This window comes from Lissotriton helveticus, chromosome 10 (assembly GCF_964261635.1).
Source record: "Lissotriton helveticus chromosome 10, aLisHel1.1, whole genome shotgun sequence".
In the NCBI taxonomy this organism is placed as follows: Eukaryota; Metazoa; Chordata; class Amphibia; order Caudata; family Salamandridae; genus Lissotriton; species Lissotriton helveticus.
In genome coordinates, this window is record NC_136071.1 from 740,108,226 (window position 1) to 740,180,314 (window position 72,089).

Here is a 72,089-nt window from a genome sequence, read left to right on the forward strand (position 1 = left end):
CAGGGAGATGAGAGGAGGCAGGCAGGTTATGGACAGACAGCCCAACATTAACATTAATCAATATCGTTTAAGCCTGCTAGCAGTGCAAAACGATTTTATGCTCATAAAGGCTTTCAGGACCTGACTTCCTTTCTCTATACAGTAAGTCGCCAGTCTCGGACTAGAAACTCTCAAAGGTTGCTAAAAAAACACAAGCTGTAAGACACTAATATGTGATGCGTGCTACTCCTACATTGATGTAAAACGCAATGTGCCAAATCAGGATATTATTTACAATTAATAATAACACAATCTCCAGCAAACGTTCATTCACTACGTGTGCCATGCAAACTCTGGCAGGTGCAGAGGCATGGGGTCTGCATGAAGAACAGGCTCTACTGAAACCCCTCACAAGTCAGACCTGAATGAGGAGAACAAATGGGGCAGGTCAAATAGGAAGAAGAAATGGAGCAGGAAGGATTTGTTAGATGCCACTCTAAACCCAAAGGCCCTCCCCTAAGGTGGAAAGTTTAGCCACTTCTTTCTCAAGTGTAGCTATGCACTCACGTAGAGGGCTAATCGAAGCCTCAATCAGAGAGTTAAGTCCAACAAATAACACATCCCAGTAGTTGTCCATTTCCCTGCCAGGCACACCATCAGTACTAGATAAAATGCTTAAAGTTGACTGGGGTCGGTCATGCAATGTAGATTAAAAGGCAGCATTTGAGGTTCCTTTATTCCCAACTTCCTCTTCCACTTAGCTGGTGGCTTGCTGCCTCGCTTACTGACCATAGTCAGGATGCTTGCTGGGGTACAAGCTGCAACTAGAGTACAATGATGCTGGCTATTATGGTGGGTATTAACATGCTGAATGGGGGGCTGCTGAAGCCTGTACTCACAGACGGTGACGGGGAAACAGCCGGCATTCGTATGACTCAAGGATTACATGAATCCAAGGGGTTAGTAATGGTAAAATGGGCCAAACAAAAATCTACAAAGTGCAATGAGAATCCTCTCTCAACCAAATCTATTTCTTTAGTAATCACTACCGTGGCTTGGATGAGAAATGTGTCCAATGTGGTCCCCTGTAAATCCAAGGGTTTATTGTGGGTTAGAGGGTTCCCTTTTCCCATTTTGCCAGGCGGTAATAATGAATGTTCCAGGCCCAAGTACCAGGTGGGCCAATCCTTCTTACAGTTAAAGAGGTGCAGAGTGGCTATCAGCAGACAAATAGTAGACTCATCACGAGTATTGAGGAAAATAAGAATGGAATCAGCAATTGGTAAGTAATGTGTGCACAAACCACCCTGGCCTACTGCCAACCATTTCCTTGGAGTACAGATGCTCCCTGTACCTAGACTCTCTACACAGTCAGCTTCTGGTCCTTGTATCTTGTATCTTGTACCTTGCACCTTGTCCTATTTACTTTGTGTCTTATACCTTTATCCTTATGTTTTGCAACTTAGGAAAGAGATCCCTCCCCTCTGATGTATACTAGTATTTGCACAGGTTGCACACCTCCAAATCCCCACAGAAGAACTCACATCATAGACCCTGGTTTCCTGTAGGTCTTAACTTGACTTTTGGATTGCATAGAAATCCAGGGAACTCTTAATGTATAGACCGCATGGGCTAGCAGGGCTTGCAGTGCCTTGGAAGAGTTGCTACCATCTGCCGTCCAACACCCAACCCAGCCTCCGTCAATCATGTAAACAGTCTCTTTTGTATACTGCGTGCTACTGAAGACACCCCTAGTGGGCTTAAAATAAAGCCAAGCGGAGAAAAGGGGAGCCTGGGGGGCAAGTCTGGTGCAAGCCGCACCTAGCAATACCTGGGCCACTTTATTGACCCACCACACTCTACCAGGAACCTAGTGCCTCAAGCTCCTTCCCTGAGAATCTCATTATTGGGATTCTAGTGCTGGGACAGAGCACCCAGAGTCAGTAACACCAATAAGTCACTATATCGTCATGTGTGCATGTTCCAGTGTGCCCACTGTGCCTACTGCTAATCTCCTAGCCCTCCTGCCACTGTCCTGCTGCTTCTCTTACATGGCTGTACTACCATAACCCGGGAAAGAGAGCACAGGTAGCAGAACAAGAGGGAGATTACCAGAGCCTGCTAAACCTCATCTCCGCATGGGGTTGTGACCACGAAGCTGTGGACAACCAACCACCTGCAAAGCAGCACTGAACTACTGCTATCTTGCTGCTCACACGTCGCAGTTTCTCTTGCTACCCTCGTCTGCAGGAACACTGAACCACCGCTCTCCTACTACTCTCCCGGTGTGGTTCCCTCACTTGCTCCATAGAGGATCACTCACTGCAGATGAGCAAGTGCGGTCTCACCGTGCTCTCGGAAGGCTACAACCGGCGGCAGTTTCCATTACAACTACACCACAGTAGTCACGCTATCTGTAGGGCAACCCTGTTTCAGCACATCTTCTTGCCACTGCTACAAGTTGTTGGGACCGGCAAGGGCACAAAGGACCCTCAAATTTGCACTGACACCACTTGGCTGCCGCTGCCTCTACATCTCCCTCCCTGCGCCTAGTAAGCACGTATCAAATATTTGATACCCGGGTGAGAGAGGTGTCAGGTTGCCAACAAACAGGCAAGAGACAAGAACTGGGAGATGGGAGATATGTTTGGGGCAGAGAGTCATGAGAGCAAGCTGCACAAGGGATGTATGACAGTACGACGCGTACCGTCACAACGTGTGCTTTTACAACGCGTCTTTTACAACGCAAGTCGTAACCACGACTTGCCTTGGGGGCGCGGATAGTAAATAGTATAATTTACTATTCTAACACCAGTCCCCGTGGATACTAGGGAAGGTGTTGGAATAGTGAATTTACTATTCTTTATCCTCTAGCGCCCTCCAGCGCAAGTCGTGGTTACGACTTGCGTTGTAAAGGACGCGTTCTAAAAGTACTGCGGGGTAACATCCGCGTCGAAAAGGATGTTCCCCTGCACAATTGTCCACGCTCACCACTTCTTTACTAACAAAACCAAAGCATAGTCCAGCAGACAACCCGGTTCATAAAATCCCAGCAGTGGCTCAGCATTCATCACCTTTATATGCGCTCCTTTTTGTGACCCTCAAAACCTACAATTCATTACAATACATTTTAAAGAGGACCACAACACTGAGTTCTGTAATGGCTGGCAATCAAGGGATGGGTGCCTTTGGGGCCCCCTCTACACGCCGTTTGGGATCAGGAAGTGCTCAGGATGTTCCCTGTAATTCATTTTCCTTTTTCCTTTTTGATATTCTTCTGGTTGTGGTCAGCCAGTCAGAATTGACTAATCCCATTTAAATTGGCCAATAAGAGCAGATCTGGACAGCAAAAATCCAGATGTACATTTTTTTAACACTTTCATGACCACCAAGCATTTTTTTTAAATGCACATTTCTCAAAAATGCCTGGAAAGATTCTGCACCTAAGAACAAAAAGCATGTTTAGTAAGTAAAATTCTCACTTTTTGACACATTTGGTATAATTCCGTTCAGCCATTTATTCTGTATCGCTTCTCAAAATTTCCTATTGGAATTAACACAGGAAATCAACATTTTTGGAGCCCCCCCCAAACCACCACCACCTTTTTTTAAGCCCACGTTTGACAGTTCATCAATAAGGTTTCCAGAACAGGGCTGAAGTCAATGCCATTTTCTTTGGAACATTCAGTGAAGATTCATCAAAGGTATTAGCACAACAAATAATGCTCTTCCTATGAAAACTCTATAACTACACAATGGTGGCCGCCATTTTGTAATGCAAAGTAACTATGTGAGCCAGCTTTTAGCTGTGCTCTTTCTCGGAGTCCATTCCATTGTCATTAATGTGCAAGAAAGAGGGCCATGAGTAAATACACACTTACCCGTTGTCAATCAAAGTTTCAGAATTTTCAAAGATGTGAACAAATATACAACACATAAATCTTTGAATTCTTAAAGAAAATTGTCTTATTTGCACGCATATTGCAGAATGCTATATCTCAATATATGATTTCTCCCAATGAAACAGGAGTAGAACTTGTGTTTTATGCTTCTGGAAATGAGAAACATAAATAAGTTGAATGCTTTGTCGGTCTCCTGTCCCACCACTAGAATAAAATCTTATAAATACGTTTCAATAAGACCGTTTGTGAGACTCTGTAATATATATTGTACACCTAATACGTCCAGTACTTTGGCTAAATTACGCTGTAGTATCTGCTAATAACTGTCCATAAATAAACATTTATTTTTACATTTCATAATAGTTTTTGAAAGAGCGGGAACATTATTAACTGAAAGGTTTGAAATAGTTTGCTTTTCTGTTAAATGCGTTCAATATCTAGTCATGTTTTTACATATTTAGTATTATATAATGTTTTATAAATAACTGGCATTTATTGACAGACATTTTATTACCATATTTATAGTTGTGCCCTTTGTAATTCTCCAATGACTTAGGGTTTCTCTAATTTATACCGTATTTTACATAAATGTAACTGCTTTCCTTACTCAAAATAACACGATCGACCTCAATGTCATACAATATTATCTGCTCAGTAATTTGCAACAATAGTCTCTTTGTATTCCTTTTAGCGCCTGCCTTATCTAGAAAAGGCAGAGGGAGAGCAATATGCATCTCTTTGAAATTCCAAAATTCGAAGATAATATTATAAAAGCTAGGATGAGCAGAAGTGCTGAACCAAATTATATTTCTTAAAGTTACTGTACACCCAGAGGTACGTTACGAGGCAAACTTTGAATTTCTCCAGATCAATGCTTGTGAATACGTACATATTGAAAGTAAATGCTCTAAACATTTATAACAATTTTAATATGATATAATATTTATTAGCATGTATTATTATTTTATTGTTGAAGAACTAGTTTAGGCCTGCAAGCAATTCAAGCAATGGAGGCAAGTGAAAAAATATAAACTAATTAAATGACTCTGCTCTTTGGGCTTTATACTAAAACATGTAAATATATAGTTACAGTGTGCTACATTGTGTGTAAGCAATGTGTTGCTGCAATGGACGTGTTGACGAGGTGACGTTAGCTTCTCAAACATTCTCTTGGCAGCATTACATTGTTTGTATACTACCTTGTCTGTTCTGTTACAGAAGAGGGTACATTTTAAGCAAATCGGTTGTGTTGCCCCCTCCCACCCAAAAGTTGCTAATTCTCTCGCCTCACACCTTCCCAAAGAGCAAACCTATCTGCCCCTTGTTGCAATGGAAAATCATTTCAGGTGTCATAAATATTCAGTTTGTTTTACGTGCATCCTACGGTGACCAGAGGGCGTCTGGAGGCTGTTAAGTCCCGACGATTGTCTCCATACCAAGAAGAAGGTGGACCATTAGGAGATTGTACACTCCAGGAGTTTGCCCCGCAGTTTAATCCAAAGCAGGGACATATATACCTGCACTGCACTTTAATTACTACTTTAAAGGTTAAGAGTTTTCTCTCTCTCCTTTTTTGAATCAACAATTGTGGGATACACATGTGAGAGAAGATACAGAGTCCAGGAGGAGGCAGTTTCGATTTTTCCCCCTATACTGTTTATCATCATTCCAACACCAACTTTGATGAAGTGTTGGGAGATATCCATTTATTGTGCCTGAAACACGTCTCGCTACTTATAAGCACCTAATCGTATTGGTCTTGATTTGATAAACAACAACAGTACACTACGATGTGTTAACTTTGAAATGACCTTGCTTTGTGTATACTTATTGTTATTATTTTCTCCCATTTCTTTGAATGTTTAGAGTATTATTTCACATTTGTGAACCATTGATTTAAGTGATAATTAATTCATTGTTTAATTGGAATTTTTTTAAGTTTTTATATTTAAATAAGGATCCTTTGAATAATTTTTATATATTAGCTTTGGGGTTCTGTGACACCTGTTAGTGATATAGGTGTGTATGCATAGGGATGTATTATTGTATTATGATTGAATGCTTCTAAACAGCCCAAAGGGAAATTTTTTCAGACTTATTGTCATTTTGGTGTCCTGTTCCTTTGGCAAGGAGGACCTCTATCTTATCGTTTTGAATCAGGCAGTCTTTGTAGTGAGTAAATAAATATATTGATAATCTTGAAATAAAGATAACCTTGAATGATGTAATTTCCATTTTAGGCATATTAAAGCTAAACAGCAAAAGTCAAGATAAGAAACATTTCGAATGTGTACAGTAATGTTTATTGAAGATGGCAGCCCAATGAAAGCCGCTTAGCTTTAAAAGACAGGAAACTGATTTTAAGAGTGTGCCCCCGGAAAGACATCATACGCTGTGTTTGGTTGCTTTGTGAGAGGATGGAAAATGGCTCTCAAGCTTGCATAATGTGTGCATGTTAGTAATCAAAAGATGCCCTATCAGTTCAAGCAGAAGCTCAAATCAAGCCACATGACTCAAAGAAAAATCCTCAACAGAGAATGGGTGAACATGCAAGGCTGTCCCTCAGGAAAAGGCCAGCAAACGGTGTCATTTCGTAATGTAAATCATGACAGCTGAAATGGAAAAATTCATTATTGAAACAAAACCAAAGTAATTGAACAGTACCGACCTCCAGGAACCCAAGCGCACTTGCCAAAGTCTCGAGATAAAGTTGTGCCAAGAGCAGACATCTGACAACCACGCAGCCCTAAAGAACGCTAGCCGAAAGCACCACCAACTCATCCAAGCCACCAAAAGGACCTCCTTCAAGGAACGCATCGACAACAACGCACAAACAGCAAAGAGCTCTTCAACATCGTGAAGGAACTATCCAACCCCAGCTCCAAGTCCAATGACAACCCGCTGTCGCAAGACCTATGTGACTCCGAAGCCACCTTCCATCACTGCAAGATCGCAGACATCCACCACAGCTTCAATACCCCGACTCTGCCTACTACTGCTCACTTTGGTTATGCCACGCATACAGTCCATCCGAGATTTACATCTCGTTCTGATGATGGTTTCCTCTCTTTAGGAGCTCCTCCAAGCCCCACTATACATCCGAGCGCGGCGGAGCGCATTCCCCGTCCGCCTCAACAGTAGGTATTTTTACCTCTTTTTAACAAGTAGCACTTACACGTTTGTGACAAAACCCACACTCACCCACAGTTTTATCCTTCCCAGGTGCTCTCCTTGTCCTGAAGAAGACCCCACCCCAAGGACCACTACCTATCCCGACTAGAGGGGTCGAAACATTGACATACACTACTATACAAACTCCTGCGACACCATAACAATTGTCTATGGGCGTCATGTAGTTATGTACGATATTGGGAACATTGTGATAAATCACAGAAACGTATACAACAAACATTGTTGATGTATATATGTCACTATCATCTTTCCTTGTCCCCCACCTACACTTGATCACTCCATCCCTATTCTTTCACTTTTCACTTCTTGAGACCTGTATAAAATTGCATATCTATTACAACGAGCAACTTCGTGGCTCCATTGTCAATGCTTTGAAAGTAATTGCACACCGTCACACATCGGATCTTACTCCATTGGCTCGAAGAGGCAGGGGTTGCGGATCCGGCTCTTATGTGGTTTAGATCTTTTTTGTCAGGGAGATCCTTCCGCGTTTCTACCCCCCCATTTCTTTCTAGGGCACATGCTATTGAACAGGGTGTCTCTCAGGGCTCGGCTTTGAGCCCCACCCTGTTCCCCCTTTACGTACAACCACTTTCTGCGGTCGCCAAAGTATGGGACCTCAACATCGTCTCATATGCTGACGATACGCAGCTGGTGGTCGCCCTTACGGAAGGTGTGATTGGGGACCATGTCAGATTCAAAGTCGGGCTGTCCACGGTGGCTGATTGGATGACAACTAATTGTCTTCAGTTAAACGCTGCTAAGACAGAGGTGTTATTGGTTGGCAGGAACACCCATTTGTGGGGAGACCACTGGTGACCATCTACTTTGGGGAAAGCCCCGGGGCCAAAGAGGTAAGTGAAAAATCTGGGAGTCTTGCTAGACTCGACCCTAAGCCTTTCTAACCATTCAAAAAAAGTTGCCGCCACTTGCTTTAGTATCTTACGCAGCCTCAAACCTGTTCTGAAATTTTTTGATTCGGCCACAGGCAGCTGATTGTCCAGGCTACAGTGCTATCTATACTTGACTATGCCTGTTCACTGCTGCTAGGTGCTAACCAGGCAGAAATCACCCGAATGCAACGTATTCAAAATGCGGCTGCCAGAGCTCTAGTAGGTCTGCCCAGATTTAGTCCTATTTCTGCTACCATCCGTAGGCTTCATTGGCTGCCAGTAGCCCAACAAATACAGTTAAGGACTCTCTGTATCTCGTTTAAAATCTTGAGACTGGCTACTCCTAAGATGCTCGGTACACTACTGAACTGGTATGTCCCCTCGTGGGCACTACGTTCGGCTGGTCAAAACCTGGTTGAAGTTCCCCGTTTCAAATGTAGTAGAGCGGGAGGACGCTCTTTCCGCGTTTTTGCAGCAAAAGCTTGGAATGCTCTACCAACTCACATTAGAGAAATGGAAAGTCTGTCCGTCTTTAGAAAAGCAATAAAAACTAATTGATTTCCGTAAAATTCCTTCTTGATTGTGCCTACTCTGTTTTTTCAACTCTTGGTTCCTTCTTCTGGATTTAGCGCCGGGACGCCCCTTCGCTGGGGCAGCTGTGCGCTTTACAAGCTTTTATAACATAACATATAACATAACATAAGACATATTGTATGAATATATAAATACAACTGTGGACTTAACAGCCACCCTGTTTCCTTGTTGTGTTTGTGCTACTATGTAAGATTTTATGAACTTTGATTGCTACCGTGACCAAACGTTTTTTGATGCTGTACTACTGCCGACACTGGAGACTCACCACCCCCCAGACTCCCCAACCACCAGCTATCCTAGACATATGTTAACGACAACACTACCAAGACCAAAAACACCATCCACTCCGGCTCACCAGCCGACCCCTGCCCTCACCACATCTTCAACAAAGCAAACTGCATCATCGCACCCCAACTGTGAAAAATCATTAACAGATCCTTCAAGACAGCCACCTTCCCGGAAAGCTGGAAACAAACCGAGATCAACGCCCTATTCAAGAAACCCACAGCGGACACAAAGGACCTCAAGAACTTCTGGCCCATCTCCCTGCTCCCGTTCCCAGCGAAAGTCATCGAAAAGATTGTCAACAGGCAACTGACCCACTTCCCCGAGGAGAACAACATCCTGGACCCATTCCAATCTGGATCCACAGTAATCACAGCACCGAAACTGCCCTCATCGCTGCCACAGACGACATCAGGACCCTGCTGGATAATGGCGAAACTGGGGCCCTCATCCTCCTGTACCTCTTGCCGCATTCTACACCATCTACCACCACATCCTATACACACACCTTCACAACGCTGGAATACGTGACAAAGCCCTGAACTGGACCACCTCCTTGCTCACCGACAGAACCCAGAGGGTCCGCCTCCCCCATTCCACTCTGAGGCCAACATTATCATCTGCGGCGTTCCCCGAGGTTCATCTCTCAGCCCCACCCTTTTCAAGGTCTACATGGCACCGCTCGCCAACATTGTTCGCTCGCACAACCTCAACATCGTCTCCTACGCCGAACACACTCAACTGATCATCTCAGTCACCAAAAACCCTGCCACCACCAAAACCAACCTCCACGAAGGAATAAATGCCATCGCCAGCTTGATGCAGACCAGCTGCCTGAAACTTAATTCGGACAAGACAGAAGTTTTCATCCTCGGATCCAACCCCTACACCTGGGATGACTCCTGGTGGCCTGCCGCCCTGGGAACCGCACCTACACCCACCGACCATGCACACAACCTGGGGGTTATCCTAGACTCATTGCTCTCAATACCCAGCAAGTCAACCCAGTCTCCTCCGCCTGCTTGAACACCCTCCTCAAGATCTACAGATGGATCCCCACCAGAACCAGAAGAACGGAAACACAGACCCTCGTCAGGAGCAGACTGGACTACGGCGACGCCCTTTACGCAGGAACCACGGCCAAACTCCAAAAGAGTCTCCAACACATACAGAACGCCTCTGCAAGCCTCATCCTTGATATACCCTGCCACACCCACATCTCTGCTCACCTGAAAGACCTTCACTGGCTCCCAGTCAACAAGACGATCACCTTCAAGTTCCTCACCCACGCCCACAAACCACTTTTCAAGGTCTACATGGCACCGCTCGCCAACATTGTTCGCTCGCACAACCTCAACATCGTCTCCTACGCCGACCATACTCAACTGATCCTCTCAGTTGCCAAAAAACCCGCCACCGCCAAAACCAAACTCCACGAATCATTAAAGGCCATCGCCAGCTTGATGCAGACGAGCTGCCTGAAACTTAACTCAGACAAGACAGAAGTCCTCATCCTCGGATCCACCCCCTACACCTGGGATGAGTCCTGGTGGCCTGCTGCCCTAGGAGCCACACCTACACCCACCGACCATGCACATAACCTGGGGGTCATCCTAGACCCACCTACACCCACCGACCACACACACAACCTGGGGGTCATCCTAGACTCATTGCTCTCCATAACCCAGCAAGTCAACCCAGACTCCTCCTCCTGCTTCAACACCCTCCACAAGATCTACAGATGGATCCCCACCATAACCAGAAGAACCGTAACACAGACCCTCGTCAGGAGCAGACTGGACCACGGCAACGCCCTCTATGCAGGAACCACGGCCAAACTCCAAAAGAGACTCCAACGTGTACAGAACACCTCCACAGCCTCATCCTTGACATACCCCGCCACACCCACATCTCTGCTCACCTGAAAGACCTTCACTGGCTCCCAGTCAATAAGAGGATCACCTTCAAGTCCTCACCCATGCCCACAAACCACTTTTCAAGGTCTACATGGCACCGCTCACCAACATTGTTTGCTTGCACAACCTCAACATCGTCTCCTACGCCGACCCCACTCAACTGATCCTCTCAGTCACCAAAAACCCTGCCACCGCCAAAACCAACCTCCACTAAGGAATAAAGGCCGTCGCCAGCTTGATGCAGACCAGCTGACTGAAACTTAACTCGGACAAGACAGAAGTCCTCATCCTTGGATCCACCCCCTACACCTGGGATGACTCCTGGTGGCCTGCCGCCCTGGGAGCCGCACCTACACCCACCGACCACACACACAACCTGGGGTCATCCTAGACTCATTGCTCTCAATAACCCAGCAAGTCAACCCAGTCTCCTCCTCCTGCTTCAACACCCTCTGCAAGATCTACAGATGGATCCCCACCAGAACCAGAAGAACGGTAACACAGACCCTCGTCAGGGGCAGACTGGACTACGGAAACAACCTCTATGCAGGAACCACGGCCAAACTCCAAAAGAGACTCGAACACATACAGAATGCCTCCGCACGCCTCATCCCCGACATACCCCACCACACCCACATCTCTGCTCACCTGAAAGATCTTCACTGGCTCCCAGTCAACAAGAGGATTACCTTCAAGTTCCTCACTCACGCCCACAAAGCTCTCGATAACGCTGGACCAGCATACCTCAATAAACGTCTCACCTTCTACACCCCTAAATGCCAGCTCCACTCCACTGCCCTCGCCAGGTCCCACGCATCTAGAGACGCTGCCCACAAATCTGTGTTAGACCCAGGACCTGCTGACCTTCAGGAGACTTCTCAAGACCTGGCTGTTCGAGCAGTAGCTGCACCCCCTCCCCCCTCAGCGCCTTGAGACCCTCACGGGTGAGTAGCGCGCTCTACAAATGTTTGATTGATTGAACAGTAGATTAGGGGTGTGTGAAATTTCCATATTTTGGTTTTGTGTAATTATGGAACATTTCAGGAAAATTAAACAAATTAGGTGTAACTATGCAACATGCAAATCTGTCATTTAGCACTATATCTGTGTCCCACAAAGGTATGCTCATGAAAAGAAACATTCATAAAGAAAGGTAGGCAGCACTTTTCTGGCTGTCTTGAGCAGCTAGAAAACTAAACTTACGATAGGAATAAGGTGTCACTTGACGTCCCTTATGTTTGTGCTACATCTGAGACGGGCCTCTTTCAGGGAATTTAAAGTTAAATTAGTCTCATTTATGAGTATGTTAAGCACATTAGGTGTCAGCATAGCCCCCTGGAAAATGTCTGACCACTGCATCATCTTAGTTAATTCTTCCTTTTTTCATACCATAATGGAGCCTAGTTCTATTGTTGGTATGTAGCAGTTTAATCACTTCTATAAAACACTACTCAAGCCCATAAGAGTCCAACATGTCAAAAATAATAGGGCAGGAAACAGTGTAAATTATGCTTTTACGCCCTGCAAAAAACTTGTTTTCACAGATGGTATGTCATTGATAATAAATATTTCTAGTTAACATGTTCAGTGTAACTGAATTATGCTTTAATTCAAGCTTGAGCTAATGACATAATGCTCTTTCTTCTTCCCAACACAAGTTAAGTTACAAAACTGAATAATTTTTTCAAACAACATTCTATCTGTATCCTAAACCATTAGAGAATGATAATTATAGATATGTATGATTAAAGCTATGTATTATATAGCTTGGTTTAATCTCAGCTAAACACCAAATGTCCAGGAATCTTTCTCAGGTGCAAACCCCAATTACTAGCATGGCATTAATAGGGCCCTGTTATTGTATCTTGTTTGAAACATGCAACTGGGGTAAGTTTACATGTGGTGATATAGTCTTTGGTATGATAATGGCTTGTAACGCACCTATAACCTTGTCAATGGAGAGATTAGATATTATGGGAAAGAAAGACAAATTTGGTTAAAACTGGTGGGCGTCTGCCATCTGAGATGGATGTTTAAATATCCCTACTTTTTCTATAGCACCTTGTCTACAGAATTCCTATTTGAGGCATGCAAGAAAATAAGACCCAGTTAATGATATGCTTGAATAAAATCTAGATACCCTCCCTGGAAAAATAAAGGGCTGTGAATATGATGGCATTCGCATAGTTTACAGAAATAAACCTAATTTGTTCTGCAAAATGGTAATAAATTAATTGACTAGTCATAGAGAGTATGATTGTACCATTGACATAACTGTAGTAGAATATTCTGAACAAAGACACATGAAGAAATGAATGATTCACTGGTTTCGGTGGCTAAGACTAAATAAAACTGTTAATGGCTTTGTTAATTAGTGTGCAACATGTACTCATGGTAAGGCCTCTTATTCCAAACCAGCAGCTTTGTTACAACCTCTACCCTCAACAATCATAATTTATGTTTTTCAGAACAGAGGTGACAATATAGATACATTATTTGTTATTAGTGGTGGTAGTTAACTTTAGAAAGTTAGTTCAACTTTCCCTTAAAAAGAAATGACCAAACAGCCATTAACCTTGCTTATACTTTATTGGAAAACATTATCATCTACATTAGCTACCTGAGTGTAGATGGAAGATATCAGTTTGTGATCAAGTTTTGGAATGAGCTGATGACATGTGTTGATACCACACACTACCAGTTATCATCCACAAAAGACTGAGGAGGAATCAGTTATTAGAAAATGCCTCAATTGGTTCCATATGAACCAACCTATAAAAAAGACCAACTGGATTCCATTAGGAATGAGATTACAAATATGTATCACATAGTTCAATGGGTGCTTATCCCTTCAACTGCACCTTTGGATTCTACCTTTGTATATTGCTTCCAGATATTACACTCTGCGATGTACAGTTAGTCTCCCAGACAATCTAACTACACATCAGGATACTATGAAATTTAGTTTCCCAACTAATCTTCCAATCTTCCTGTAAATCAAAATTTACCCACCCACAAAACTTACAATATCTAAAAATATAAGCACAAAAACACACAGATAATGCATATCAAAACTATATTTTGCTAACTACATCACAATAGACAAACAGGCAGATGCATCAAAGAAAATACCGGGAGCAAACGGGCAGAGTCTCAGAATCTGGCCGTTTGCTCCCGGTATTTTTGCATTTGGGATGCATCATCCCAAATGCAGAAATCGCAATTTAAGGAATCTCTAAATAGCGATTCTTTAAATTGCTCTTGCATTTAAGGAATCCCAAAATGAGATTCCTTAAATGCAATGCATGAAACCCAAAAAAATAGCGAATTCGCTAATAGGGGGAGCAAATTACCATGAAGTTGAACTTCGTGGTAATTTGCTAAAACTTTGAAAAATGCACAAAGTTACATGTTGCGCACACACATGCCCTTAGGGCATGTGTGTGTGTAACATTTGTGCACAGGTCCATTTCAGGGGTGCAACAGGGTGTCCTTTGGACACCCTGGCACCCTTGAAATAGCGGAACATTAGCGATTCGGTAATAGCTAATCGCTAATAAGGAATGGCTTTCCCATTCATTCCTATGGGCCTTTAGGCCCATAGGAATGAATGGGAAAGCCATTCCTTATTAGCGATTAGCTATTTCCGAATCGCAAATAAGGAATCTGTAGGAATCACTAATAACATTGCGATTCCTACATGCATCCGTTTTGCGAGTCTTTAATAGCGATTCCTTAAAATTCGCTATTAAGGACTCGCAAAACATAACTTTGATGCATCTGCCAGCTAATGATTTAATAAACAACACACAAAGCTCAACTGTAACTATGAAATTAATTGTTCATTGCTCAATTAATTCAGCTAATGAATCCCTGATTCCTGATATTACTGACAATACCCCAACAAACAACTCTTATAGATTTTTAGCTCAATTCAATTTTTGATTTTATCAATTAGTCCATTCTTTTTTTAATCAAGAATGCCAATAAATTCAATTTTTGGGCCTTATTTTTCTTCTGAAAAAATGTAATTAGTAATAGAGTCCTTGGCACTAGCATTGAAATATCTCAAAAACATTTTGATAACAGAGTCCTTGTAGCAACCTTATACGCCCAATAGGGACTTGTAATACCAGAAAGAATATAACCTTGTTTCTGATAGTAGATAACACCCGAATGCAAACCCAAACATATAACTTGTTTGTGGAGAAACTCCCCCCCCCCCCTAGAGTGCAATGACATGCCCCAGGTAAACGTTGTCAATTTTCACTAACTGAACTAATGGATTATTTAAAAATGCCTTTTTACCATAGAGGGGAGAAGGGGTCAACCTATAACCAGCATCCCGGACTGGCATACATATAAATGCAGACATGCAAAAACAAGACTCAATAAAGAATTTAAAAACGGCAAACACATGGTGATAGTTGCCACTAGAGGAGAGTACAGGGACTCCCCGACTTATGCAAAGATACAATGGGAAGCAGACCAGAGGGAAGAAATAACAGATGCATTACAGAATAGGAATGCCAAGAATTTCTGGAAGCTGATAGTTGCTAGATCTCAATCTATAGATAACCATCTAAAAGCAGTGGTGCATCCAGAAGTATGGGTAGCCCAATATAAAGATCTATATAGTGAGTGGCCCAACAACATAACACAGGATGATTGACCCTACCTTGATCTATATATAATATAGTAGGCAGGGCCTAATGAATTGGGTTTGAATGACTCACCCAAAAGGAATACATCTACTCTAGCATGCATCACCACTCCTAAAGTAGGAGATAGCGTTGGAGAGACATCAGGATTGATTTGGGACCCTGGAAACAATACAGGCCTAAAATGGGAGAAAGTGCCTGGAATCTATGGCATCTCTGGTGACGTCTACCTGTCACAGCCTGAAATTTCAGTCCCCTACCGGAATTCTTTGGGGAATACTATTGTGAGAGGAGAGGAGAGGAGATCCTCCTTCCTGGAAGTGAGCCACCACCATATCCATTAATAAGAAGGGTAGGATGTATGCCCCATGAAACTAGAGGCCTATTAGCCTGATTGACAACGTTTAAAGCATTTTCTCCAGGCAGGTCCTAGCAAAGCTTCAATGTTGGATGACAAAAAACTCCATACTCTCAGACTGTCAAGCCGGGCTTACGTCTAACATTAGTACCCTAGACCGAGTCTTCAGATTTAAGACAACATACTGGGAGTATGTAGCTATAATGCAGGACCATCTCTATGTCGCCTTTATTGATTTAAGGGGGCATTTGATATGGTCCTAAGGGAGAACCCATGCAGGGTACTTGCTAAATATGGCATTCCCAGTGACCTTTTGAAAACCATTAAGATACTACACAAGTACATATATGCTTAGGCTAGCTGGAACACAGGAGGAGATCTCACAGCCAGGATCCCTATTAATCATGACGTTAGGCAAGGTTGAGTGCTTCCTCCCACTCTATTTAGCTTGTACATCAATGAAGCAGTAGAGTGGTTAGCTAAATGCAGGCATGATGCTTCTCTATCTGCAGGTACTAGTTTACCAATACTCATGTTTGTGGATGACACGCTTCTTATTTTTAGAACTCCTGCAGGCCTCCAATCCCTTTTGGATAGCTTTTCCAACTTTTGTTTAGCTAGGGGCTTAGAATTGAATGCGTCTAAGTCTAAATTCATGCTGCGAATACTCACAGGTCTTTTAGAGGCAGGATGACAATGGATGGAGTGCCCCTTGAACAAGTGAAATGATTCGATAATGTAGGAGCCTGATTGGTGGATAATCTATCATGGGCTCCTCAGATAGAAAATACAGGTCTACAGTTCACCATAGGGCGACTGCCATAAACAGAAAATATAAAGCTACTTCTAGTGGTGCTGTATTGCCTGCCCTAGAAGTTTATAGGTCTGCTGCAATGGCAGGGGCCATATACAGGGCAGAACTTTGTGGTTGTGCAGAAGTTTCAGTACTTACACAAATAGAGAATAATTTTATATGATCATTGTTTAATCTTTCGCACAGCACTCCCCTTACTCATGGATGTCATTTGCAGGTAGTCAGGAGTGACAGCTGTGCCGGCTAGTTTGCTCCCTTGTACTCCTGGTACTTCCTCTGTGACCCCTGGCCTCAGAGGGGGCAACGTTTGCCTCCAGTGAGGCCAGGGGTCACAGAGAAAGTGCCAGGAGTGGCATGGAGCAAGCTATAAGTCACAGCTGCAACCCCTGGCTACCTCAAAATAACGTCCATGCCCTTACTCATATATGTTTTGACCTCTCATTAGCTCAAATTTACCCTGTTGAGTTCCTAAAGCCTTTGATATACTGGGTCAGATTATGGTCAACACCGGAATTGGCTATTTATAGCAAATGCTTGGTGGAATTAATTGACATTGATAAAAAAGGAAGGGTCCCATGATTGAGAAATATTAAACAATTGTGTGAATTTATTAAGATGGAGGAAATGTTGAATTTTCCAGCTACACTCAAAAAAGGCATTCGTGTCAACATAAAGCATGCTTTCTGAAACCTTATGATGCAACTGCTTTGGAATGAACAGAGAGAGATGAGCATCACTGAAAAATTCCTTTTGATCAAATGTCATCCTAGTTGTGAATTGTACTTGGACAGGATCCGCCCCTTAAAAGCTAAAAGCCTCTATATGAAGCTTAGATTTAATGCCCTGATTTTCTTCTCCTTAACAAGTAAATGGGACAAAGTTCAGGTAAACACTATCGCCTCAGGCTGTATCCACACGATCTCCATGTTCCAAAAGATCTTCAGGTGGCTCCCAGTCAGCACCAGGAAAACTGTGATGCAGGCCCTCATCACCAGATGATTAAACTACAGTAATGCAATCTTTGCTGATCCTCAACCTGCCTAAGAGGACACACATCACCCAACACCTGAAAGACCTTTACTGGCTCCCCGTCCAGAAGAGATGCCAGTTCAAGCTCTTAACCCATGCCTACAAAGCCCTCCACAATTTAGCACCACACTACATGAACTACCGTCCGACCTTCCACCAACCCACCAGAAACCTTCACTCCACTCACCTCACCCTCGCACAGACTCCACACATCCGCTGCAGCCATGCTCCTTCTTTCACCTCACCGCCAAAGCCTGGAACACCCTCTCCACCTCCGTTCCTCATCATCCCTGAACCACTTCAGGAAGAAACTCAGACCTGGCTCTTTGACTGAAACCTGCAGCACACACATGGAGCCCCCCCTTGTTGACAAGCCATACTCTGTAAATACCTTTTGATTGATTGATTGGGAAAAGAATCTCTATCTCTGTTTTGCCCGAGGCACCCTGAGACTGATGATCACTTTATTTTTATTCGCCCAATGTTTGCCCCAAACCGAAGGAGGTGAATCATCCTGGTATGCAAGCTTCTGGTCATCTTGCATTACAGGGACGCGGGTAGAATTTGTAAATCTGTCGCAAGCAAATACATTGTATTTGCCATCTCTAGGTACTTACTGTGGGCATGGAGAATTAGAACAGTAAATCTTCCAGGAAGAGACAAGGATATACTCTAGTAAGCCAGTGGGACATATGTAGCCAATTGAATCTTTTGATATGCATGCCATCTGTTTACTATTTGTATGCGTCCTCTATTTCAGCTCCTATTGGAAAGTACTGTAACAAATGTTTTATTTTTTCATGAACTACAACATTGTTTGATTGCTACGTATATTGTATTTTATATGTTCATCTTTTAATTATTTATTTATTTGCAGCTTTTATGGTTTGTACAAACCAAGATAAAGATGTTGATAATGATGACAAAGTCCTGTCAGTTATTAAGATCAAGGTATATAGTTGCAAAATGTTCCAATTCTTTAAATAAAAGCTTTATCTTTTGTCAATAAATGATGAATACTCCATGTAGTCAACTTTGAAAGTCCAGATAAAATGTCAATGTCAATGAACACTGGAGCCTGGTCTGAAGTTAAGATGGAGGTAATTGCAGCATTTATCAAACACTGAGTAACTTTCTTACATTGTTCATGATCCGATACCACTATCAGATTCTAACTATAACTCAGAAAATCGATTCATACATCTCTCAACTTTCATATTTTATAGAACCCCATGAACACATACAACATAGTGAAAAAACTGACGAGTAAATCACAACAAGACTGATTTACTCAGCAAAGAAGGCAGGCTGCAAATGACGACGGATTATCTGAATCTTTATCAATATCACAAATCATCAAATAACATTCAAGATGAACCTTGGCAACCCCGGAGGGACAAACGATCTAGACACATAAACATTTCATGATAAAGTAAAAAGACAAAGACTGAATTATCTCAACAATTAATTCAACAAAGATTGAAAAAATAATACAGTGTAAAAAGGAAATCACTATGAAGTAACACCTTGTAAATTTATCTATATCCTCTCTTTTATGAAGACAATAAACTCCTTTGTTAGGGTCATTAAAATTATATGGTTTGGCTTTGTATATCACTTTGAACTGATAAAGGTAGATCAGGCCAAATCTAGCATATATGCTAGGCCACAACACCAGCTTAAATTTCTTTGCCACTGAAACAAACTTCAGCAGATCTCTGCTTGGGTCATCATTACTTGAGGGTACGGTATTCAAAGTGGTATTCATCCTCCACCAGCAGGGAGACTGTCTGGGTAATGGCAGTCGTTAAACGTAATTAAAAATATCTTGTATAAATAGTTTATTGATCAGGAGCGGGATATGGTTAAAATAAACAGTGGTGCTTAGGTGGATGAGTTACTGGTCCACAGCACCTCATGGGAGGTCAACATGTTTCAGCCAGAAATTTACCATTCAAGTCATGTGGCCTTCATTAGGACCAAAGTGTGAGTGAGTGGTCTTAATTTCTGAACACTCTGAAACTGGTAAAAGTGATAAGATTCACTTACCCTTCTTCATCAGTGACCGTAATTGCTCATGGCTGATGTGTTCATAGGTACACACTATTACCAAGACTGGAAAGTAAATCAGAAAAATAAGATTTTGCACAGATTTGCATCACTTTTGTGATGCAAACACAGGGTAAATTCTTAGCAAAGGAGCGGTGACTTATGTGGCTCTAACTAGGTTTTGCTACCCAGAATTCCTTGCAGACCTCAAATGCTGACTAAATTACCATATTTCCCTTATTCCTGTGATGAAAAGTTATGGAATCTGTGGGGAGCCACTAATTTCTTAATACTCAGCATTCCCCCAAGTCTCCCGATACAAATGGTACCTAACTTGTGTGAGTATGCCTAGTATCATGACAGGAAATAGTCGAAAAAACAACATAGGTAAATCACATTTTTTCACTCAAAACTGATATTTTTTTGCATGGTGGGTACCTGGATTTTGGGCCCTAGCTCTGTGGGCACCTAGGGAAACCTAGCAAACCTGCATATTTTTTAAAACTAGAAACTTCGTAGAATCAAGGGTGGGGTAACTTGCGTGACTGTCACCAGGTTTTATTACACAGGATTTCTTGCAAACCTCAAACGTTGACAAAAAACATATTTACCGTACATCTCTGTGATGGAAAGTTTTGGAATCTGTGAGGATCTACAAATGCTCTGGAGATTTTAATTTTCATCTGTGCACTTCCAGTAAATTATTGTCTAGTCACTGAAGGGACCTAGATGGGATAGAAATGACACACTTTAAACATGTCCCCTACAGGTAGGAGGTTAATTGAATTATAACATCTAGAAACTTGACCTTTGCGAGTGATTACTGGAGTTCAAATACTTTCCTTTCTTCAACATGTAAGGGTAATATGAACTGCCGTAATTTCGATTGCATACTTCTCTCTGCTGATTTGACTCCTTTGCTGCAAGACTTTAATGTGACCCCTAATTGTATTAGTGACCACAAACTGCTTATGGCTTTCTGTGCTTTGAAGCTTGTAGGGGATGGCCCTCGAGTGAGTAGTAATAGTAATAGTAGAATTAAGGATCAAAAGGAAATTACCAATAAAGAGTGTTTATACAAGAGCTCATTGGGGATGAACACAAAATAATTTCTACTTTAGGCTCAAATGATGAAGCCTCTGAGAAAATTCTAGAGGTCGTTTTCCCCCTCTATGCTTCCATTTCTCCTAGGTTGTCAATGTGAAAATCGCCCAGCAGGAAACCAGCTAAATGATGGTTTAACCATGCTTGTACTGCGGCCTATAAACATGTCCAATAGGCTTTTCCCCATTGCCCGAACTCTAGGGAAGAAATGTAATCTTGTAAAAGGGCTTACAAAGAAATTTTAGATCGGAGGAAAGGGGGGCTTAGAAAGGAAGCTTGGAGTGTTTAGAGAGAACAGGTAACCCCAAGGATGATGCTGCTTTTTGAAAAGTTGTGAATAAATGTTTTGTTGTTTCGGATTACAATAAACCCATGATTGAATCAAATATTACAGTACATTATTGGGTTGCACATTTGTCAGCCATCGATGACTTGTTAAATAGCATCTCCCCACTGGCTACTGTAGAAGCCTTACCGTTCCATCAGGATATTGCATATTTTTTCAGCCAGTCGACTGAGGTTAAGGATGTTATTTCAGCAATCGATATCATTCTTTCTGGGAAAGCCCTGGGTACTGATGAAGTCCCTATGGACATGGTTAGGGAAAATAGTTAATTCTTGGCCCCTCTCATAATAAATGTGGTTAGGGTTGCCATAAAAGGTCAGTTAATTCCATCTTGGAAGGAGGCAGTTGCAGTACCAATTTCTAAAAAGGGGAATTAGAAACGTCCACGTTGCTACCTTTTAATTGCTTTGTTCCTGTGGAATATTGGGTAGAATTGTAGCTGTCAAGATAGAAGCTTGGGAAGAAGAAAAGCAGATTCTTGCTCGAATGCAATATAGATTTTGCCATGGGCTGGGCACTGTAGACCAGAGTATTAACCTGCAGCTCATTATAGCGGTATATGTCAAAACTAAATAGAGTTCCATTCATCCAGCCTTCATGGACCTTACCTGTGCATTAAACATGGTAAATCAATCTAAATTATTGACTAATATAAAGGGGCTAGGGTTTGATTGTGCAATGAGATAGGATGCATTGTAATACAGTGGCTAAAACACATCATGGGATGAATGGGGAACTTTCCTTGGAAATTAGATTGTAGAGGGGTAACATTTACTATTCCCATTCTAGTCGTGCAACAGTAGGGAAAGTGTTGGATTAAGGAGGGGTAACATTTACTATTACCAGTACAGTCAGTGCAACAGTAGGGAAAGTGTTGGGTTGCGGAGGGGTAACATTTACTATTCCCACTCCAGTATGTGGAACAGTAGGGAAAGTATTGGATTGCGGAGGGGTATATTGTACTAATCCCATTCCAGTCAGTTCAATAGTAGGGTAAGTTTTGGATTTTAGAGGGGTAGAATTTACTATTCCCACTCCAGTCAGTGCAACAGTAGGAAAAGTGTTGGATTGGGGAGGGGTACAATTTCTATCCGCACTTCAGTCAGTGCAACTGTAGGGAAAGTGTTGGATTGCGGAGGGGTAAAATGTATCATTCCTACTCCAGTCAGTGCAACATTAAAAACAGGTAAAGTATCTTAAACACAATTAGAAACATTTTAAAAACTGTAAATAAATGTAAAAATATGGTGAATACAAAATAGAAGTATGTTCAATATTAATAAATAAACCCACCACCTACATCTAAATTTAAAAAAATTGTACTTGCACAATTAACATAATTATTTATCAATTAAACAAATATTATTTATGAAAATCTAAATCTAAATTCATTAAAATAAACTACTTCCCACCCTTTACACCATAACCCCAAAACCCAAACCTCAAGAATTAATTACACATTTAACATAACTAATTATGAATTAATTAATTATTATTAAATTAGCAATACATTATTAATTCATTAAGAATGAATTACTTTCCACCCTCTACCCCTATAACCCCACAACCCACACCTAAAAAATGAATTACACAATTAACATAATTAAATATCAATTAATTAATTGTTATTAATTAACAACTAATGATTAATCAATTAAAATTAAATTGCTTCCCACCCTTTACCCCTATAAACGCCACAACCCACATAAAGCATGAACATAAAAAAATAATAACACAAGTAAATAACAATTAAATGAATGATATTAATTGAAAAATATCATTAATTTATTATAATTAAATTACTTCCCACCCTATATCTCTATAAACCCACAATCCACTCCAGAACTAAAAAACACACAATAATATTAACTAAAATATAATCATTAATTTATTATTATTAAATTACTTCCCACCGTATACCCCTATAAACCCACAACCCGCTACCGAAATAAAAAAACACAAAATGTAATTAAATAAAATGTCATAACTACAAAACATTTAACTAATATATTAAGAAACATAAACAATAATTAAACAAAAAATAATGTCATACATTTAAAATATATACTAAAAAACATAATAATTAAAAAACTTTATTTTGAACAACTATATTTTTACAAGCGATATTAGAGACTTCTATACTTTTAAAATCGATATTACTCACCTTCAAATCGATATTCTTGACAACGATATTCTTGCACTCGATATTTCCATGCCACAATATTTGTTACTCAATATTATTTTAGTTAACATTTATTTCCTCGATTTTCTGTCTCATTATCCAAAGAATAAGACCAAGGAGTAGGTATTCAAAGAGCCCAAGACCCACAACATAAATTTGAAAGGGCCAGGCATTAAATCACATTTGTGTCTGGAGAGACTGTATAAAAGTGGAAGCTTGTTGTTCAGAGCTGTGACATGATCACAACAACTTGAGTTAATGCAACCAAGACCAGGGATTGATCGATGGATGAGTAGAGCACCATCGAATCCTTCACAGAGCTATCACTCAGGGAACTAAGGGAACTCCCGGGATACCCCGTCAACTAAGAGAGGTGATCTATCAGACTTTGGGGAGTTCAGGACTCCCAGTGTGCACCACCAAGTCCAAGCAGCTGCTTACCTGCCATAGAGTGCCCGATGAGCCTGCCGAGGAGGATTCTTCAAGAGCAGGTGGCTCCTGTCTTCCAGCCAGGAAGCCATGTCCAGCCGAAGGGAGAATCTACTGCCAGAGAATGGTCCTGCATAATCGAAGGAACTATGCTAGATGCCAGGCCGGCAGCACTACCACCCCAGCTCTGAAATCACCAGAACTTGTGCCAGAGGACAGAAGGGACAATTGCATCATTGTTACTGTCTGGGTAAAACACATAAAATAGGGGCTTACTAAGACTTGGCCGCTAAGGCGTAAAATGCATATGTGAACTGTGTATGAGACTTGCAGGCACTTGCTATGAACTTTGTGAACAGACACCAAGAACAGAGGGGGAGCACCTATGGGAGAGTCAACTCACATATCACCCAGTCTTTTCAGAAAAGGGGATTGAACAAATACGGGAGGGGCCAGGGAAAATCATCTGAAGTGATAAATGTGGCTCTGCAAGGGATCGTGTTGATTATTTCACCATGATAGATTTGAAAAGTTATGTACAATAAATACTTCATTTTCCATAAAACTCCACAGAAACTATAGAGTCCAACTTTATTGGATTAATATAAGAACCCTCCTGTTGACCTAAAGAGAAAGCAATACTTTTGCTTTAAAGAACTTAAAGTGGGAGGAAGTGCTTGTCTGCCCATTTGCACTGCTTTTTTACATGGCTATAGCACAAACCCAGCTTCTGCACTGAAAAATCTGCGTGAATCGCATCACACAGTCCACATGGGTGCGTCCATTTTACTTTACCTGCTTTCTGTTGTCTGCATGGTATTGAGCCAGATTTTTGGATCCATTGCAATCACCACCTATCCCACTCATCAACCTCTCATTTACCTTTTATTTTAAAAGCAGTGTGTTTCTTTCCGTTTGTGTATTTTGCATTTTTATCTTTTTTTAACTTTTCAGTGACTTTTTGTACTTTTTTGTTTTCACTTCCTATGTCCTTTAGTTCTCCCTTTCTACTTCTTTTCCTTATGTTCTATTTTTCCTCTCCAGGGCCATGTCTGAGGAGAATGTATGACGGTACGACGCATACCGTCACAACACGTGCTGTTACAACGCTTCTTTTACAACGCAAGTCGTGACAACGACTTGCGTTGGGGCGCGGATCGTGAATAGTATAATTTACTATTCTAACACCAGTCCCCGTGGACACTAGGGAAGGTGTTGGAATAGTAAATATACTATTCTTAATCCTGTAGCGCCCTCCAGAGCAAGTCGTGGTTACGACTTGCGTTGTAAAGGACGCGTCGTAACAGCACTGCGTTGAAACATCCGCGGTGTAAAGGATGTTTACCGTCTGAGGAGCAACAGGGAGAAAGAAGCAGCCCCTTTGCAGCTGAAACAAGCCGCACTTTTTGCGGTCTCTGGTGCTGCCAAGGGGTGCAGTCCGCCCCATTTTCTCTGAGAATGAGGTCGTGGTACTTGTTTTTTATGTGCAGGGCCACCTCCCCTCCATGCTGACAGCAAGTGGCAGGCCTGGGGGGGGGGGGGGTTGCCCTGTGGGAGCGTTGGCTGCTGAGGGGGAGAATGCATTGAAAGACTGGGCGCACATCATCATCCAAAAACAAGACGCACTCAACCTGCTGGGTGCTGAGGTTGCAGGGCTCAGTGAGAAATTATATATTGTTTGTTTTCTAAAATGCTAATATTTTTTTCAAATAGTATGCTGCTCACATTCAGAGGTAAGTTAAGTTTATGAAACATTGTGAATATTATGTGACCCAGCTTGAGCTAGCCAGGTGCTCAGTGCTACCTAATCATGCTTGTCGGCATTCGCTTGGGCTGGTTATTTAAGAAGTCATGCCGACTCTTCTGTCCTGTCACTGTGATAGCAGTGTAATATCAGAGATTAAGTGTTTTCTGTCCTTTTCTTTATGTAGGTATTGTAGTCCCAACATCCCAGTGATATGTAGTATATGTCTATGGATGAAAAGGTAGACTGAGTTGGCCCATCAAAGGGGGTGAGAAGTGACGATCCTTTATTGCAATGCATTAGTAGTTCCAAATGTAGATAAGGATGAGGAAATTAGGAATAGGCCTTAGGTTTAGGAAATTAGGAATAGAGGATCGGTGTAGAAAATTAGGACTAGGTTAACCAAATACTACTACTATTGGCAATCTGATTTAGAAAAGTACAATGCCACTGCATTTGATTTTGACTGTCAAAATATTTTTGGGGAGGTTAACTGTGCCACTAATCTATTTTTTTATCTTCTTAATTTCTTACATTTGCATCCAAGTACAAGAAGAGGGCATAGTCATAGAAGGATCAGGGTGAAGAGGCTGCCGCCACCAGTGCCTCAGTAGGTGGAAGTACCATCACCAGCTACACAGACAAAGTATCTGCTGGCCAAATTAAGGCCTGTTATTATTATTATTTCCCTAACACTTACCTCTCCACATTTAGAATAACTTTGCTTTGTTTATTTTTTTACAATGTCTCCCTTTTCCAGCTACTCTTCTACCTAATGTTTGTTAAATTCTTGTTATCCCTGCATTATTCTTTTTCTGCATTCCAGTAGCTGAACTCCTCCTGTCCGTAGTAGTCTGAAGCTTTCTACTGCTTTGTAAGTAAGCTTTCCCTCTCCCCTTATATATCTTGTGGACTGGTACTGTAAGGCTAAGAGAACACATTTTAGCTACTCTACTGTTAAGATTGCCTGCCCAATTAAGCTATTTCTGCCAGAGAGTGGCCATGGCCATGATGTACACCCCCTGCAATGTTGTGTTCTGTTGTCATTCTTTTTCTACCAGCAGATTCCATGACAGTGCAGATTGGCAGGAAAGTAGAATGAGGTCTCATTGCATTTGCCAACCAAGACTGTATGCCCTTCATTGTCCAATATTATTCCACACCTTCATTGCCATATAATCATCATAGCTCTGCCCCACCATTACGAAAAGTTGTTGGTTGGCTTGACTACCTGGCTTTTCTAACATAGTCAACTAATAAAATGCTCAATGTGATTGTTTTGATAGTAGGTACTGCTAACCAAACTGAAGGGATGTAATGTGGTTGTATTTCATTAAACAAACATAAGGGGAGGCGTATCTGGCATCTAAAATGTGTAATGTTTTTCTAGCCACATAGACCACCAGTGCCAGGCAAGCAACAGGGCCAGTGCAGCAGATATGGCAACCGAGGTGGTTGAAAGGGGTGCTGGGAAGGGGTGTACCAGTGGTGGCAGGCACAGGTAGTAGTAAGTGAGAAATATTAGCATTATACTCACTGTGTTTGCTAAGCGATGCAGATATGTGTCCCACCCATCATCATTCATCACCTCCCTGCCCATGGCAACAATTACCTAACTGTAGCATGGTTAAATTCGACACTGCAGTGTTGACTGTGCGCTCTGCATCTTCTTCAGTTAATCCAGCATTTACAAAGTTTTCATTGCATTGCAAACTGAAAACAAGGTGTGTTTCCCTCCCAGTGCCCACTCAGTCACCTCCCCAGTACTTCACTCCTTTACTCTTTCCTAAGTTCTGTCCGAGTCTACGAAAAAAATAGAAAAATGCATTCTTCGCAAGTGACACAGTTTTTGGGAAAAGTAATTTATGTACATATATTTCATGACTTTCATAACAGATTTACACCTGTTCAAATGTTTCCCTTGTGAGTTTTGACATTCATCAACTACAGTGACTGACTAAGCCAAAGCTTAGCACATGATGATCTGTGATGTCCCACTATTCTATTTGTAAAGGAACAAGTGGTCCCTTCATGTAGTTTCAGAACAAAATATTAAACATAGAAGATAAATAGGTTCTATGTCAACACAATTTCAAAATGAAAAATGCATTTATTTATTCAATCATATAACAAAAAAACAAAATAAAAAAGTGACTGGGGAACAACAAGGGAAACTGAAAAGTTATTTTACAGCTCAGACATTTTTGCAGAGACTGTAAAAATAATGAACAATTAGGAGAAGAAAATGCTAGAGGATTGCAAAACAGAAACAACATTGTAGAGTCAAGGAGGACAGAAGATAGCTTCTTGATGAGTGTACCAAGACTCAGAGGCAGAGAAATAGCACAGGTTGTTCCAATCATTTATGTTATGACTCATGTGTGATTGATTAACTGAGATGTGAAAGCAATTTACAACCAATCACGGACAAGTAGCTGCATGTACCTGGCTTATCAATCTTCATAACATTTAACTGAGTGTGTGCACCATATGATGATGATGTGGCATCACAATTTTGTATCCAGTTACAACAAGCAGCATGCAGGAGGCCCCCACTCTGACCACAACCCACTAAAAGCAGTTTCACATTTGACCCAGCGCACACACTCAGCAGCATTTCCGAAATCAACCCACCTCTCTCCAGTCCACAGAGCTGAGTAGGCATCAGGATCACCACCATGTTAGTTTCCCTTTGAAGACATTAATTTCCTACTTCTGGCTGTTGAGGTAGTCCTGGCATGAGTCCTTCCATCCTCCCCATGACTACGGGCTATGAATCAGTCCAATTCTGTCCCGACCTGAGGGAGATAGACCTGTAGTGCATTGCATTTAAAGAACAAGAAGAGAAATAGAATTCAAGTATTTTGTGTACATTTGTATTTCTAAACTAAAGTGGCTGGTCCAGGCTCTGAAGAACCAGAAAAAAGCAGTGGACCCAGCAAGTAAATCTCAGTGTGAAAGGGCCAATCACCTTCAAGAAAAATTATCATGCTTCATAGATTGCAAGTCATCGAAATCATGTTTACAAATTAGCTAAACACCCTCCCTCACTGTCTGTCACTATGTTAGAAATTGGGTCTCTGGTTGGCAGAGGTATACACCCTGTACAGGCAAGGACCACAACCCTAGCAGGGTAAGTAAGATGTACACTAAGGGCCCGATTTCCGATGTCGTTTGGAAGGCCCTCCCAGATGTGTCTGGAGGCAAACAGTGCAACCAACACGTATTGGGAGTCGGTAAAACCAAACAATACAGTATGATGCACAAAAACCTTTACTCACTGAACGATACGGTCACTCAAATTCAATCCTCATAGTACAAACAAAAAGCCTCTGGAAACACAGAAAGGAGCCGTCCGGGGGCATTTCCAAGTCCGATTACAAACGGCGAAATACAATGTGTACTTCCCATGTGCCAAATCCGTCAGAGCTGCCGGAAAGGAAGTATTTCAGCACCAATTCCTGCGTAACGAGTCGTGCAGCCGTGAATCCGATCACGCATGTAATTCCCATACTCTACCTCTTCTAGTAGTACTACAACCGCAACCGACGTGTTTGTCTCAGAAGGCAAGCACAACACCTACCCATACAGCAATGTTGAGTCGATAAGGGGTGGAAACTACCCACTGCAATGTCCAGTCAATAAGGGGGGTGGCAACTACACACTATGATGTCTAGTCAATAGGGGGGGCAAATACCCACAGCAATGTCCAATCAATAAAGGGGGGTCCAGTCAATATGGGGGGTGGCAACAGCAAGGTCCAGTCAATATGGGGGTGGCAACTACCCACTATGACGTTGAGTCAATAGAGGGGGCAAACACCCATAGCATTGTCCAATCAATATGGGGGTGTCCAGTTAATATGGGGGGTGGCAACAGCAAGATCCAGTCAATATGAGGGGGTGGCAACTACCTACAGCAATGTCCAGTCAATATGGGGGTGGCAACAGCAATGTCCAGTCAATAGGGGGTGGCAACAGCAATGTCCAGTCAATATGGCGGGTCGTAACTGCACTGTCCAGTCAATATGGGGGGCAACTACTCAGAGATGTCTAGTCAATAGGTGGTGGCAAATACCCACAGCAATGTCCACTCAATATGGGGGGTCGCAACTACCTACGGCAATGTCCAGTCAAAATGGGGGGTGGCAACAGCAATGTCCAGTCAATAGGGGGGTGGCAACAGCAATGTTCAGTCAATATGGGGGGTGGGAACTACCCACTGTGATGTCCAGTCAATGGGACGTGGCAAATACCCACAGCAATGTCCACTCAATATGGGGTGTAGCAACTACCTACAGCAATATCTAATCAATATGGGGGTGGCAACATCAATGTCTAGTCAATATGGGGGTGGCAACAACAATGTCTAGTAAATAGGGGTGGTGGCAACAGCAATGTCCAGACAATATGGGGGTGGCAACTACCCACTGTGATGTCAACTCAATAGGGGGGGGGGCGGCAACTACTTACTGCAATGTCCAGTAAATATGGGGGGTGGCAACTACCTACAGCAATGTCCAGTCAATTTGCGGGGTGGCAACTACATACAGCAATGTCCAGTCAATAGAGGGGGTGGCAACAGCAATGTCCAGTCAATATGGGGGTTGGCAATAGCAATGTCTAGTCAATAGGGGTTGCAACTTCCTACAGCATTGTGCATTCAATATGGGAGAAAGGCAAAAGTAAATGTATTGTCAATAGGGGTGGAAAATACTCACAGTAATGTCCACTCAATATGGGGGGTGGCAACTGCCTACAGCAATGTCCAGTCAATATGGGGGTGGCAACAGCAATGTCCAGTCAATAGGGGGTGGCAACATCAATGTCCAGTCAATATGGCGGGTCGCAACTGCAATGTCCAGTCAATATGGGGGGGCAACTACTCAGAGATGTCTAGTCAATAGGGGGTGGCAAATACCCACAGCAATGTTCACTGAATATGCGGGGTTGCAACTACCTACAGCAATGTCCAGTCAAAATGGGGGGTGGCAACAGCAATGTCCAGTCAATAGGGGGGTGGCAACAGCAATGTTCAGTCAATATGGGGGGTAGGAACTTCCCACTGGGATGTCCAGTCAATGGGACGTGGCAAATACCCACAACAATGTCCAATCAATATGGGGTGTAGCAACTACCTACAGCAATATCTAATCAATATGGGGGTGGCAACAGCAATGTCTAGTCAATATGGGGGTGGCAACAACCATGTCTAGTAAATAGGGGTGGTGGCAATAGCAATGTCCACACAATATGGGGGTGGCAACTACCCACTGTGATGTCAACTCAATAGGGGAGGCGGCAACTACTTACTGCAAAGTCCAGTAAATATGGGGGGTGGCAACTACCTACAGCAATGTCGAGTCAATATGCGAGGTGGCAACTACATACAGCAATGTCCAGTCAATAGAGGGGGTAGCAACAGCAATGTCCAGTCAATATGGGGGTTGGCAATAGCAATGTCCAGTCAATAGGGGTTGCAACTTCCTACAGCATTGCGCATTCAATATGGGGGAAAGGCAAAAGTAAATGTACAGTCAATAGGGGGTGGAAAATACCCACAGTAATGTCCACTCAATATGGGGGGTGGCAACTACCCACAGCAATGTCCAGTCAATATGAGGATAACAGCAGCAATGTCCCATCAATAGGAGGGTGGCAACCACCTACAGCAATGTCCAGTCAATATGGGGGTTGGCAACATTAATGTCCAGTCAATAGGGGGTGACAAAAGCAATGTCAAGTCAATAATAGGGGGGTGGAAACAGCAATGTCCAGTGAATATGGGTGTGGCAACAGTAATGTCCAGTCAATAGGGGGGGTGGCAACAGCAATATTCAGTCAATATGTGGGGTGGCAACTACCCACTGTGATGTTCAGTCATTATGGGGTGGCAACTACCTACAGCAATGTCCAGTCAATAGGGGGGTGGCAACTACCTACAGCAATGTCCAGTCACTGCGGGGGTGGCAACCGCAATGTCCAGTCAATAGGGGGTGTCAAATACACACAGCAATGTCCACTCAATATGGGGTGTGGCAACTCCCTCCCTATAGCAATGTCCAATCAATATGGGGGGTGGCACTAGCAATGTGCAGTCAATATGGGGGGTGGCAACAGCAATGTCCAGTCAATAGGGGTGGTGGCAACAGCAATGTCCAACTCAATAGGGGGTGGCAACTACCTACAGCAATGTCCAGTCAATATGCTGGGTGGCAACTACCTACAGCAATGCTCAGTCAATAGGGGGTGGCAACAGTAATGTCCAGTCAGTTTGAGGGTAGCAATAGCAATGTCCAGTCAATAGGGGGTGGCAATGTCCTACAGCAATGTCCAGTCAATATGGGGGGTGGCAACAACAATCTCCAGTCAATAGGGGTGGTGGCCATTTTGTATTTCCCGCCCGGTCTAGTCTTGCTGTGTGCACCACAAAGCAATACTGAACGCGGTAGAGTTTTTATACCTTCCCTCGCCGGAGACACGCGAAGATGAGGTCCGGGGGGGGAGGGGGGAAGAGAAGGAGGTGTTCCAGCACTGTGTCCCCCAGTCAGAAGTAAGTCGAATCTCTCTTTCCTATCAGGTGCAGCAGCACACGGATGTGCAGACGAGCCTGAAAACGCTCGTAATTAATACAAACTGAGACTTTTTGTTAAACAAAAAATAACGAAAAACGCTGTTTCATTTCATCCTCAAAACACTAGGAGTATTTTGAAGGGAGACACTGCCTCCCTCCCCCCCCCCGGAGACCATGGAGTGCTATTAGGCACTTTTACAAGTAATTATTGAGGAATTAACTATTCTATGTTATGTGTGTTAGATAGAGTGTGTGTGTTTCTACTGTCATATTAAGTCCTGTGTTGTTTTTCTGTGTGAATTCACACCACAGATCACCACAAGCATTACTTTCTCAGCACATCACTGGACCCTGAGAGTTTGCACGCACCGATATGGAGCAAACAATCACCCAGATTTTGCGTACAGCATGAAGGAAGTTGTGTACCCCGACTCTGAGGAGAGAGGGGATTTGTACCACTAATATTTTTTCCTTATTATATTACAGATATACTGCGAAGAAAAGAAATTATATGTATTTTTACGCATGCTTTTGTTAGTAGCATGTCCACCTATCCTATAATATTTGTGTTCCTATGTACTTACTATTGTAATATCTAGATATGTGAACCTGGGACTTATTTTCCTCTCCAAATCAGTAATATTCCAACACATAACCTCTGTTTTGGCAGTGTTGACTAAATACCCGAAGAGAGAGACAAATTCCATCAGCAGTTGTTCTACCTTCGGAACAGAAGTCAAAGGGTCTGCCGTGTAAATTAATAGATCATCAGCATAAAGCATGACTTTGCAGCTGTAATGCGAGCAACAAAATGAAACCACTAGGGGATTCAGTCTCAGCTGTTGGGGGGGAAGCAAGTGAGGACTCTTTCTGCCATATGGAGGCCGGTGAAGGAGGTAGAATAGAAGCAAAAGGGATATCCTCCCCTCCCAAACTCAGTCGGTACACTCTGCGTGCTAGAGTCGCCCACTCCTCACAGAATATCGACATCACTCAGCCCATATTGACGCCCAAAAAGTCTCCTCCTGTCTTGGAAACTAATGCAATAATCAAACAGCGCCAGCGAGGGGCTACGATCGACGAGGCAGATTTAAAAGGGAAAGAGGTTTTTAAGAGCAGGGGGAGAGGTAGGGGGAAGAAAAAAACATCTAAGATTAATTGAAGGAAAAATCCAGCAGCTAGAAGCTGAAAGGATTCTGTCAATAGGTGGTAGCCCAGGAAGGTTGGGTAAAGTGCATGACGATCTTGATAAGGCTAGGCAAGAGTTTAGGGGGAAGTTAGATGAGAAATGCAAGGCTCAATGGCTTATTAAGAATATGGAAAATTATGAATATGGTGAGAAAGCAGGTGCCCTTCTAGCCTGGAAGGCCAGAGTTGACCGTTCCAAAAGTAATATCAGCGAGCTAGAAATAAACAACAATGGGGCTACATCTACTAGTATAGAGGATATACAGACCTGTCTCCTCACATTATTCTCAGATCTCTATTAAGTGAATTTACCACCTTCAAAATAACAAATACAAACATAGCTGAGTAGTAAATCTCTCCCTACTTTAACTCATGCTATCCAAGACCTTCTCAATGCCCCTATTGTGCTGGAAGAGATAAAAACTCAAATTAAGTTATCCAAGAACAATAAAGCATCATGTATGGATGCAATGCCAAATGAAGTTTACACATTTTTGTCAGACGAATTGACCCCAGCTTTGGGAACTTTGTTTCATTCAACATATAGTTTAACAGGTCAAATTCCTAGCTCCTGGAAGGAAGCAACCATTGTCCTAATATTAAAACACGGGAAGGATCCACTTAAAGCAAATTCATACCGTCCGATCCCCTGCTAAATGCCGATTATAAGATCTTTATGGGCATTTTGGCAGGGAGATTGGCTAAGCTGGTTCCTGGATTGGTTAACATTGACCAGAAAGGTTTCATAACCGGGCATTATATCCAGGAATAGACGCAACTGCTCATAGGCAATATCGATCTGGCCATAATAAGATCAGACCCCTTGGCAGTGATCGCTCTCCACGCTGCCAAGGCGTTTGACAGGGTCTGTTGGGCCTATCTCTGGGAGGTATTGGAGGCAAAGGGCTTTGGTCCCATATTTATACAAACCATGACGAAATGTTATCAGGGTCCATCAGCAAAAATCTTGATAAATGGAATGCTTACCTCCAGTTTTAAAATTCAGAGGGGGACTAGGCAAGGTTGCCCTATCTCGCCTTTGTTATTTGACTTATATATAGAGCCGTTGGCTCAGGCTATCAGACTAGAAGATCTAATCCCTTTTTAAATCTCAGCTTTATCAAAATAAAATAGCTTTATATGCTGACGATATAATCCTATACACTAGTAACCCAGAAGTAACTATCCCGCGGGTTGAAACCCTATTAGAGGATTTTGGCTCTATCTCTAGTTATTTAGCTAATTCCTCCAAGACAGAGGTGATGTGCTGAAATATCGATCAGTAGGGGGACAGATTAGCAAAGAGTTCAAATATTTGAGCATTAATATTGTTAAAGATCTTGAGAAAATCCTCCTCATTAATCTGAATAAAATCATTAAGGAGCTAGATTGTCTCTTTGTAAGGTGGAGGAACCTTCCCCTGACTATCTATGGGAAGGTCAACCTAATGAAAATGATCATTCTTCCAAAGCTGATTTATTTGTTCAACGCAGTCCCCCTGACCTTTCCCCAACAGAATACTTCCAAGATTCAAAGTAAGATCGGGAGTTTTGTCTGGGGGGATAAGGGAGTAAGGCTGTCATGGAAGAAACTGAGGCGCAGTTAGTTAAAGGTGAGTTAGCTCTTCCAGATATCAGCTGGTATTTAGTCGCATTCCAATTTAAAGCTGCACGGATGCTACTGTCTAAACCAGCTGGAATGGCATGGAGAAGGCTGCTTTGAGAATTGGCGACAAATGAGGGCGGGGAGGCGCAGAAGGGTTTCTTTACAAGTTTGGCTCAAACAAGTTTTTTAAAAGAGTGCGCTTGAAGGTTCTTAAAACTGCACTAGAAACTTGGTTTGAAGTAAGAACCAGATAGGAAATTGGCTACTATGCCGATTTTGCACCCATGTGGGATTCCCCAGGGACCCGCCCTGTCTTCAAGATGGTTTAGCTGGCCCCATCAAGAGAGCGGGAATCTCTATATGGTCCGATCTGGGGGATGCAAACGGAATGCATCCGTGGGAATTGCTAAGAGCCAGGATAGGTTCTAGTTTCTCAAAGTTTAAGTTCCTACAACTTAAATCTTGGTTTGAGGTAGACAACGGGGGCATCAGAGGGATCTGGGATACAGAGATCCTTTTTCAATCTGTTCAGCCGGTGAAGAAAGAAATTTCCATCTGGTATAGAAAGCTTTTAGATGCAGATGACCTAGAAATTCCACCACAGTCATCGTCTTGGAACCAATCCCCCTTCAAATCCATCATTGGTGACCTCTTCAAACCATCTTTAAAACTACTGTATAAGTTCATTAAATCAGCTAGTCTTAAGAAAAAGCACTTTTTTGTCAGTAATCGCATTTAGTATACACCCGCCAGAATTGCTAAATTCACCCCACTTCCTGAGCCAAAATGTTCTAGATGCATGGCACCCAAAGCCAATGATATCCATATGTTCTACAAGCGCCCTGAATTAGGTTTGTTTTGGAAGGGGGTAGCAGACTATCTGCGCAATATCTTAAAAGTTAACATCAAGGTTAATGGTTCATTAGTGTTTTTTGCTAATGATGGTCTTTCCACCTCAGACTTAACACAGATACATAGAGGGTTGTTCTTATGTTTGAATTTGCTTGCCCGTAGGGAAATAGGTATAAAATGGAAAGATCTCTTCCTTCCTAAAACAGAAGATTGGCTAAAATCCTCACTTGCAATGGCTCTCCTTGAACCTGTTGGGACTAGTGATAGATCAATAAATATTTGAAAACCTTTTACCAGCATGGGTCAAGATCTGAGACTACTATGACATCTATGGTAAAAACCATTTGGTCCAATGATTACACCAAAACCCCCAAAAAGGGGCTGGTCGGGTGACCTAAGCAAGTGCAGGAAGCCTAAGGGTGCCCAATTCGAAAAGGATGATTCAGAAAAGGGGGTGGTGATGAACAGAGTGTCTGAATTAAGCAGACCACTCTTACCCAGTCCAAAGATCAGGGCTTGATCCATCACCGTTATTTAGCTCACTGCCCCATCCCAGCTCAGAACCTGGCTATATGCAAATTAGTCTGTCCCTGGCCCAGTGCATCATGGGAACAGGGCAGACCAAACTACCAAGCCAATTCTTCACCAGAAAGGATACAAGCTTCCGGGGACCGGTCTCTGGCATTTCAGCCTCGTCGGCCCGGCTTGCTTGAATCCTGATGGAGCAGTGAGCAAGGGACTCATGTCTGAGTATACCCTGCCACACCTATAGTGGCCAAAAACGATTCAGAAAAGGGGGTGGTGATGAACAGAGTGTCTGAATTAAGCAGACCACTCTTACCCAGTCCAAAGATCAGGGCTTGATCCATCACCGTTATTTAGCTCACTGCCCCATCCCAGCTCAGAACCTGGCTATATGCAAATTAGTCTGTCCCTGGCCCAGTGCATCATGGGAACAGGGCAGACCAAACTACCAAGCCAATTCTTCACCAGAAAGGATACAAGCTTCCGGGGACCGGTTTCTGGCATTTCAGCCTCGTCGGCCCGGCTTGCTTGAATCCTGATGGAGCAGTGAGCAAGGGACTCATGTCTGAGTATACCCTGCCACACCTATAGTGGCCAAAAAAGATTCAGAAAAGGGGGTGGTGATGAACAGAGTGTCTGAATTAAGCAGACCACTCTTCCCCAGTCCTAAGATCAGGGCTTGATCCATCACCGTTATTTAGCTCACTGCCCCATCCCAGCTCAGAACCTGGCTATATGCAAATTAGTCTGTCCCTGGCCCAGTGCATCATGGGAACAGGGCAGACCAAACTACCAAGCCAATTCTTCACCAGAAAGATACAAGCTTCCGGGGACCGGTTTCTGGCATTTCAGCCTCGTCGGCCCGGCTTGCTTGAATCCTGATGGAGCAGTGAGCAAGGGACTCATGTCTGAGTATACCCTGCCACACCTATAGTGGCCAAAAACGATTCAGAAAAGGGGGTGGTGATGAACAGAGTGTCTGAATTAAGCAGACCACTCTTACCCAGTCCAAAGATCAGGGCTTGATCCATCACCGTTATTTAGCTCACTGCCCCATCCCAGCTCAGAACCTGGCTATATGCAAATTAGTCTGTCCCTGGCCCAGTGCATCATGGGAACAGGGCAGACCAAACTACCAAGCCAATTCTTCACCAGAAAGGATACAAGCTTCGAAAAGGATGGCTTTGTAAGATCTGCAGTATGCTTATTGGTGAGATGAGGACAAAAAAAAAAACCAAAACAACTCCCAGAGATAGACCCAGCATACTCGGTCAAATGCCTTGCAGCATCTATCGCTACTACAGCCAGAGGGGCAGAGTGTTCCATGGCAAGGTCTATCATGCCAATTAACTGCTGGGTCTGATCCTGTAAGAAACAGGCACCTTCAGTCAATAAACAGGGAGGAGGTATTTCTGCTATAAAGAGATAGTCCAACAAAATACAGTCGCCTCCCAAGCATTAGATAACGGGGGCAGGAATTGGAAAAAAGTGTCCCCCAGGTTAGATACCAGCTTAGAAGCTTAGCAGCAAGAGGTCCCACCAGGGGTACACAGTTTAAACCCTTAAAGGGCAAAACGGGGTCAGAAGCTATTGTACCAAAGCTGGACGGTACAGCCATAGGAGAGTGGGTAAGCCCTAGAAGAAGGAAACGGAGGGCAAGAAAGGTTGGTACGCAGACTTTAAGTTTGAAGATCACGCCCTCACTAAGGAAATATTTTTACGTGGTGCTAAAAACTCCTATATTAAAAAAGCCAACTCTGGATTTATCAATTAATGGGTCACTTTTGCCAGATGACAGAGATATCACAGGCCCAAATAGGTACCAGGTTCTTGCACACATCCCTGAGTCCCTGGAGTCTCTGGATGTAGTCTCCTAAGGCGTATCTAGGTTGGAGAAGGAAAGGGGCTCATTATCCACCAGAGATATGGATTCTTCACCCCTGCAGTCAGAAACTGTACAGATGGAATCAACCCTTACATGGCGACCTGTTCTCATCTTTCCAGCGGGGAGGGGGGCTATCTCAGCAGCCACTACCCAATATCAATCCCAACCGCAGCCCCAACCACAGCTTCAATCAGTCTCAGATTCAATCCAGCTGTTGACTACTGAGGTTAGGAGTAGATTTGAAATCTCAGAGACAAATCCAAGAGAGATTAGATCCGCCTGCGACAGCTTGGAACAGAAGTTAGAATTACCTCACAGATAGGACATCACAGCTGGAGACTTCAGTAAAAGACCTAACACTTCAATCGGAAGCCAATAAAAACGAAATCATGCTCTTAAAAGAGAATGAAGTGGTTTTTAAAGAAAAACTGGAGTCCTTAGAGAACAACTAGAGAAGGAATAACCTCCGTCTGTTGAAAATCCCAGAGGTGGTGGAAGGGGATGATGTGAAGACCTTTGTTGCAAGACTGATTAAGATGGGAACTCACAATGATTGTACAGAACAAGCCCTAATAAATGTCATGCAGAGGGTCCATAGAGACCCATTCAGGGCAACCCTGAATAAAACGAAAGCAAGGAAGATTCTGGTTCATTTTCATACTCACAAAATGAAGGAGGAAATCCTTAGAAAGGCATTAAAAAAGAAGATGCTGGCAGTGGACGGCATCAACTTCGAGATAAGGTTGGACATCTCCCAGATTACAGCCAATAAACAATGGGAGTTGGGTAAATTATTTGAACCCCTAAAAAGTTAGGTGCTACAGCACAGCTGAGATTCACTGCAAGCCTGTAGGTAATGCATAATAACAAGATGCATAATTTCCATCGATTAGAGGAGGCTGAAAATGTCTTAAATCCCTATTAGAAACGGACAAGTAGGTGAGGGTTGAATGTATTGGCATGAGTATTTTTTAATCCTTGCCCCTTTTGACCTTGCCCTTATGTATGCCTTTATATCTCCTTTTTGCTTTTAATTTTGAATTTGTCTGCATAGTTTTTTCTTTGCCTGCTTTTATCAAAGAATTGATCAAAATTTTCAGATAACTTTAGCTGAACAAATGTATAGTTATACAGTTTGTCTATTGTCTCGCATTTCTGGTGAGCCCCCTAGACTTAGGCCATGAAGAAGGAAAAGGAGAGTTCTCCAGGGAGGGGGGTGAAGGGGTCACGGGTTGGGTTAGGTGCACAGGGTGGGGAGTAGTGGGTATGGCAACAATTCAATGGAGCAAAAGATGAGCGCTAGTCAGAATGTGCAGATAGAATTTCTTTCATGGAATGTAAACGGGCTCAGAATCAAGCATAGGAGGGAGAAGATCCTGCAATACCTGAGAGATGCCCCCGCCCAAATTATAACTCTCCAAGAAACCCGTTTGACCAGTGAGGAGATGAAAGAGGTATTTGAATATAGGAGGTGGTTACAGAAAGCCATATTCCATGACCAGCAATTACCTATAAGAGTGGTAGTGATATTAGTTAAACACAATCCCCAGATAATAATCAAGGATAGTAGAATGGATAAGGCCGGAAGATGGGTTATCGTTAAGTTAATATGTTATAGCCAATTCTACAATGTGGTCGGATATTATGGTCCTAATATAGATGATCCTGTCCCGTCCTTGGAATAGGGGGCAAGAGATTGCTAACAATAGGTTGTCAAGATTTAAATATCTTTAAGTTAAGAGATGGAGTTTTTCTGGCATGAGCTTGTCAAATGATTTAGAACCTCGGATGTCTAGCAGTGATACCATAAAAATGGAAGGGGTGACGTGACGTGGTACTGGATTCTAGTGCATCTATCGGAAGGAGACTTTAACCTGCCAACGACACTGTGGGAGAAGAGCTTGCTGGGGCTGCAGCCAGTAGACTTATGGCAAGTATCTTGTGATATTCTATACTCCACGTTGCATGCTGCAAGTTTAAGGAGGAACTACCTTTTCTGTCTCCACAGGGTCTATTGAACTCCACTTCAATTATCTAAACAAGGGAAAGGCTCCACGTTGAGATGCCCAAAGTGTGGCAAGGAAAAAGGGGATGACATTCACATATTTTTGCTGTGTCCCAAGGTCCAAGGGTTCTGGTTGGACGTGAGCAATACTATATCTGTAAGACTCGGAGAGACGCTCCAGGTAAGCAAAACTCTTGTTTTTTTGGGTATTCGGGAATGTCATGAATCCCTGCAAATTAACACTAATAAGCCGATCTTTTGCCTGATATTGCTTGCCCATAGAGAGATCTGTAATAATTAGACAAAATCTACCCCCCCCCCCCACCAAGTAAAACAGACAGGATGATCTCCATGAAATACATTGTCAGGTTAGAGAGGGCATCTGAAAGTAAGAGGAATGAGTTTTGGCTTTATTATGAGAATTGGGTGAACTCTCCTGTCCATATATAGTCGAATGATTAGGCCTTTACATCATATTACTTAATTATTCCGGCTGTAGCTTCACAGATGGCTGTGTCAGACTAAGCATTTTATGGTTGGAAAAGCTGAAGGAAGGTGCAAAGTGATCCATCCTTGGCTCTAAACAAAGATCTCTGGCTGGTTCTACACAAAGGGAGACCCCGGAATACGTTCTTTCATATCTTTTATTACCCAAGGAGAATGAGGACTCTACAATTTTTTTTTAAACAAAATAAAAAACACACATCCTCCAGAGGCATTAAATACTACCCAACCAACATACGTTTTGCTGAGAAAAAATTGAAAAACAAAACACATTTGTCATTTAATCCAATGCCATCCCTCCCCTAAATGATGTTTTACAACAACATATAATATACCACAGAAACTGTTGTTTATGTACCCATGACTAGTACTGGGCCTACTGGCTGGATAACCCATGGGCAGATTAGGACACACAGTACAATAAATGAATGTTGAAAATTTCACAAACATGGAGAAAATTTACAGAACTATGCAAACTTTTTCCCTTACAAAAGATAAAAAAATAAATGAAACAAAGATTACTAGATCCCTACTGAAACTGCAGGCCACCAACCACAACAAAATTAAAAAATGTAATAAAAGTACAAATAACTAAAGGTGCATGCTATCTATCAAACAATAGATACAAACGTTTATGAACTTACTTGTGAAATCAGAAAACATAGTCCTTAAATCCAATGATATATAAGCAGCAGACTAAGAGAGTGATCCTTTCACTTCTAAATCCAAATGAAAAGTGACCAGCAGACACAAAGCACTGGGAGGAGCCTGTTAGACATGAACAAGAAGTTGGAGTCAATATGGCACGTCCTTCGTTTTTGAAAATAAGTAACATAAAAAATGCTTTTTGCACAAAAAAGCAATCTGAACGGTGTGTTGGAGTAGATATTACTGAAAAACATCTTTTGTGTAGATTTAACTGCTTTTCAAGTAGAGAACCTGCTTGAAATGCAACCAATCATGCTCGCCGGCATCACAAAAATGGTGTTGGAAGGTGCCATGGCTACCAGAAGCCACGATAGCAGGCAGCAAATCTTGCTCTCACTTCCTACCTACCAGCAAATGAGAAAGGTTAGGAAGTCCCGGGGCTCTAGTTACTCCTCCTCCCTCTTAGGGTCAACATGTCTCCACCACTTATGTTTCGAAATGCAAGTGGCTTTCATCAGGATACTCCCACAGTCCCCACCTATTCCATAATGCTGATGTAACTTGTAACTTTACCATACATATGTCAAGCACACCTAAACCACCTACTTGGTGTCCATAAAAGGGTATCTGAAAAGAGAGGGAACAAACAGCATAAGGATTATATAACATGGGATCAGTGCACACCTCAATTAATTCACTGTACAGTATTGACAAGCAAATCATGCACAATATTAGCACAAAGTCAATAACGTTGATATAATCTTGATTGATGTGATCTTCAGTTCTGATTTTATTTGCACATTTATCTAATTAGACCAATTGTATGATTATAATTATAAGCATGCATGTCTGGAAAATTAGGATACAGTGAACGCACGGCACTCTTGGTGATATGGTATGGCCTATCCATGGACCGAGCTATATGAAACTTCTTTTTCTTAATAACCCCTCTCTTCAAGTCTGAATTGTAGATTTGCACTTACCCCTAAGCACTTGATTGTGATACAAATTAGTTTATAATGTGTATGGTGCAGGTACATGTATGTAACATGCAGCCATTATACATTTTAGAGCCCTGACGAAGTCGTGGGTGTACCACCCTGACGAAACACGTGTTGGCTGGGCGTTGCAAATAAAATCAGAACGGAAGATCACATCAATCAAGATTATATCAACGTTATTGACTTTGTGCTAATATTGTGCATGATTTGCTTGTCAATACTGTACAGTGAATTAATTGACGTGTGCACAGATCCCATGCTATATTGTATTTGAGGGCCTTGGTCCGCTTGGGGGTTTCAGGCTATCCCTCCTTTCTGGGGCACCGTCTTGAATTAAGTACTAAAGACTAAAATACGTGACACACGGCAGGCTCCATAGCTGGTCAGTCTCTTGAATTAGCCTTGTCATTTGTTGTAGCATAAGGATTATGCATATGTTAAAAGTCCATTCTCTCCACTTGTTGTATATGCCGTTAGCAGTATCACATAGCCGTATCATTATGTTTCACATTTAAAACTGTGAACCTATAACAAAGAAATTAGGTTCTTCTTGTGGGAATCAACAAATGCAAACGTTGGCATATCTAGAACTCATATGGGATGAAACTAAGTGTCATGCACTCTGGACACCACACTCAAACAAACTCATTGGGTACGTAAGGTACTTAATAGTGCTCCATAGGTACATGGAGGAGAGGTGTGCTTGTTGTCACACACTGGATTTCAAAAGGAAATAAAAGAGGAAAGCATTAAGCATCAGTCTCCACCTTTCAAGCAGCAATGCCAAACTTACATCTCTAAGGTCCCCGTCTGGCCTGCTTGCCTCAAATACCTCAGTTCTGGCCTGCATCTTGAGAGGCAACTGAGTAGCCGGAGTGAGTTAAATATTCTTACTTCTGACAGCTGCATCTTATAATTAAATGCACCTGACTTCTCTCCCATAACTCAGGGCCTTGTGAGCAGGCCTGGGCGGTAAATTTTGTTACGCTCGTGGAATTTGCGATATTTTGACATTTTCGCATTCCGCGGAGAGCGCGAAAATGTCAAAACTGACACGAAACTGAAGTTTTTTCTTGTTTGTGCTTTAAAAATGCGTTCTTGCGACAGGGTCCCTTCGTTCGCCGACGAGTTCTCCTATCCGTTCGTGTGCGCCACGAGATGTTGGATTGTTGGTAACAGGTCGCGGTTTCCCGCGCGAGTTTGCGATCGCGAACACGTCATTCGAACCAGAAGAGGAAATAAGCTGCGAGCAAGATGGCCGCGCCCATTAGCGACCGTATGGGCAAGTTAGAGGTACATTTCCCCGCGAGCACGCAAAAACACATCGCGAACGGGCGGGAAAAGTAATCTCTGCATCTTCGCGAAAGTTCCGCATGCTCGCAGAGATTTTGTGCAATTTCACGATAGTTTGTGAAAGTCGATTTCGCTAATTCCGCCTACCCCTACTTTGGAGAGGAAGACTAGAGTGTATCTGAAACAAAATTGCTGCCAATAGTGGGACTACTTCCTGATTCGTGCAATTTTTTAATTTTTACATCGAAAAAAGAGCTTGAAGAAATTCCTGTGTAGGATAATCTGTTCCAGTATTTGTTTATAGACAGAAACATGCAGTTTCAGAATAGGGCCAAATTACCATATGTAAAAAAAAAGGTGATGAAATCAAATATTAAAATCAGGTGTTAAAAAACTGACCATAGATACTAGTACAAGAGAATGGCTGGAAGGATGCGTTATTACTGAGTGAACTGTCCCCATGGGATATTGTCATTCAGTCCTGATATATGTGTTCAAAGTCTGAAAATATATCGCTGCTCCTTCTCGAGCAGGGTTCTTTCACAGTTAGCAGGGTTTGGTAGGTGTTCTACTACCACCCAGTTGAAGTCAATCTGTGACACTTTCAATGAAATGTGTTGACATTTTGTCATGCTGTGGGCAAATCTTAAATTACTTCTGTGTTTTCATATTCTGGTTTCGATTTCATGAACGGTCATCCTGATATATCATAGTTTTGCAGGGACAGGTTATCATGAAGACCACCTGTGAGGTGTTACAAATAGTGAATTGTCTAATTTTTCATGGACGGTTGGTCCCAAATCCACACTCTTGGTTACTTTGTCATTGGACAAAATCTACAACTCCCACACGGGTGGTGTCCAGTTACTCTTGCTAGAAGACCTAGGGTGAGGATTTTCTGTGGTTTCCTGTGTAGGGGTCTAGTATTTATTAATGATTCCCTAAGACTTGATCCTCTTTTTTGGGAGAACATCCGTTCCTTAAGATTCAGGGAGCCACCGTTAAAGATTCACCAGTTCTAATTTATGATTTAGCGGACCTTTTTAGATGCAATGTTATAGGCTGTTACATAGATGAGACACTCCTCTGTTAGTTTATGTGGGGTATGGTCATAAAGGGCATATCTATTATTGTTACAAGCACTTTTCATGGCTTTTTGCGCTACATTTTCAGAGTATTTCCTCTCTTTGCATTTTTGAGCTAGGGAGTTAGCTTGGATTCATTCAGGTCACTGCAATTTCTTCTCATCATCAGAACTTGCCCCTATAGAAAATGTTCCCCTAGGTGGCTGGAGGAGATGCTGTTAAATTGTAGGAGGCAGTCATGAGCTGTTGGTTTTCCATGTGTAACTGTTTTTTGCGTCCCCTGTTCTTCTATGATATGTAGGTCCAGAAAGATTAAATCAGCGTTGCTCATCAAGTAGGTGAATCTTAAAAACTGATTTTGGTTACTGATGCAATCCATTTACTTTATGGCTATGGTCTCATCGCCATACCAGACGATAAAAACTTCATCAATGTAACATTTCAAAAGTTTGATATTAGACATAAATGCATTGGTCTGTGTCAAGATTTTGTGAGTTTCTAGGTGATGGACATACAAACCCACTATACTGGGAGTAAATGTGGTTCCCATGCTTGTCCCTTCTCGTTGAAAGAACAGAGACCCTTCAAACCCACAGCAATGAATTACAAAGGCTAGATTACCACACTCACATACATAATGTATTGGGGTCTTGTACTACCAATCGGTCTCCAACAGAATCTCCTAAAATAAATCAAAAGTTTCCATTTGAGAGGCTAGTGTAGAGGCTTTACATATCGAGTTCCATCAGTAGTTTTTGTGAAAGGCCAAAGTCCACGTCATGTAGTAAGCAGAGGACATCATTAGTGTCCTTCACGTAGGCTCTAGTCATTTGTACTATTAGTCTCAGAAAAACATCACAGAATGTGGGTAGAGGCTGGAGAACACACCAATCCCAGAAACATGGGTTGTCCAGGTGGATTAGAGATGTTTTTGTCCACCTTAGGCAGAGTATAGAAGTAAGGTGTTACCGGATTGCTGTTCCTAAGGAAATCAGCTTCTTTCTTAGAAATCCAGTCATTAACTAAGGCATGTTCTGCCATTAAATCAGTCTGTCTCATGAGCGTCTCATTGGGGACCCTGAGATCCATTCATAATTTCTGGGTTAATCCAGTAATCGAAGGCACTCCTTCTGATAGTTCTCAGTGGTCTGAAGCACAATCAGACCATTTTGTATCTGCAGGCCTTATAGTGATCTCACTATCCAAATGCAGGTCCATAATGGCTTTGGTCTCTCCCTTAGTGACATTATTAAGGGTTTTGAAGAGTTTGGGGGCAATGTCCTCCACCTCTTTCATAACTGCCTGTTTAAAGGTGAACACCTCCACTGCTGTTGCTGTGGCAGGAGGGGTGAAGGTAGACTTCAATTTCAGGCCAGTTTTACCTGTAACTTACCATGCTCCTCATTCTCTTGTGTTTTCCATCAAAGAATGCCCTGAGTTTAATCTTGCACATGAGCTCCATTGCCTCAGTGAAGTTTCATAAAAAAGGTTCATAATCAGGTTACGTTGTTGCTCATGCTGGTGGCTGGGTCCCTGGACATGCTCCTGGTGGCTACCCTCTGTTGGTTCAGTAGTTCCTCCAACTGCACCTGGCCCTGTTTCGCCCACCTGCTTTTCTAACATGATTGGCTTGCAACCCAAAAAAGGATGTCGTGGATTGTACTGTGGTAAGATAACATTGAGACTAAGTCACAAGCAGACCTTGATGCTTAATTTTTTCCGCTCCTCCTTGAACCTAGGAAAAAATATTAAGTGCCTTAATACATACATACCTACTATGTACATTTGAGTGTGGTGTCCAGAGTTTATGACACTTTGTTCCATCCCATACGAGTCCTAGATGTGCCCACGTTTGCATTTGTTTATTCCCACAAGGAGGAACCTCATTTTTCTGACATAGACTCTCAGTTACCGGTGAGAAACATAATGATACGGCTACGTGATACTGTTAACGGTATGAACAGCAAGTTGAGAGCATGGTCTTTTAACATCTCTGCATAATCCTTATGCTGTTTGTACCCTGGTTTAGGTGCGCTTGACATAGGTATAGTAAATTCAGCAGTTAGATCAGCATTATGGAATATGTGTGGATTGTGGCAGTATCCTGATGAAAGCCACAAGCATTTGGAAACATAAGTGGCAGAAACATGTTGACCTTAAGTGGAGGTAGGGGTAACTAGAGTCCCAGGACATCCTAACTTTTCCTGTTTTTACTCATACTGGCTGGCATCCAGATTAATGCTTTAGGGCTACCAGGCAGATGTTTTTAAAGAGTAACCCTACCCCCACTCGCTACCCTATTCCTTTTTCAACAAAGTGCTCCTGTGCATCTCATGGGTGGTAACATGTCCCAGTCTTCAACGGAACGGAAAGGAACTCTATGATGAGTGTGCCACCAAGAGGTAACCCTGGTGGGAAAGAGTTCTTTAAATAAAAATGTTCGTTTCTTTTTAGGTTGAAGGGAGGGTTTTTATATTGATCCAATCGAGTTGGAGGTCTATAGTTTCTGTAACGTTTTGTTTCAGAGGAGGGTTAGCCCATGTGCTACAGCACCACTTTATCCCCCTTAATTTGTTTATGTTTTCCACAAAACTCAGCACTGGGCTAGACTTGATTTGTTAGGGTTGCTGGAGGGCATTATGAGATGTGTGCTTATGCCTACAAACTGACACATTACTACCCTTCAAGCCTAGGGCTGCCCAACCCACACCACCACTGAAAGTCAAACGCTTAAGTTGTAGTACTTGGCTGAGTTTTGCAGTCTCATAGTAGGCTGGAACCCATGACAGCAGGAGTAAAATGTCCAAACCACCAACATGTTTCCCAGGAAACCCTGTCTGCCTCGTAGCCCTCCAAAAGTAGGTCTGGCATTGGTGCATAAATGGAAAAGGCCAGATGTCTTAGGGCCTTGTTATGATGGTGGCCGGGCAAGCCTGACTAGTAGTTACGAGCTCCACCAAACATATTCTGATGTGACCGACCTGTAGGTGGTTGGAAACATGCCCTTTTCTATTGTGGCTTGTGCTGTGGCCTGGAAAAGAGGTTGCCAAAGTCCCTTTCCGGCTGCCCCTTCAAGGTGGTGAGACAGCCTCAAACAGGCAGTCGGAAAGATAATAACTACGACAGTGCCTGCACAAGCACTGCCCAATTGTAGGGATTAGGAATCCGAACGCCATCCTGACGGGTTTCTTGAGCCTGTCAGAGGCTCCACCCGCCTAACTCGCTCTGACCACCGGAATCGTAATCCGGACTGATGGCATAGATGTTGGTGGGACTGCCACCTACAGCTTGTCTGTGGTGGTCACACCGACATCGGAATGAGGCCTTAGTCTCTTAGTCTCAGCACACCTATTCTCAGCGCACTTAGTCTGCAGTCTTATGATGTTCTGGCTGAGGGTGTCCTGAGAACCACCAGAGATGGTGTGCTTGTCTGCAAGAAAGCAGGGGTGCTGGTTTTGTAAACAAACAGCTGATTTTGATGATGGTGCTAACCGGCAATGGAAGCCAATAGAGCTTCATCAAGCTGAGGATAATGTGATCATATACCTTCACACACATAGAGAAACTGGACCAGCAAAAGGAAGAAAAAGAAGAAAAGTAAGGATCCTTTTCTATGGAGAATCTGCTTCCTAACATCTCTTGGGTATCCAAAGATTTTGGAGTGGAAGGCTCACTCACTTTATCGTGATATGCTTTATTATTGGCACCTGTCCACACCCTGGTAGTAATCTTAAATTACGTCTCTGTTTTCATATTATGGTTTCATGACTGGTCATCCTGACATATCGTAGTTTGCAGGGGCAGGTTATCATGAAGACCACCTGTGAGGTGTTACAATTAGTGAATTGTCTAAATTTCCATGGGCGGTTGGTCCCAAATCCACACTCTTGGTTACTTTGTCATTGGACAAAATGTACAACTCCCACACGGGTGATGTCCAGTTACTCTTGCTAGAAGACCTAGGGTGAGGATGTTCTGTGGTTTCCTGCGTAGGGATCGAGTATGCACTAAGACTTGATCCTCTTTTTTGGGAGAACATCGGTTTCTTAAGATTCAGGGAGCCACCGTTAAAGATTCACCTGTTCTTATTTATGATTTTGCGGACCTATTTAGATGCAATGTTATAGGCTGTTACATAGATGAGACTCTCCTCTGTTAGTTTCTGTGGGGTATGGTCATAAAGGGCATATCTATTATTGTTATGAGCACTTTTCATGGCTTTTTGCACTACATTTTCAGAGTATTTCCTCTCTTTGCATTTTTGAGCTAGGAAGTTAGCTTGCATTCATTCAGGTCACTGCAATTTCTTCTCATCATCAGAAGCTGCTCCTATGGTAAATGTTCCCTTAGGTGGCTGGAGGAGATGCTGTCAAATTGTAGGAGGCGGTTATGAGCTGTTGGTTTTCCATGTCTAACTGGTTTTTGCTTCCCCTGTTCTGCTATGATATGTAGGTCCAGAAAGATTAAATCAGCATTGCTCATCAAGTGGGTGAATCTCGAATAAATGACTTTGGTTACTGATGCAATCCATTTACTTCATGGCTATGGTCTCATCACCATACCAGACGATAAAAACTTCATCAATGTAACATTTCAAAAGTTTGATATTAGACATAAATGGATTGGTCTGTGTCAAGATTTTGTGAGTTTCTAGGTGATGGACATACAGACCCACTATACTGGGAGTAAATGTGGTTCCCATGCTGTTGAAAGAACAGAGACCCTTCAAACCTACAGAAATTAAGTACAAGGGCAAGTTTACCACACTCACATACATAATGTATTGTACTCCCAATCGGTCTCCAACAGAATCTCCTCAAATAAATCCAAAGTTTCCTTTTGAGAGGCTAGTGTAGAGGGTGAAACCATCAGGGCAGACTCAATTCAATTCATAAAGCTTTTATTCGATTTGTACATACAAATCATACAAGCATAGTAAAATACACAGTTAAAACTTTGAAAATCACCATATGAACATATGTAGGAAAGGAGGTGGGAAGCTGTGCAAAGGCTAGTGGGCAACAATTAAAAAGTGATTTTGCTTATTTAAATCAACATACTGTTACAAAATACAAGACACTCATAAATGGACAGACAGGAAATCAGTAAGGTTTGCTTAGTAGACATTTCCTGGCAGCTGTACATATCGTTTAAATAATCATAACACACTATGGACATCAACAAATAAGAATAACCTTGGTTAAAAAAGTTGTTATAAAATTTGGAAACTCGTATATACAGACAGGAATATAAAAAGAAAAATAGCAGCATAATACAATTCCTGGCAGCTGTATTACATAACATAGGTACAGACAGGTAAGCATAAGAAATGTTATAGTACAATACTTTTCCTGGCAGCTGTACACTTCAAAATAAAAGTGGCCAAAAAAAAGCAAATCTCCTCATTCTCTAATGAGGATAGAAGTATCAGTGCAGTTTCTGTAGTACGAATATTATATTTTTTGAAGATCGGTTTGAGGTATTTTAACCTAAAAGAATGGAAAAATTTACAAAAAAGTAAAAAGTGGCAACTACTTTGGCGAGAAGTACTGTCACACGGGCAGGGTGTCTCTGATCTGGCTCTTGCGTTTGGAAATGCAACCAAATGGTGGACAATACCCAGTCTGACGCGTGTCAAAACATACTGATGAGTGGGACGAGTCACAAACCCTAGGTAGGGTTGGAACCCTGGAATTAGATTCAGGTTTTTATAAAATTTCACAGTAGTAAGATCATCAGAAATTCTATTTCGTTCTGCCTTTTGAAAATTTAGAAACGTTGTCTTAATTTCTTTTTTTGAAATAGAAACAACCTCTTCTGGCTCAAGATACACATCAATATTAAAAAGAAGGAGATACCAATGATGGATGTATCTCAACCACTGTATACGTGAAGAATGGTGCAGACCTATACAGTCAAGAATAATATCTTGAGTGAATCGAGTCTCTGGCTTAGCCCAAATAGAACGCCACAATAAAAGTGGCCGGACTGCTGCTAAGTCAGAAATGAGCTCGACCCCGACTTCTTCATGAATCAATTGAACAGAGGCAGAAGGGGGAACGCATAACAACCTCCTTAGAAACTTGTTTTCCTCCTTCTGCAGGGATATACCCTCGCTGTGGCCCCATACACCTGCCCCGTACAGTGCTGAGGAGACACAACAAACGTTATATATGTTCATCATGTCTAAAATGCTTCGTGAGCCAAGTTTAGAGGCAAATCGAAAAATACTGCTGGTAGACCGCAGCATTTTTAGCCTAACTGAATCAAATTCCGAGGTCCAAGTCCCACTATTATTATATGTAATACCTAGATAACAGAAGGACTTGACATGGGTCAATTTTTCCTTATCCAGGAAAAAGGAATGCTTAGACTGCTTTACTGCCTGACCACATGACATAACATATGTCTTAGCTTTGTTCACTCGAAGCCTCCTACCTTGGATAAACTGCATAAATTTATCAATTAAACGCTGGAGGCCAATCTGTGTTCGAGATAAGAGTACTGCGTCATCCGCATAAAGTAACAACGGGACGGGTTTACCACTGATCAGGGGGGCATCTGCTGGGATGTCCACCAAGGAACGGTCGACATCATTGATAAAAAGAGAGAATAGAAGCGGGGCCAAAACGCATCCCTGGCGTATGCCCCGAGACACTTTGAAAAACGGGGTGCATTCGCCTAGGGTACCATAGCGGACTTTACAGGAGAGTTTTTCATAAAGTCTAGCTAAGAAGTGAACAATTTCCCTCGGTGCCCCGGCATCAAGCAAAACCTCCCAAAGAATAGCGTGGTTAACCAAATCAAATGCACTACTCAAATCAGCAAAACATAAAAAGAGGTTGCCATTTTTCGCCACAGTATATTTATTAATTAAAAGGTCCAAATTTACACATTGATCCAATGTGCCCAAACCTTTCCGGAAGCCATATTGGACTCTAGTTAAAATATTAGAATCAGTTGCCCAATCTTCTAGCCTTTTGAGCAAAATCCTACTCATTACCTTTACAGAGGCGTCCAATAATGAAATTGGCCGATAATTGGAGGCCTCTGATTTATTACCTTTCTTATGTAAAGGGACGATAACCGATTGACCCCAAGTAGAAGGAAAATTCGTTTCTGCCGCACAATTAAATATCCTCGCCAGGATGGGAGCCCACAACACTGGTTCATCTTTGTATAAATCAAGCGGGACCCCATCAGGGCCAGGAGCCTTGCCTCCCTTACTAATGGAAATTCCCTCATGGCTTTCCTCTAATGTTATTCCCAACGGGAGGGGTAGCCAAGGGGTAAACTCAGGTGACGATGGCACAAGGGATAACCCTTCTGGGTTAAAGATATTTGAGAAGTGGCTAACCCAATCGCTGCACGCCACATAAGATGTTAGTTCTGGGACATCTTCTTTATTGAGAAAAGGGCTGTTAATTGTATCCCAATAAAGTTTGCAGTTTTTGGTCTCGGCTGCTTCCTTCAGCTTTTCCCACGCTTCAGACTGCAGTACCCTTTTCCTATTGACAATTGCTATTTTATATCTGGCCCTAAAATATTGAATGTCCTCTTTAACGCGTGGTTTGGTACCTAAAGCTTTCTTTAAGTCTCTAAGGGCGACTATACAGGTCTTATCAAACCACCCCTGCTTTAGACCACTATTGGATGACGGGGCCTTAGTAAAAATGCCATCAATAATACTGTTCATAGAGACAAAATGGACTAGTAAGCAACCTGGGTCACAGTCATTGTCCAGACAAGAACTGATTTGGTTCTTACAGCTGGTAAGGACCTCCTTCTGCTTAGCCTTAGAATTAGATCCAGTCCATTTAATCCTTAGACCCTTCGGTCTTATGGGTACTAAATTAGTAGAGCATTTTTCACCTGAATCTGTCGTGGTACCATGCCCTAGGAGGGTTACACGAATGCTGTTATGGTCACTGAGACTTTCTTCTTGTACATACAAATTGGTAAAGTCTCCACTACTAGACAAAAGAATATGATCTATAAATGATCCTGCATCTCTTCCTGTAAATGTAGGACATATTATTGCCTGATTATTTATATTACAGTTTAACAGGGTCATGTCTAGAGTGATTAGCATATTATTTAGTGTAGTACCATAACTACAATGTTGGAAGTGAGGAGAATCCACCCTCACTCCCAGACCCCCCCATTGACTACTCATAGCCGCTCCAAAGCCACACATATTCCCATTAGACAAATGGCAGGGCTGCAAATTAAAATCCCCTGCCCAAACGACCTCAGCCTTTCTTTTCGAAAAACCCAAGGCTTTAACAATTTCCTTTTCTAGAGGCGGTAGGATATCTCCTCTGGTGGCATCAAAAATGTTGTTGTAAAAATTTACTACAACTAAATCAATGCTCTTCCTACACTCCACCCTTATAACTTGACTGTGGGTCCCAACTGTCGTGCTACTTTTAACCGTACAATCACGCAGCTTAGTGGACAAAAGCATCAAAAGACCCCCCTTAGCCCTGCCCGAGCTAGATTTGGTCGCTTTAAGGCAGTGGGATGCGTACCCTTCAATATTAATAAGGTCCAGACACCACGTTTCCTGCAACAAAATTAGGTCCAAACCCTCCTCAATGAATCTGGTCCAGAAGGGCGTGCCTATTTTACTGGCAAGGCCAGCAATGTTCCAGGAAATAAGTGAAAATCCTGCTGGTTTGCCAGGATCACCAACAATGCTCAACTCTGGCTCTGTTAGACGTGGTAGAATTGGACCATCTTCCCCGAGATTGGTATCTAAGCCCAATCTGGGGGTAACAGTAGATGTACATCCACCAAGGCTGTCCCTATTTTCTATATACAGAAGGGATGTTGGTAATGACACTGTTGGGAATTCAGGTGGTGTGGGGAAAGAAATGACTGAAGGGACACATTCCATATCTAAATTAAACGTAGGGATGTTTGAATCTAAATCTTTAGTAGAGCTAAGTCAATCTACCTCGTCTAACACAGCATATCTGTTAGGGTGGGCAAATTGTGAGTACGAGGGATCTTGGGAAAGGGGCAAGTCCTGCCATGATTGTTGCCATTGGGGTTTAACTGGTTGTAGGGGCTGACAAGGTTGTTGCCACTGATGGGCAGACTGGTATAAAGGTGGTGGAAAATGGGGGGGTAATTGCCATTGGGGATTAACCTGGTGTGGGGGAAAAGATGAAACATGCGATGGCTGCTGCTGAAAACTGGCGTAATGTGGAAAGAAAGAAGAAAGGTGTGGTGGTTGCTGCCAAGGTTTAGTGGTATGTTGCGGAGGATACACAGATCCTCTATTACTTAAACTAGTAAAACTAAGTGGATTTGGTCTTGAGGGCGCCGGTAGAAAATAAGACAAAGGGAGTGGATTGATTTGTGTAGCAGGACCACTGTTAGGAGCATTACATATGTAACTGGCTGCCCCTATATCCCTAAAATTAACTGTAATTACATCCCCAACTATTGTTTTCTTGCTTCTGCCCACCCAGTCCCCTCTACGCACGGTAAGAATTTCACCGTTCATATTATTGGGTAGGGGTTTATGTAAGTGGACCCACTGAGCGCATTTATTTCTTAGCTCAGCAAAGGTTTCTTTTGCTCCCTCCTTCAGTGGGGGAACAGCTGTCAGCACGACCACAAAAGGGGAGACTTCTGGTGGCAGGTTAATTGACTTAAAACGTGCCTGCTTTGGTTTAAAGCCATCGGTCTTATGTATAGGGGGAGGTACTAAAGGGGTATTAGATTTACCTACATCATCTTTTACTTGAGGAGTGATGGTTTTGTTGGTAGCAGCAGAGTGTTGGTGAATCGAAATAGAACCCACGGCCTTCGGAATAGATGAAGCTGTGGGTTGAACATGATTGTTCCCTGTTTGCGACAAATGAGTTAAAACTGGATTCCCGGGAGCAGTAATTACCTGTGCATTATTTAATACATCTTTAGAAAGCTGGACGCAAGATAAACATTTAGGGGCTGCTTCTGTGGACCCTTGTGGCTGAACAGGCCCTGGCCCGTTCGTCTTATTTGGCCACTTCGAGTGCATTAAAGACGTGAGCCTATCGAGTTTTGAGATTAAGGGCTTGATTTGTGCTGCTATTGTGGCTTCAAGATCCAATTTTAGATCTGTTACCATATTTTGCACCCAACAGGGTATACCTGGCGCCAGTTGCGGGGTAGGTGATATCAGATTATGGTTCCTAACTGCAACTTTTACTTTGTTTTTACACTTAGTTTGAACTTTTGGGGTAACGATAACCCTCCCCCCAGAATCTATAAGTATAGGTGCCGTTTCCATATCAGCTAACCCACCCAAACTCGGATCCGCTTTACTAGGTGATTGACAAGCTTCTAGGTCTGGAGTAGTCTCCAGATCAACAAAAGACGGATCTGAGTCTGATAGTGCGACTGATAAATCAACAGCATTCGGTACAGTCGGAGCACTAGTAGAAGGTAAGGTTAAGGGTAAAGAACAATTGTTCAATAACTGCTGGGCGGGTGATTTGGCATTTGCAAGAGAACCCAAGGACGAGCGCTTTGCGTTCGCAAGATCCATGGAAACTCTTTTTTCCAATAAAACAATGCTTTTATCAATAGTCTCATTCACCCGTGAAATAAAAAGGTCTATAGGTCCAGTCACCTGTGCTACTACCGTAGCTTTTTTAGTACAACTTCTAGTTCTGTTGCGCATAGCCGACATCTGTGGCGCAAGGACAGTAGAAGATGGTGATGTAGCTGGAAGGCGGCCACTGATGATACGATACACAAATAGAAAACACGATTCCGTCTACCTTAGCAAATAGTTGGTTAGGGGCAATAAGGCAGGGGTTCAGGGCCAGGGCCGTCCTCTGCCGTCCTTGAACGGCCTTAAACGGCCCGCTCTTTGCCCGGTCTTCGCCCCGGCCGTTGCCCCGCGCGCGTCCCGTGTGCGCGTGGCTGTAGCTGCTTATCAGGAGTGAGGGAGGAGAAGGGGGCGGGAAGAGGACCAGCTGCGGCCGATCAGCGCCGCTGAGCACGCTGGTCCTCGCAGTCCCGCCTCTGTTCCTGGGGTCGGCAGCAGAGTCCCTCGATGCGCGTTGGTGCCCAGGTGCACAAGTAGAAGCCCAGGAGTTGGCTCTTTAACAAAGTCGCAAGCCTACGAGCGGCACCCGCGAAGCGGGGGCCGCGAGGCGTGGCAGAGTGGCCGGACAGGCACAGGAAGCAGACAAGGAAGCTGGCAATACACCTTCGGCAGGGTCAGTGGTGAGTCCCAGGAAAGACTCTCTCTGCGCTGATTTTAACTGCAGGAGGAGGGGGCGGGAAGAGGACCAGCTGCGGCCGATCAGCGCCGCTGAGCACGCTGGTCCTCGCAGTCCCGCCTCTGTTCCTGGGGTCGGCAGCAGAGTCCCTCGATGCGCGTTGGTGCCCAGGTGCACAAGTAGAAGCCCAGGAGTTGGCTCTTTAACAAAGTCGCAAGCCTACGAGCGGCACCCGCGAAGCGGGGGCCGCGAGGCATGGCAGAGTGGCCGGACAGGCACAGGAAGCAGACAAGGAAGCTGGCAATACACCTACGGCAGGGTCAGTGGTGAGTCCCAGGAAAGACTCTCTCCGCGCTGATTTTAACTGCAGGAGGAGGGGGCGGGAAGAGGACCAGCTGCGGCCGATCAGCGCCGCTGAGCACGCTGGTCCTCGCAGTCCCGCCTCTGTTCCTGGGGTCGGCAGCAGAGTCCCTCGATGCGCGTTGGTGCCCAGGTGCACAAGTAGAAGCCCAGGAGTTGGCTCTTTAACAAAGTCGCAAGCCTACGAGCGGCACCCGCGAAGCGGGGGCCGCGAGGCGTGGCAGAGTGGCCGGACAGGCACAGGAAGCAGACAAGGAAGCTGGCAATACACCTTCGGCAGGGTCAGTGGTGACTCAACCACGAAGAAATAGGAGTTCTTAGATAAAATCTGGCTGGAAAAGCAGGGATCCACTGAAGGAATAGTAATTCTTTGCAGCCCAAAAACTATTGTTTCCTATCCAAGAGTAATTTTTAAAAATAAACAAGCACTGATTAAGCCAGTAGTTTAGGCTTTCATGTGCCAATACACACAAATACAGACATACACAATGTCATGATGGTAATAGTGTTGATGGTAAGAGAGGTGGCAGTAATGTGTTAGTGTTAATAGGGGTGGTAATGGTGGTGACTGAAAAAAAGTTGTATGTCATTACATCGCATACTAATACCACGCATGCCATTACAACACGGGTATTACCACGCGATGTCAATGACAACGACATGCCATTACATCACAAACTTTTACCACGAGTATGCCTTTACCACGCATGCCATTACAACGCAAAGGCATGCGTGGTAAAGCTATACTTGTGGTTACATTTTGCAAGGTAAGTGACAACCCTACCCCTACACAACTCTCCCCGTTCCCAGTCCTCCCCCTACAATACCACTACACTACCCTGCACAACCCCCCTCACACTACCCTAAAACACTACACTACAGCACTACCCTAAACCCTAAAACACTACACTACACAAACACTACAACACTACTCTGAACCCTAAAACATTACACTACACAAACACTACAACACTACCCTAAACCCTAAAATACTACACTACACAAACACTAGAACACTACCGAAAACCCTAATGCACTACACTACTCAAATACTACAACACTACCCTAAACCCTAAAACACTACACTACTACACTACCCTAAAGCCTAAAACACTACACTACACAAACACTACCCTAAACCCTAAAACACTGCACTATTATTCTACCCTAAAACACTACACCACACACACACTACAACGCTACCCTACAACACTACACAAACACAACACTACCCTAAAACACCACACAAACACTACAACACTACCCTAAACTCTACAACACTACACTACATAAACACTACAATACTACCCTGAACCCTAAAACACTACACAACTACACTACCCTAAAGCCTAAAACACTATACTACACAAACACTACAACATTACCCTCAACCCTAAAACACTACACTACCCTAAAGCCTAAAACACTACACTACACAAACACTACAACACTACCCTAAACCCTAAAACCCTACACTACACATACAGTACAACACTACCCTAAACCCTACAACATTACACCACACAAACACTAAAACAGTACCCTAAACCCTAAAACACAACACTACACAAACACTACAACACTACCCTAAACCCTAAAACACTACACTACACAACCACTACCCACACTACTCCCACCCCTACACTACCCTTAACCCTAAAACACTATGACACTACCCTACCCTAAACCACTACCCACACTACTCCCGCCCCTACACTACCCTAACACCTAAGACACTACAACACTACCCACACTACTCCCACACCTACATTATCCCTAACCCTAAAACACTACAACACTACCCTTCCCTAAACCACTACCCACACTACTCCCACCGCTACACTACCCTAAAACCTAAGACTCTACAACACTACCCCCACCCCTACACTACCCCAATCCTAAAACACTACAACACTACCCTAAACCACTACCCTCACCCCAAGCACAATCAGCCTTAGCTCTTTCCAGCGTCGCCGTCTCTGCTCCCAGTTCCTGTGTTGTAACGCATGCATTGTAAAGGTACGCGGAGTAAAACCCACCTTGTGATGGCTGTTGCACCTGAAAAAGTAGCAGAAATGGTGTGGTAGTGGTGGCAATGTTGGTGGTGGGTATGGTAGGAATAAAGATGGTGGAGTTAATAACTCAACCTGGATTCGTTACAAAAACATTTTAAAAGAAAATACTACTTCAACAGAGAAAAGAAACCAAGATTGATTTCCTTATAAAATGCACATTTTAGATAATCCGTTGAAAGTGTGATAACGGAGGGTATTATTCTGATTTAAAATAGCCCCACATGCATTGTAATATAAGCACTCTATAGGAATCAGAAATATGCACCAAGAAACTAAAAGCAGCAGGTAAGAGAGCAATACTACTCCGGGTGGATCCAAGCACATCACTTTAAAGAATTAGTAACAGTAGGTCTTGAAGACAGCTGTGCTGTTAAGGCAGACCAAAAAAAGGATAAAACATGGAAAGAAAAAAACACTGGCAAAGCAAAATATTGGCTCACCTTCTTTGTCGCTGTAGTGCACTTTTCTATAGACATATGTGCATATGATTAGGAGAAAAATGCTGTCATGCACAGTAAAAGATAACTAATGGCTGAAGGGGGCAGGCCCATATTCCAATGCTGCAAGCTGTGGGGAGTGGGAGCAAAATGTAAATGAGCGGTAAACTAACCAATGGATGATGACAGCTGACCCAATGCCCCTTTGCATGTATGTATGAATCTTTTTGTTAATGTAATCTTTTTGATTACATGAGACAATTGACCTCTAAAGCTATGTCTAGGCCAGATCCGAACAATGGAACAAAGCTCTCTTTTAGTCTGTGTTCAGTTGTGCTTAACATCATGCACGTCATCCGGCGTAAGTGCAATGGAAATGTGTGCATTTTGTAACTTCCCAGAGCGACACCTGTGTTTCTTAATCCAAAAGGTGTCGAGTGTCTCTATGTCAGAAAATCTGCTTGCAAGGTTTTAGAGTTTAATAATATTTCTTCTTTTCTTCTTCACCTGAAAAATGCTTTGCGTGAAGTACACAACTGAATACAAATGGGAAAGTGGCATTGAGATGTCCACAAATCTTGCATTGTGCCCTTCATACCCATGAGCCATCGTATCACCGCACCTGTTGCATCATTGATAGATGCACCACAACAGATTTGTCTATATAGTTGCACTTTAAAAGTGGCACCATTTTAGAAAACTCATAAATACATAATTATGGAGACTAGTGGAAAAGACTTTTCAAATACTTGTGACTAGGCACAACGTTGTGACTGTGTGAATGTCCACCCAACTTCCATGGAACTAACTTGTGAAACTCCTGTGGGAACACTCAATGGGTGTCATGCAAGCTGTAGAAAATTAGCAACTTCTTCACTTATGCATCTTTGCATACTCATCTTCATTTATGAATTTGAAGCCAGATGCATCATTATACTGGTCACAAATATTGATCAATATTTTCATAACCACTAGTCAATTTTGCAAACCTCTCTGTACTAATAGGTCAGTTTTAAAAATTCTGCTTTGGAGTGGGTCGCAATCCAACCGTGTTAATAAAAATGTATTGGGCAGGTTGCAAATTGTAACTAATTCCTACAGGACAGATCACATGGATGATGGTGCTAACGCGGGATTACTGGTTACTAGTTACCTTACCAAATCCCAAACTAAGTCGACTGAATCGTTGGTACCTGTCATTGAGTAAAAGCTAATCTTACAATAAGTCAATCAATTTAAGAACTTACACCACTCTAAAGGACCACTGACCAAATTTTAAGTTTCAAAGATTTAATATAAAGTCAAAGATAACTGAAGATACAAACTTCTCAAAATGAGATTCAGAAGATAAATCGGTATCACTATGAACATGAACTTTTTGAATAGTCTGAGTCTGAAAAACAAAATAATAAGTACAAGCTCGAAAACCATAAGGGTTGCCAAAATGGATACAAGTTGCAACCTCAAAGTCATTACAGAAAAGAAAATTAAGGTTAGTCTGTCCCTACACTATCCTAAGTGACATCCCTACTTAACAAGATCTTTGCCCCTCTAGGTGTCAGCCGTGGTGACTTCCTAAGAAGATCACGCACTTCTCTTTGTCTCTTCTCTGATAATGGGTCTCTCCTGATCAGCCTATCTGCCTACCCATCCGCTTCCTTAGGCTCCCAAAATCATCTGCTCTGCCCTCCTCCCGGGTCGCTTTCCCTAATATCAAATCACATTTCTGGTAGGAACGCCCCTTGGGACGCCCCTCACGTGGTACATCTTTGCGCGGTAAACTCCATGATGGTACTCTTGAAGACCCTCGTTAAAGTTGACCTTGGTTCCCAGGCTTCTTCTCCAATGCGCCGATACCCCCTAAATTCATGGAAACTCCTACAGGCCTTCGCAAGGCGCCACTGAACAAAGTCCCTTTCATTCGAGCTGATTAGGACCCTCGCACCTGCATACAGTTCGTCCTGCAGTGGGCCTCAAATTCCAGACTCCACCATATCTATAGGTCATAAAACACACTCAAAGCTCGGTGCTGGACACCTCTCGACTTCTTCCCTAACGAGCACATGGCAGTTCAAACGATATGACATTATCAGTTCAGGCCTACTTGATTTACATGAAGCAGGTCCCTGCACTCTTAAAACATTAACTTGATTTAAACAGCAACATTCTTAACTAGCATACGTTTCTAAAATAACACATCTATAAAGCATATATTTTAAACTTAATTCGATAATACATTTGTGGAAGAACCAAATTAACTCCATCTCACATTATTTTAGCAGCACGTTTAGATTTGCTGTGAATTGCCCTAAGGCCTACACAATATACTGGATTTTTAGAGTTCTATTCGACTCTAACATGATTCCTTTAACATGAGAACATGAGGTTTTCATATTCATTCCAACATTTCTACATTAATCTCACACAGTTATGATTATTGTTACTCTACTTAAACATTCTATACATTTCACTACTGAATATAAGACACTCTGTGTATTTCACTTCTAAATATAAAACACTCGTGTGCAAAAGCATGTTTAAACTAACTACGTGCTTGTAAATATGGTGTACTTATACATTTTTCCCAAACTTGTGCTCTCTCAGTCCCCCCTTTGATGACCTTCAGGGGTCATCACCATCAAGACACTAAAAATGTAGAACCCTTCAAAGTGAAGTCATGGCAGTGCCACCTCTTTTCATAGTTTCCAATGCTTTCAGACTCTTGTATTGAGTGTCCTGCATCGCTATCAACTCTTCCTCCTGTTTCCTCATAGTTCTCTGCAACCTATTTGCTCGATAACATTGATACAAACGCACCAATCCCCACAAAGTGATTACGCAAATCACAATTATGATGATGGGTTTCAGTATGTACCAAACGATACCCTTTCCTAAGTTGGCAAACCAACCTCCAACTTTACCCATTCCATTACCTACTTTTTCCCACACATTTACTTTTGTCAGATCCTCAATTTCGTAGTGTATGGCAGTGATGTTTCGTATATACTTCTCTAGAGGTTTTGAATTGTCTGGAATGTAAGTGCAGCACTCCTGGACCTTCAAAGCCTTACAGACTCCTCCCTCTTTAGCTAACAGAACGTCTAAAGCAAGTCGGTTCTGAAGAACCATTGCCCTAATCGATTGCATCTCACCTTCTATCAGCATCAATGATCTAGCAGTACTGGCAGATAGCCTATCTACGACTGTAGCTAACCTCCTGATCTTAATGTCATTCAATATCAGTCCTAAGAAAGGGAATGCAGCACCGAGTACATCTCCAACTACTTCTGCTGCATCCAGTACTCTCTTCCACCTAGTTGGTATTTCTTTCTTTGTCGTTTCTAAATTCTCAACATGATATATTTTAGGGAAGACAACAGCCAGATAGCATGATCCGTACCAATTATCTGGTAGCTTTACATAGGCATTTCTTCCACATACAAAATATACATTTGGAATTGCTTGCATCCCCTTCAAAAAATCCTTAGAGTAATACTCCAGTTGAAAGGCATGTTCACAATTGACTTGACCTACATAAAAATTCTCATAATAGGAGTAAATCCTGTGGATGCACAGTTTCCCCCGTTTCTCCTTATCTAAAGCAATTGGACCAATACTACCCTTTCTTTGATGTGCCCTTTCCTCCTTGGTCCAATCTGTTTCCCATTGTCCTGAGGCCTTCAGAATCTTCTGCCTCCTGTATCTAGTATCTACCTGCCCTATAAACTTTTTCTCAATTTCTGACACTTGACAAGTCAGATTGTTTCTTCGAGCATGTGAAGTATCTAACGTTTTCCATGGAATAAACCATTTGTGTAATCTGTCTTTGCTTTTGTAGTAGTCCCACTTGTTCAAATGCTTGAAATTCGGGACCTCTGGCAATGTCGAGTCGAAATTCGAGAAATAATACTCAAATCCTTCTCGTTCATAAAATATGCTCAACAACAAACTGCACGTGATTCCATATGTCAATGGAAGATGATGGTATCTGATACCCTCCTCCACAGAAGCTGGTAATTGCATACAAACATAGCAATTCTTCACCTCCATGGCATCAACGTATTCATAAAGCAATTTAGCATAAGCATTTGACCTGTAATTTCCCTGTGACTCATCCATGTGTAACCTTTTTATTTCTGCATCTAACAACGCTTTGTCTTTATCGTTGATGTTTCCCTTATCATTAACAATAGTGGTTCTCGGTGTTGACACCCCCTTGACCTCCTTGACTGCAGTTGCATCTCTCTCGTGTCCCACTATGTATGAAACAGTAACCACTAAAATTATCAGGGAAATCACCACTCCCAACAATGTGCCAACTATACATTTTGCCCTGCGGTTCGGGTTGCCAGCCTCCATGTTCTCAAACAGTGTAGTTCTTGACTTTCTTTCAGCATTCGCTTCTTCTTCTCTCTGTACAAAGTCTTTCTTTTACATATTGTCCCTCTTTGGAACACTTGGAAGCCGACAATTTACTCCGCCAAACATCTTAAAGTCCTGTAGAAAACAGACAACCCTAGCCCTTCTCCATCCGCTAAAAGGAAACCCCTACCAATTTTCTTCTTCCACTCGGCGCTAGGTTATCTTGCAGTAATTTTTCAAAGTCCTTTCAAAAGTCTTTTTACAACAAAGTGTTAGTCCAAAACAATGAGCATTCCAAGAGCTTCCACTACTCGCTCAAGCATTTCTAACCGAAGGAGCGTTCCCTCCAACACTGGATATCGTGAACAGCAAACTGGAAATTCAACTGTTTCTAAAATCAATTTTCTTATTCCGCTTAGGAGAGGGGGATAGACGATGTTGAGTGTCAGCAACCTTTCAGTCTCCGCCCCCGGTAGCAGGAACAGAATTTGTACAGTGATGATTGGGTCAGTTCTGATCAGGTTCACTTCCCTGACCCTCCCGGTTCTGTGCCCCACCGACATCTGCAACGAGGTAGGTCCAATCAGGAGTAGAGTATCTTCTACTAGGCACTCGCACCCTCCTTGATCTTCTAGGGCCCCCCTCGGTTCCCTCCTGGGTATCTTCTTTCTGATCCGAGTCTTCGGATATAGGAACAAGTGTTTCTTCCTGGGCCGATCTCAAACTTAGCCTCCTGTCTCTTCCCGGCCAAGTGGCAGCCTCACACCTTGTTCTCCTATATCTCGTCCTCACACTCGGTTCTTGATCACTTTGGTACTGATCTGTGTCTGTTTCGTATTCACTGCTGCTCTCTCCTTCAGTTGCGTCTTCAGTCTCACTGCCGTCCTGCCTTCGCTCTTCTTCTGAATCCGATGCGTTCCCAACTTCTTCCGACACCCCCTCAGCTGCTTCGATCCCTTCTTGCGACTCTTCTTCCACTTCCGGGCTTTCGTCTGGGATAGGAGCTGTTTCTTCTAGAGGTGCTGGAACTCTTCGAGTATGGGATGCATGGATCCAATTTGGCAGCCCCCCGCACTTCACGGCGGTGTTCGTGATCAGGATTACCTGAAAGGGCCCACGCCAGCGAACATCTAGGCAGTTCTTACGGACGTGTTTTTTAACCAACACCCAGTCCCCTGGGTTCAGGTCATGACACAGGTTCCTCGATGCTGGAACTTCAGCCGCATGCACCTGAAGGGACACAGAATGGATGGCGTCAGACAATCCTTTACAATAATCCAAGATCAGATCATCTGTAATATTCAATAGGGCAGCAGTTGGAACTGTGGGAAGTCTCATGGCCCTCCCCATCAGAATCTCGTGTGGAGAGAGACCTGTCCTCCTGTCAGGGGTGCTGCGCATGCTCATGAGCACTAAAGGAAGAGCATCTGGCCAACTCAAGGATGTGGATGCCACTACTTTAGCCAATCTATTCTTCAAAGTGCCATTCACTTGTTCCACAATTCCTGAAGCTTCTGGTCGATAACTACAATGCAGCTTTTGATCGATATTCAGTGTGGAGCACAACATCTTCACTATTTCCTTGTTAAAATGTTTTCCTCTGTCCGATTCCAGAGAGGCAGGCACCCCGAAGCGCGGTATCAACTCCCTGAGCAACAATTTAGCCACTGTGAGTGTATCGCACCTACGTGTAGGGTACGCTTCAACCCATCTGGAAAATACGCATACTATCACCAACACATACCGAAGGCGATTAACTCTTGGCATTTCGATGAAATCTAGTTGCATTCTATTGAAAGGCCCCCCCGACCTCCCAATGTGACTCAGTGTGACTGGTGTTCGTTTGCCTACGTTCAGTTGTTGGCAGGTGACACATCGCTTACATACTGATTCTGCTGCTATTCTAAATTTAGGGCAATACCAAGTTTGCCTAAACACTCTCATCATAGCATCCCTTCCTAGATGTACTGGACCATGTATTTCTCTCGCCATGGGATTAGCTAATTCTTCAGGTAACACAGCCCTCCCATCTGCTGAAACCCAAAAATCCATTTCACTTCGCACGCAACCTGCTATTTCCCATGCCTTTTTCTCTGTTTCAGGTGCGTTCTCCTGCATCATTCTTAAATCCTCCCAAGTGTCTACAGTTTCTAACATCATGCTTAATTCAGTCTTTTCTTCAGCACCATCTATTTCCACTTTTGAAAAAGAATAATCTTGTTCCGCACAATAACGTGCGACCTCATCAGCGTATCTGTTGCCTTGTGACACAAAATCTGTATTCTTAGTATGAGCTACACACTTTACTATTGCGATGTCAACTGGACCTTGTAATGCTTCTAACAACAGTCTCACAAATTCTCCATTTCGAATGGGCGAACCAGAGGAGGTCATGTAACCTCTCTGAGACCACAACTGCCCGAAATCATGAACCACACCGAACCCATATTGGCTGTCAGTGTATATGGTGACTCTCTTTCCGTTTCCTGCTATGCAGGCACGAGTTAGGGCAATGATTTCTGCTACCTGTGCGGAATGTACTCCTTCCAGGCAAGCGGCTTCCACAACTCCAGTAATGGTACAAACAGCATAAGCTGCTCTCAATCGACCAGTATCGTCTCTTAAACATGAGCCATCAACAAAATAAATTTCATCGGGGTCAGACAACGGCTCATCCACAATATCTGGTCTGGGTTTCGTGCATAGTTCAGTCACATCAAGGCAATCGTGGTCTTCACATCCTTCGCCTTCTATTACAGTAGGTAATGGCATTAAAGTAGCAGGATTCAAGACAGAGCATCTCCTGAGGGTCACGTTCTCCGCGGCAAGAATAACTTGCTCGTAGCGCGTGAGCCTACTATTGGTCAGATGCTGCGTCTTCGTCCTGGTCATTAGCAATTCAACTGAATGTGGTACATACACCACCACTGGATGTCCCATCACAATACTTTCGCTCCTTTCAATGCTGACACCCGTTGCAGCAACGGATTTGAGACATCCGGGCAACGCTGCGGCTACTGGATCTAATGTAGCCGAAAAATATGCAACTGGTCTACGGGCATTTCCGTGGGTCTGTGCCAAGACTGACAAAGCACATCCCTCTCTCTCACAGCAATAGAGTGAAAATGACTTCTCGTAATCGGGCATTCCCAGAGCCGGAGCACGACACAAATCGTCTCTCAGCTGCAAGAACGCCACCAAGCATTCTTCGTCCCATGGTACCGGATCACTCACCTCCTTGTGCGTCAGTTTCTGTAAGGGTTTTGCTTTCAGTGAAAAGTTAACTATCCACTGTCGGCAGTAACCCACCATTCCTAGGAACATTCTAACTTCTCTCTGTGTTGTAGGCGCATTCATCTTCATTATCGCCTCAATCCTCTCTGGGGACACTTTACGTTTCCCTTTTTCTAACCGGTGCCCTAAATACTGTACTTCCGTCAGACAGTACTGCAACTTGCTCGGAGATACCTTATGTCCATTTTCAGCTAAATGGTTCAGTAAGGCAATTGAATCTGCTTTACAAGCTTCCTCTGTCTCTGACGCAACAAGTAGGTCATCTATGTATTGGACCAGAACCGAGTTCTGGGGCAGTACTAGATTTTCGAGATTCTTTTTCAACAACTGATTGAAGATGGATGGGCTGTCTGTGAATCCTTGTGGGATTCGACACCATGTTAAAACGCGATCTTCCATTTTAAAAGCAAAAAGATACCTGCTCTCTTCATCCAATGGGATGGAAAAGAAAGCCTGGCAAAGATCTATCACTGTGAACCATTCTGCCTGACATGGTATTTGAAATAGTATTACTGAAGGATTCGGTACCACGGGACAACATGAAACAACTATGTTGTTAATCTTTCGTAAATCCTGCACTATCCTAAATTTTCCACTAGGTTTCTGCAAACCCATAATCGGGGAGTTACAAGGACTACCCACGATTTCTTTCAGTATTCCCTGTTGTATCATTGACTCGATCACAGGTTTTATCCCCGCAATCGTTTCCTGGGACAATTTGTATTGAGGCGTTCTTGGAAACTCGGCATTTGGTTTTACCAGTATTTTTACCGTCTCTACCCCTTTAATCAATCCTATTTCTTCTCCTGTGAAATCCCATACCTCTGACGCCACTGCATCTCGTAAGTCTTGGGGAAGATCTTCAACTGTCAGAGTAGGATATAGTTCTACACAGGATTTTGAATTGGCCACCTTAAAGGTAGCATCATCGTCGGTAGTCTGTACCTCCACTCCTTGCGGGGTGCAGTATATGGTGCAGTTCAATTTGCACAACAAATCCCTTCCTAACAGACATACCGGACTCGAGTCACAAACCACAAACTGATGCTCGTTCATATGGTTTCCTATCTTCACAAACACTGGTTCTGTCAAGGGGCTAGTCAGCCTTTTGTTCGCGACTCCTACCACCTGAATTGTTTCCCCTGACATCGGCAAGTCTGGAACCACCGCCGATCTCAGAGTTGATCGGGTAGCCCCAGTATCCACCAAGAACGTAGTGGGACACCCTGCCACCTCTGCCTCAACAAATGGCCCTCTTTGATCCACCTCGAGGACTGCCCCGAGGGTACAGTCCTCTTCACTGCTCACACGTTGTCCTGTCAATGGATCAATGTAATAACACTTTTCTTCCTCGATGAATAGAGGCATTTGTTTAAAGACCTTTCCCCCTGTCGCTACCTTCGGTGGCTGTGGGAACTGGGCCTGTGGAGCCGAAGTCCCCCCTTTGGCCACCTTACTGCTTGGAACTGTCACCTTTTGCGTTGGGACTTCTTGGACCTGCTCTTCTACTTCTAGCTCTCCATTTTCAGGGTTAAAGGGACACTCGCGTCACCAATGCCCCACCTGGTGACACTGATGACACTTTGTCGTTTTCTTTAAAGTGGCAAAGTCTATCCTAGGTCTCTGCCCTTCTTCATTATCCTTATTCTGACCGTTTGGTTTTCGTCCCATCCCCTGCTTCTGCTGGCCACCCTTCCCGGCGGACTGCATTTGCACCACCATCAATTTCTCTTTTAGATTCTTGGCCTTAGAATCTATTTCATCACTACAGTATCTGGCATAACGTAGAATTTCATCGAGTGGTTTGTTTTGCCAACAGATTAAATGTTGCTGAATCATCAAGCAAATATCAGGTCTCAACCCCAAAACAAACTTTGACACAAATTGGCCTATATCTTTGGGATCCATTACATCGAGTCCACTGTATTGCTTGAATGTTTTCAATAATCTTTCATAAAACTCGTGAACTGTCTCCTTGGGTTCCTGCCTCGTTCGATCTATTTTTACCCAATCTATATCCTGTGGTGGTACCTTCTCTTTCAACCAAGCTATTACCCTTTCATACTTTCGCATGACAATCTCGGATGGTCCATTAGTTCAAACATCCCTCACTGGTTCAGCATTTGGCCATTCGACACTAGTCTTACACGGGGTCCACAGGTCAGTTGGGACCACGATGTCAAACAACGTGTTCAAATCAATCCACAATACTTTCGAGATTTTGACAAACCTCTCTACCTGCTTATACCACTCTACTGGATTGTCCCTCAACTTCGGAAATGAGTTGGTAAATGCAGCTAAGTCTCCTCTACTCCAGGGCACATGTACATAATTTCCATTTGATATTTCTCGCAAAGGGAATGCCTCCATCTGCATTACCCTTCCCTCAGGGGTCATCACATTTGTACTTCGCCTAACCGTGCCCTTTTTTGACCACCTTTCTTCCCATTTGTCCAGTTCTCTCCACACTCTTATCCCAGATATCAACTCCCTTATGTGAGTTTTCAATCCAGTAGTCCTCTTCTCATCTAGGTCTTGGTCTGAGTATTGTAACCTATGGTTACTCTGTAGTGCCCTTGTCCTAGATAAATCTACAGCATACCTATCGGCCAAATTAGACAGTTTCTATTGGAATGCTCTAGCTCTCCTGGTAGTATCCTTCGCTATGAACAGCAATTCGTCTTGTTCGTACAAATAGATCCTTTCTAAAGGCACCGTTCCTTCTATAATCTCGTCTAGATCGGATTTTAAACTGGAGACATCAAGCCTTTTAACCTTTATCGCAGCCTTTAGTACCTCAGCTCCGGATGTTCCTTCCACATCCCTCCCGTCCCAGCTCCTAGTCCTGCGCCTAGGCACTGGTGAGTTAAAGGGAGTCCTCCCCTGCTCCCATCTCTCTAGGTCCCATGCCTTTCCATCTTCTCGGGGTGGATAGTGAAACACTCCTTCGTGCCTCATAGCCCCGCGTTCCCCATCCTGTCTAGTTTCACGGGATGCCTGGTAAGATATTCCGTTACTCCCTTTTTCTTCCTCATGCATCTGTGACCTCCGATCACTCGATGTATGACGTGACCTTTCACTGTTCCCTCTTTGCCAGTGCTGTACATTTTCCCCAGGTGCGTGTGAGTGATGAGTGCACCTAAACCTATCCCTGTACTCTTGCGTTCTTTGGTCTCCCTCTTTTTGCATGAGGCGAGACACCTCCTCACACTCCATACTCCTATTATTTTGTTCCTGCTGTTCTCTCTGGTCTGCAGGACGTGTATCCCCTCTATTCTCTTGACTTTGGCCTTCCCGTCCCTGACTACTTTCGCTGGCCCCAAAATGAGATACAGTCCCGTTACCTCTGGTTTCCCACTCTGGTTCTGTTCTTGTCCTGTTGCTCGGGGATATTGCGGACCCGTCCCACTCCCTCAAATCAGCTCTTAATTCTGAATAGGGCCTTGGCCGCGGTCCCCTTAGGTCCATCGGTCCTCTCTGACCTCCCTGTCCTGTGTTGGGACCCACAGATGTATCTAATGGGGTATTCCACGTTACCGAACCTGGCAATTGTTTCCATGCATTTGTCACGTTATTCCTCCTTTCCATCTCGATCCTTTCTCTATCCAATTGCCTCTGTTCTTCCTCTCTATCTCTCTCTGGGTTATAGATCGATACTATAGGTCCTATGGTAACAGGCACCTGAAGAGCATCTGGCAATCCAAAGGACTCAACCCTTTCGGTGGCTGGCGTTTTCTGCACCACAAACCTTCCCACTACACTCTGTACTGTGCCAGGTTGAGGTGTCTCCCCACCTTTGGTAGGTGTCCATTCCGATATAGGGAGTGGTGTATACCCCTCTATGGTATTCCCATCTTCCCTTGCGAGCCCTCTATCTTCTATCACCCCCACTCTCGGAGGTGGTCTATCCATTAACAATCTGTTTATCAGATTGTCCTCCGACTCGCTTTCCTCGTCTTCTTCCATGAGGTTTCCTCCTCCTCCTGCCACCTCCCTCATCGGATACATTTTTTCCACCTCAATAACCTGTACCCTCCACCGCTTTGCTTCCTCATCCCATTTAGAATCTCGCACTGCTCTTACCGATCGCGTCAGTCTTTGTTGACGCCTGTTCAAATTTCTGTCGTGTGCAGCCCTAATCCATGCATTAAGGGCCTCAAACTGTGTTGGTCTGGGCGAAGGTTTCAATGAGGACATGGTTGCTTTTAGCCGATGTAACACCTCTAACTTAAACGTCCCGTACCTCGGGAACTGCATTTCCTCATTCCCTTCCGTAAGCTTATTCCAAGCCCCAATCCATAATATGGTATGCAGCCCCACATTCGTTGCCATATAATGAGCTGGCGTACCCTCCGGCGGAGCCTCCTCCCCATAATAATGTTCACTTCGTTTACGTTTAAAAATCCCTTTCAAACACTTAAAACACTTCATGATTTCGCTCTTTCTCCGCGTTTGTTTACTTCCTGATGATATTCCACCAATCTCAGCCCCGTTCTCACTAACTGGCCTATCCGTACGCGACTTTCCTCCGACGTCACTCTAGCCGCCCAACCACAGCGCGGCTCTAGCTAACGTCACACCAACCGCTCAATCACAGCGCGGCTCTAGCCGACGTCACCCGTCCCCCTTCGCAGCAGTTCCCCTCCTTTCTCAGCTCGTCTCCTCGGTCATGCACGCGTCCCATTCATACTCTGAAAAATGATTACTTCCGTCCAAGCGATCACCTTTCTTGACTGTACGCCCACAGTCTTTCTCTGTAGTTGTCACCTTAACTTGGCGAAATGTCTTTCCGTTTACTTCCAGACAATCGCCTTCTCCGATAGGTTACTCACACACAGTAACTTTCGACCAGCGTCCGTTACTCATACACTCACTCTTACACTCCCCCTATCTTAGATCCACGGCGGTCAATGGTACCTCGTGACCTCCGTACTATGGTCGACAACTACCCTGGATGTTCGATACACCCAAAACCACTTAAGCTCTGGCCTGAACTTAAGATTTCACCAGTTCACCCGTTTACCAGGTAACCAGCTTACCAGGTTGCGCGCGCTCACAACCTTCTCTCATTCACACTACAGGCATTCAACTCCGCAAGACATTACAATACAAATACAACACAAAACACCGCAATCTGTTCACGCATGACCCTTTTTATACTCACTCTCCTCCGATACTGCTGCTTTTCTCGCACCGTCTGCACCTTTCGGCACACGATTCTTCCGCTGCTCGTTTCTCGACGTCTCGGGGCCTTGGGGTAAACTAACCTCTCTAGATTACCTTCCTCAAGAAGATAACCATCCTCACTCTGCTACCAACTGCTAACGCGGGATTACTGGTTACTAGTTACCTTACCAAATCCCAAACTAAGTCGACTGAATCGTTGGTACCTGTCATTGAGTAAAAGGTAATCTTACAATAAGTCAATCAATTTAAGAACTTACACCACTCTAAAGGACCACTGACCAAATTTTAAGTTTCAAAGATTTAATATAAAGTCAAAGATAACTGAAGATACAAACTTCTCTAAATGAGATTCAGAAGATAAATCGGTATCACTATGAACATGAACTTTTTGAATAGTCTGAGTCTGAAAAACAAAATAATAAGTACAAGCTCGAAAACCATAAGGGTTGCCAAAATGGATACAAGTTGCAACCTCAAAGTCATTACAGAAAAGAAAATTAAGGTTAGT